Source organism: Triticum urartu, chromosome 1A (genome assembly GCF_056163025.1).
Source record: "Triticum urartu cultivar PI428250 chromosome 1A, HENAU_Tu73, whole genome shotgun sequence".
In the NCBI taxonomy this organism is placed as follows: Eukaryota; Viridiplantae; Streptophyta; class Magnoliopsida; order Poales; family Poaceae; genus Triticum; species Triticum urartu.
The window spans coordinates 555,865,087-555,937,175 of record NC_141873.1 but is presented as its reverse complement, the minus strand read 5'-3'; the positions used below and the strand labels follow the sequence as shown (position 1 = coordinate 555,937,175).

The following is a 72,089-nucleotide window of genomic DNA, read 5'->3' as shown; positions in this document are numbered from 1 at the left end:
GGTAAATTCCAGAGATCAGAGGAGAGGAGAGCGGTGCCTGTTGTCTCAATATGTTATCCCCACACAGTGGCACTTATTGTGCTCAAATGGTGTGTACCGGGAAGAGAGAGGAGGGGGAGGGGGGAATTCCATCATAGCGAATGAGGGAATAATTAGCACCTTGACCATGATGGGCGCGGAGGAACTAATCCACATGTAACACCCAATGCATCACATATCGTATGCAGTGCCCTGAGCTGTAGTCTATGGATTGAACGGCTGCAGCAGAACATGACATGCAGTTAACTTGCAACTCAACGTTATGAATTGTTACTTAGTTATGTGAGCCTAGTATATCATGCCTACCTGTGGTGTCACACATGAACCTCAAACGACCCACACCACACAGACCTGACATGGTACTCTCAAAAAAAGGTTCTGCTGAGATGGTGTCATTATGATAAATACTTCGAATTGATTTGTTGGTGCTCCTCTGCCTGAAAACAAAATATATGCAAAACGAAACAGTGATCAATTGATTTCATAGAGCAAAGGAGAGCAGCACTTGAGGTCGAGGCCTCTCGTAGTGCCAGCAGTGGAGCACCTTGCCTGTGTCACTGCAGTCCCTGGCCTCCTCGAGGGCCCCGGACCGCGTTGTCCATGGACTCGTCAAGCGCAACAGGCCCTTGGAGAACACCATGTCGTGCCATTTCTGCGAGCTGACCACCAACATGTCCCTCTTGCCGTCACTGACGCCTTCGTCGCACACCCGTAAGTGACGCAGCCCACCACCATTCGCCCGCCAATGCACATGCCCCTTCCTCTCTACAAGAAGGATCAACGCTCGAATCTTTAGCTAGCTAGCTAGATGCTGGTTTCGTTGAAAGAAGTAGATGAGACATGGATGGATGCTAGAGTAGCAGACGTAGGTTTGCTGCCATGGATCTGGGGATCCATGGGTCGCTGCTCACGTCCACCACACTCCACGGCCTCGTGCTCCCACCTCTGTGGCACGCGATGGCCATCGCCATGGCCACGGAGCGCGAGCTCAGCTGTGAGCAGCTTGCCACGCCGCACGCCACGACCTCGCCGAACACCGGCATCACCACTCGCCGGAGGCCTCCCGTAGCCGTAGCCATTGTGTCGTGCCGGTGTCATGCCTCCTGCCTCGGATCAATAATGTCTACTACGCAACCTTTTTTTTATAGACGTTGTTGGGTCTTCAAGTGCAGAGGTTTGTAGGATAGTAGCAAATTTCCCTTAAGTGGATGACCTAAGGTTTATCAATCCGTGGAAGGTGTACGATGAAGATAGTCTCTCAAGCAACCCTGCAACCAAATAGCAAAGAGTCTCTTGTGTCCCCACACATCCAATACAATGGTAATTTGTATAGGTGCACTAGTTCGGCGAAGAGATGGTGATACAAGTGCAATATGAATGATAGATATAGGTTTTTGTAATCTGAATTTATAAAAACAGCAAGATAACAAGCGATAAAAGTGATCGTAAACGGTACTGCAATGCTAGGAAACAAGGCCTAAAACTCATACTTTCACTAGGGCAAATTCTCTCAACAATAATAACATAATTAGGTCATATAACTATCCCTCAACATGCAACAAAGAGTCACTCCAAAGTTACTAATAGCGGAGAACAAACGAAGAGATCATTGTAGGGTACGAAACCACCTCAAAGTTATTATTTCTGATCGATCTATTCAAGAGTCCGTAGTAAAATAACATGAAGCTATTCTTTCCGTTCAATCTATCATAGAGTTCGTACTAGAATAACACGTTAAGACACAAATCAACCAAAACCCTAATGTCACCTAGATACTCCAATGTCACCTCAAATATCCGTGGGTATGATTATACGAGATATGCATCAAACAATCTCAGATTCATCTATTCAACCAACACATAGAACTTCAAAGAGTGCCCTAAAGTTTCTATCGGAGAGTCAAGACGAAAACGTGTGCCAACCCCTATGCATAAGTTCACAAACGGAACCCGCAAGTTGATCACCAAAACATACATCAAGTGGATCACGTGAATATCCCATTGTCACCACAGATAAGCACATGCAAGACATACATCAAATGTTCTCAAATCCTTAAAGACTCAATCTGATAAGATAACTTCAAAGGGAAAACTCAATCCATGACAAGAGAGTAGAGGGGGAGAAACATCATAAGATCCAACTATAATAGCAAAGCTCGCGATACATCAAGATCGTACCACCTCAAGAACACGAGAGAGAGAGAGAGATCAAACACATAGCTACTGGTACATACCCTCAGCCCCGAGGGTGAACTACTCCCTCCTCGTCATGGAGAGCGCCGGGATGATGAAGATGGCCACCGGTGAGGAATCCCCCCTCCGGCAGGGTGCCGGAACAGGGTCCCGATTGGTTTTTTATGCTTACAGAGGCTTGCGGCGGCGGAACTCCCGACCTAGGTTTCTTTCTGGAAGTTTGGGTATATATAAGAGATGTTGGCGTCGGGAACAAGTCAGGGGGATCTCCGGGCTGTCCACGAGGTTGGGAGGCGCGCCCCCCACCCTCGTGGGCAGCCCGGGACTCTTCTGGCCCAACTCTTTTACTCCATGGCCTTCTTCTGGTCCAAAAATAAGCTCCTTCAATTTTTAGGTCAATTGAACTCTGTTTGGTTTTCCTTTTCTGCGATACTCAAAAACAAGGAAAAAACAGAAACTGGCACTGGGCTCTAGGTTAATAGGTTAGTCTCAAAAATTATATAAAATAGCATATAAATGCATATAAAACATCTTAGAAGGATAATACAATAGTATGGAACAATAAAAAATTATAGATATATTGAAGACGTATCAATCAACAGAAGAGAAAACACACTCAAGAGAAAGAAAGGGAGAGGGCCTCACGGAGAAGTCCACCTTGCCTGAATTTGAGCGCCGCTCATAGGACGATCTTGCTGGCGTGCAGAAGGCCACCGCGATCCACCTCGCCTGGAAGAAGAACCTTCAGCAGCATAATCGACCGCCAAACGAAACAACCCTAAACAATCAAACCAATAAAAAAAACTTAACATATAGAAGAACTCCACAATAACCAGACGGGATCGAAACAAAAAGGAACAGAAAACAAAACAAACCAGATTGTGCATAAGCACCGCGGCACCGAGCAGAAGGATCCGCCATGAATCCAGAAGCCGCAGGCTGAACGGAACGGCCACCCCGACACAATAGATGACCATCAGGCATCGAAGCGTCCATCGTAACTGATGACCGACCTGATACACCGAGCGAAGCAGCAGAACGACCCAAAACGCCATGATGGCCAACCACAGCCCCACGCAGCCGAGGAGGTCGACCCGACGCCGACTATTACGGCCAGACGAAGAACCAACCATGGAACTAACATAAGAGAAAGCGAAAGCAAGGAAAGAAAGCCCGCAGAACAACTGAGACACCACATGGATGAAGACCTATTTATATAACCCATGAAAAGGTGAAAAGAGAAGACGGAAACAAACACAAAAGGTCTAACAACGGCGTCCAGATCTATGTTTTGAATTTCGGCCGAGAAAAACAGATTTCGGCTGAATTTCAGCCATCTCGGCCAGGGGCGAAAAATACCTTCCGGCAAAAAAATGGATTTTGGTTAAACTTTGGTCAAATTTAAGCCAAATTTTGGTCAAATTTCGGCCAAAATATTTGAAAATGGCCAATTAAAGCGGCACCGATTAGGAACAGCGGCGGTTGTAAACTAATCAATCAGAGCGGAGCCGATCAACAGGATAAAGCAGCACCGGTGACAGCACAACACGCAACCACACGTAACCGCGCGAAAGAAGTAGGCAAGCCAACAACCAGTCCAGGAAACCAACCAAGCCCGACTCATATGTATATACTAGCCATACCCGCGCGGCGGCATGCCGCGCCCCATCGACACAGTATGTGTGTGTACTATTTTTTTGGCTCGCTTCTTGTAGTATCTGCTCTAGAAGGTACACTCTTTTTTAAAATATTCAGTGCTTGTTTTCTTCTATGTGTCAAAAAAGGCTAAAGTTTAAAATGTCACATAGAGTTGGCTAGAAAGGTTGGAACGTTTTAAGAGTAAGGGTGTTTTCTGTTGTGTAATTTGGGAAAACTTACAACCAAGTCGCCTCTTTTTCTTAGTGTCATAAGAATGTAATGGAGGTAACAAATTTTATAGGGAATACCAAATATGACGATACTTATTTATAGAGAGTTGAACTTGCTAGTGAATTATTTTAATATAGAACATATGTGTGATGTAAAAAAAAGTGATGTTCTTTGGAAGGGAATAACAATTTTTGTCATGATACTAAGTCGACGGTCTATAACATCCCATTGCCTCCCCGCTACTGCGATAGTGCCTGTGCTTGAGCAAATTTGTTGGAGCTGGACATGGTTAAGTGAGATATGCACCCCGAGTCTTCCAGAGAGAATCTACCAGAGAGGATCAGACGCATGAGAAAAAAATATACATGCACGTAGTCAAATCAATTCCAGGGTTAATCCATACAAATCACCGGTCAATGCAAGGGAACTACACTAAAAAAAATGCAAGGGGACAGAACATGTGTTAGACCAAATAGCCAAATTGGAACGGAAAATACAACGCACACAAGCTACTGGTACCCAGTTATACCATGTGTCCATTTGATATTCACTAATGTGGGCAGTAAAAAAACTCTAAAAAATCCACAAAAAAGAAACATAACCAAGGATTAGAATGACTCAAAAGGCAAACATACCAGAAACAAAAACGGCTGGATTGCATTATGACAGCTATCAACAGAACTTGTCATCCACCAACTGAATTTGCTGGTACATGCGCATTCATGTTGTGTCCATCCAGTTTAATGCTGCTCAGCAAATAAACGAAAATGCTCTACTTACGGACGACAGTCACGGAAACTGATATACGGACAGATGTGGCAGCATCTAATCCACCCCTCCCCGCTGAATTTCAGGTGTGGGGCCCTCCTCCTCCCAATCTAATGAGGCCACTTCTGCGCGTAAGCTTTAATTCGTGAAAAAATGCCTGTAAGTGTAGCATCGCTGGCAAATAAAATGATGAGAGAAACGCCCATCTTCAGCTGCATTATGTCGAGCACAGCCTCCGCGCCACCGGCTGCCAGCAGATAAAAACGGAGAACAGAAGAAAAGAGATTCCCAACGGGGCAGCGGCTGCAGAGCAGATAGCATGGGTGACGAACTACGGCACGCGCCGTATGGCGGAGCGAGCGAGCCGGCTGTAATTGCCTATAGAAACTACAAAAAATAGTGCGTTCAGAAACTGCAAGGCAAATATGCTCAACGGCCGGGGAGATGACCAGCTCAAGAACACGTACACACCATGCACGGAGCCACGGACTGACGAACATGTATGAACACGCTGCCCACGTGCATCAAGAACAAAATTAGCGCAGTTCCTCCGCCAAGCTGCACGGTGAGGGGAGGTCGAGGTGGATCCAGCGGACGCCGGTGCGTGTGTGCGCCTTCTTCCTCTCCTAGAGCACGACCCACCGCACCGGCCGGTGGAGCTAGGGCAGCGCCCGCGGGCGTCGAGGCGACCAGCAGGAGCTCGAGAAGGCTGACGTTGCTGAACGGGCCTCCGACGCTGCCAAGCTCCATGGCGGAGCTGGTGAGCTCCACCGGCAAGACGGTCTTCCGTGCGACAACTCTGGCTGCTTGGCCGCCACCCGTGCCATCCCGCTGTCGCTCCCGGCGACTCGCTGCTGGTGTAAGTCGTGGTCTGTGAGGCTGTGACTACGGTCATGGGCGAGGTGTGAATTGAAGCCATCTATTTATAGGCTCGGTAAACGGCGGTAAATGGCAGTATCTCCAGAAACCACGAGACCGATCTAGCAGACACCCGAACCAACGTAGCGAAGTGGTACCACCCTATCAGAAGGAAACAACGACCGAACCAGCAGCGCCACGCACGCAACGACAGCGACAGGAACCAACAACGGCAGAGATCGACAGCGACCAATCGCAAAACCGAAGAAGCATCGGAAGCCAGAAAGCGATCCGGACCAACAGCGGCGGAGATCGACAGCGACCAATCAGAACACCGAAGAAGCCTTGAAGCAAAAAGGACTGTAGGAGACGAACTTCACCACAAAAACTAACCCACACGCAATGGAAAATACTAAACCAACCAAACCAACCTGCACACACGTTTAAAAATTTTCAAATGAAAACTTGGGCACACCACTCATCTCTACACAGCCAGGTACCAAAATAATACACTTGCCATATAGAAACTTACCCAAGAGTCATTTTCAGCCAAGTGGGTGAATATTGGAGCGAAAACGCTCCCTAAAATAGGGGCTTGGGTATATAAGCCCACACATGCACGCAACCATGGAGCAAAACATACGCACTCAAGTCAACGGGGGAGCATGAATGCATGACCCACACGAACCGAAAATCGCTACACGCACACAACAAATCGCCAAGCACTTTAACAAAATTTTCACCGAAGACTTACAGTCACACACTCACATGCGATTTCTACCACCCCCCCCCCCCCCCCCCCCCAGCCTCCCAAACTAATGCACGTGTCCATGCTCCATAGGCCCCCAAGTCCCAATCGGCCAAGTGGTGAAACATGAGGGCGTAAACTTCCCCGGAAATGGGGGCTTGATTATAAAAGTTTTTGTGACGTGAAGGTGTATTCCTATTTTTTTTATAACCCAAACCACATCGAGTCACCAAATCTTGAACTGCAGCGGTGTTTGCTACCCAATAAGAAGCACTTCCAAGGTCAGGACGGGATGGAACTTGTCGTAGACCTTGCCATAGTCTTCAGGACCTTCTGGTGCTTGTTGGAAATCTCCTGGCGTCGGGAAAGCCGATAAATCCACTCAATCGTGGCTAGCTACAGCTGCTCCCCTTGGCTACACTCCTCAATGGTCTTCATGGCGTTATCTTCTCGGCTTCATTATGAAGCAATTTGTAGTCTGTGTCCTTCAAGTACTAAGGAAGCTGACGTGATTTATTCATGCAAACTTAGCAGGAGCAATCTGTACATACAAAGCTAGCTAGGGTAGATGCAATCCATCTTCTAGCGGTGTTTGTACCTAAGTTATCAGGTCCATGGTGCATATATTATCATGCTATTTACACAAAAGTTACCGGCATATGTGTCCACAATTATTTCTCCCGATCAAAATTACCACGGTGTTTATACGGAGTATGTTTCAATACCTATTGTTTCATGGATCAAAGTGCGTGTACATACAAAGTAGTTACCAAAAGAAAACAATAACTAGCTACCAACTGTATGGATGATGTTGTTTTGTAACTAAAAAGTTGGCATTGGTTATAATTGTAGCATATGCCACTAGGTAACTACATATCTACTAGGGGGTTTTCACAAAGTGGTGTTGGTGATGTACACCAAACTATCTTTATCATATGAATGATACACTAAAGAAATGCAGCAAAAAATCACCATGAATAATAGGTTTATATACGTTAGTTTCCTGTTTTTACAAAGGTTATCTTTTTTACTACAGAAGACAAAAAGCAAATTAGGTGAGCTGATTAATGTGCTTGAGATTAGTTACTAGAGACTCAGGTTCGAGTCCAAGACACCAGACACACACATCAAATTTATTTCCGTAGTTTTTTGGCCGGGCATGCAAAGGAACAAGTGACACGATAAAAGAAAAACTAATGTAGTTTTAAACACAAAACAGAGTTAGCAGAGGTGGTTAACAGAAAGTGAACGCACACAACAGTTGCGAGGTTTGATTCCCATTATGAACGAGTTTGAGTCCCATCGCTGGACCTTTTTTACGAGAAAAATGAAAGAGAGCGACATGGAGGTGGGTAAGATTTCCCTATATATATGTATCTAAACTGTACGCTCATAGCTAATGGCATCAGCAAGTCACCCAAAAGTCGCTAATTGCATATTGTGCTAGCTTTGACTACACGTATCACTATCTTTTAGCAACTATTTCCATTTTTGACATTAAGTACTCTTTATTGCAAGGTTGGATTTTCCATCCACCCTGCACACACCTTACTTCTCGCTAATTTGGCTAAACCATGGGCATGCTCAAAAATAATATGCGAGAAATCACACACAAGTTGATATATATCATCAAAATCTATCGCCGATAGATCGAAAAAATGACCTCCATTCTTCATTATCTCCATTTCTCTTGATTCAAATGGTACGCGGAATTCTACAAATAGGGTTTAATATTGAATATATTATTCTTTTATGAATTTTTGCAATGCGTGGGACCCATGCTTCATAGGGTAGCACCTTGCTAAATCGAAGTTACATTTTCCCACATATCTGCTCATGTTTTATTTGCCTACCAATCCACCGCGGCTCACACAAATAACTTAAACTTATTGCATACAAAAATTCATCAAAAACAGGCGAGAGAGCCGTTGCAGTAAGATATCTATAGTCTCTAGACGTACTACGTTGTACTCAAAATCAAGATTTTGTTTCTAATGGAAGTTCACTCTTGCTAGAAAAAGCAAACTATCGAGATGGCTTTGATCAAAGGATGGTTTCCGTCTTGGGCTTCTCCTTTGGTCTTTTCATTCAAGATCCTAAAGTAGCACCACATTCTTCTTTCTTCTCGTATATATATAGAATTGATGGTAGATATGTGTGTGTGCGTGCGCGCGCGCGTGCGCGCGCGTGTGTGGAGTGGAATCCACATTCAAACTCATTCCAAATGGCCACCCACTGTTGCTGGCCGGTCGTGGGCCGGATAGGGTATGATTGTCACCCGCTACCTCGATCAAACTTGCGCGTACCCACTACTTTTCCTGGTCCGAAAAATGGAAAGCTGAACACTCATTCATTCAGTCGACTTCACTCTCCACATCTCCGCACGAGGTCCCATCCCTCCCTTGCGCAAGAAGATCCAGCAAAGGTCGCACAAGAAGATCCCCGTATGTTCGGCTATAGCTGCCCCTAGACCAATGCATAGTTGAATGACGCTCGGTAACCTCTTCCAGCATCTCATACTGCCTGTGCGGTCTGCGTAGTGTCTATATTACATGCTCATCCGAGTCGGCTCCCCCCTCCTAAAGCTAATGCAAGTTTACTTTAGGTACCAAGTCAAAATCTTAGGGTCTTTGCTTGGGCGCAAAATCAGCAGGATATTGCATGTGTAGGCCAACCTTTTAGTGTATCACTTGTTGCAGGCTTAAATTAATTGATTAGTATCTTATATTAGAGAAAGAAGAGCGGTTGCCTTCAAATCTACCATCACTTGTTGTAGTCTCAAATTAGCCGACTAGCATCCTGTCCCACTTATTTCGCAGGATCCTATGATCTCGTGTGTTGCTGCACCTCTGTTCTGAGATGCATTTTAACGCACTTGTACTGCCATGGTGCTTGGTTTGCTTGTCATTTAATGGTGTTTGGTTTGATGATCGTTTAATGTATTTTTCACCTGCAAGACATTGGTGTTGTGGGATACCACATCCATGCCACCCTCGCCACCGCCATCGTCACCGACATCATCTACTGCATCATCCGTTGTGTCCGCCTCTTCTACGATCCTCCTTCATTGAACCTGCTGGGCGGCATGCCGGTCGTCGGCATCGTCCTAGGCGAGGACCAGCTGGGCGGCTGTGATTGTAGGGGAGCCCTAGGTAATTAAAATGTTGTGTTCTGAGCTATTTCCATTCGGAATTATGCATGTGTGTAAGGATGTGTGCATGCATACAGATAATAAGTCAGGTTGTAGGCATGCAAATAGCACTAGATGGTTCTGCACTGCAAGAACCACTCAGCTACCCGTGATAGGAAAGAAAGTTTCACAAGAAATGATAAGCTCTGAAACACTCGTGTTTTATGTCTATTGTCATGGAACCGGGGAGGAGGGGGGGGGGCAATGTCCCCTCCCTAAGGCAAAGGCAAGTTTACTTTAGGTCCCAAGTCAAAATCTGATAAGGATATCTGCTGCAGGAATCTGTTTGGGGATCAGAGAGTGTCCCCGCCAATACAGAATCCAGGAAAATGGCTCCCTCCCCCAAGCGGTTCAGTGAAGTTGAATAGCGACGCTGCCTTTGACGATGTATCGGGTGCGAATGTGTGTGGGGCTGTTGCAAGGAATGATCATGGGGTACCTTCCTTCTTGATGGGACGCAAGATCGACCAATGCCAGGCGGTGGAAGAAGCGGAGGGACTGGCTCTGGCGTGCGGCCTGCGGGAACCGTCGAAACTGTTCAAAAGGTCGATCCTAGTGGAATCTGACTGTCCCCCTAGTAAAGGCCCTGTCCCCTGGGGCAAAAAACCAGAAGAGCCTCTTTCCAATCATTGCTGACATTAAGGAAATTTTGGGTTCCTTCAGATCATATCAGGTCAGATGGATTAGCAGAGATTGGAATATGCTTGCACACAACCTTGCAGAAAGGGTGGCTTCAGCTGGAGATTTCTTCCATGTGGCAGCTATCCCCACGGAGCTTAGTGAGTTAGTGATAATTGAATGTACTACTCAGTAAGTTTTGATACGTTGGTGATCTCAAAAAATAACCGCCATGATCTTATCACCGGGTGATCCAAGGAATAACGAGAACATCTATCAAACCAAAAGCACCTCGATAACAACATTATCAACTTACATCAAGTACATGACCCACGATGCTTGAAAGACTAAAAGGAACTACGAGACATACTGCAGACTAGAGACACAGAAATAACTCCACCAGTGCTTTTTTCCCTCAGAAGAAGACTTTGAATAAAAACTCAAGGAAAGTAGCAAGCCGGTTTTCATACAAAAATAGTCCATAAATAACTAAACATTGTAATCTAGGTTTATAAACACAACTCTATTTGATATACGTAATTAGAAATAGAAAAATTATTTTTTTACAAGCTCAATTCAGAACATATTATATATCAAAATATATTCTTATTAGGCACAACCATTTCTATATAAGAAATTTTTTATATGAAATAACTGTGACCATATAGCATCCATAAATAGCTAAAGTGTGTGCATTAGTTTTTATGTGGAAATTAGTGAACGGATTTTTTTTAGAAGAGGGCAATGCCGCCAGCTTCTGCATCGAGTGATACAGACATCTTCTTGATTGGATTTATATGATTCAACCTAATATCATGTGGAATGGAAAAAAATCAAAACAAACTTACCAAATTGATACCATTCGATATCATACAGTATGAAGTGACATAGGGAAATTAGAACGCCAGTATTTTCTTCAGATTTAAATATTAGAAACATGGAATGGCTTAGTAGTATAACAAAACTTTGACACGAGCAATATGGAGACCAGCGGAAACAATCATAGATTGGTTGTCAGTGATAGAGTACATCATAACATGAAGTGGTAGACTGAGAAGTACCAAACAATACATGCATGTACAAAGTTCATGCGCACGACATCGATTGGAACAATGTAAATGAGGATGTGTCCAAGAGAGCATTCCAGACGAAGAAAGTGGTATACTACAACGGTGAAGTCTAGTAGCAAAAATCCATATGTAATATCTCATTTTTAGATATACTAAACTAAAATAAACAACTTAATACAAACAACATGAACATGACTAGAAAAGGACAATATATGATGGAAACACGACAATCAAAGAATCACATTTGATGAGCATACAATAAGTCATAACAAAAAAAGTTGTATGTGAACATAAAAGGTTAGGAGTAGGACGCATTACCTGAAACGGATAAGCTTCACGTCCCGTGTCCCATCACTGAGCTGCTTGAGCTTCAAGTACACACCACTTGATGGCGTTCTGGTGTAGCAGTAAACGGGGCAACAAGACAGACGCCATGCACTAATTAGCTTGTTGCATATTAATCTATGCGATGGTAAGATATTGTCCACTGATTAATCAAGCAGCAAGCATGGCAATCATGAATATCCCATCAGGTTTTTGTATGTGAACATAAAAGGCTAACCTAAAACGGACCCTCATCAGCTCCCTGGTCCCATCACCAAGGTAGGAGTCGATGAGTCGACGAGTCGTTCCGAGGTTGAGACTCATAGATAGTCGACACTGAAGTGTAGTCGACCCTGGAGTTGAGAATCATAGCCAGCCCTAGATGTCTCCGTTGCTTGTCCCGCAAGTCATTCCTCGCCTAGAACGAGGAGGTAAATTAATTTTGCTTCTCTTCAATAACTCTACACATGTGAAATGTTTTCTCCTTATGCACTGCATATTTTGTAGTCAAACATCTCTTGGTAGCCTTCTTGGAGTGACGACCTCATTGGCTGTCCCACCAGCCAGCCCTCGCCCTATGATGATTAGGTAACTTTGTTTGCTTCTCTGTAATATCTCTACAAATGTTTGGTGTTTTATATATTATTAAAAATGCCTTTTTGTGTAGTAAATCATCTCTTGATAGCCCACTTGGAGTGAGATCTTCATATACTGTCCTACAATGCAACCCTGATCCACTCACAAGGAGGTGAAAAATGATGTTTTTCTTCAATTGTGTATGACATTGGCCCTATTTTTAATGCATGAAATTTATGTATTATATGTAGGCAACTTTGTATGAAAACATGGACTCCCACTTCTCCACCAAAAGTTGTTATGAAAGCCGTCAAAGAAGATCACGCCGAAGAGGAGACGAAGAGTATTAGCACAACGGAGTATTTTATAACACGGGCCTTTTGTTTGACCAAACGCGCATTATTTTTTCCTTTTACCGTCATCCACGGGTTTTTGTTTTCTACACGACAAGCCAAGGGAATCTAGCGAAGCGAAGGGAAACACCGTCGTTGACATCCACCTTCTTTTTCTAAATTATTATATGCTGAGTTTCTCCCCTAACAAAATTTTAAACTCTTGTCTCTTGGTATACATGCCTCACTCGTTTTTAATCCAAACTGGTTGTGTTCCATGGAGATGGGGCTACCTCGTGTAGGTGCTTGAGATTGTTGATCGACGTAATTAACGGTGGTGTAGTTGCAACAGGCACGGCCGCATGCTAGCTGCATGTTCTCAGCTCTGAGGTCGCCGTCTTCATTCGTTGCCTTCCACCATGAGTAAGTAGGCACAGCTAAAGAGTGGATCGATGCGTCCGACGGTGAACCGTACGAGGCTCCTCCTTCGTCAACTTCATCCGTGCTCCGTCGAGCTGAGCTGCGTGACGATGACGTGCCTCATGGCCACCGCCCTACGCCGCCTGAGCGACCTGAGGCGGAGGCCGCCATGCCACCGCGACCACCACAAGCGCGGCGACGCCGGCCGGGCTTCACGCTGGTTGTGTCTCATCGGCAGTTCAGTTGGAAGAATTGACTCCGTTGTGCTTCTACAACTCTTACACTGAGTGGGGTCCGCTTCGCTGGACGCGTGCATGCATGGATGCTCGAGGGGCTACGTACGTACTCCATGCACACATGCACTACCAACCAATCAAAGGTGAGACATTCCAGTGGTGCACATGGCTGTCCACACTTCCGATCGAGATGACCCATGAGATGGCGGAAGCTCAATCACATGTCTTGCTATCACTGTATTATCATATGGAGGCCAGTCCACCGGTGCTTCAACTGTGCCATGGTCTCGTCGCATGCAAACGGCGGCCATGCATGGTGTTAGCCCAATCTTAGCTTCACTCCTCACAACCCTCGCCTCACTAGAATTTCCATTCCAAATTTCCGACCAAGATGACCCAAATACGACTATCTGCAGCTGGTTTCTGCACTTTTTCTTGCCACGTTGTGGTGATGATTGAGTTTGCAACATACGGAGTGGACGAGAGTGGCACCAACATTGTTGTTGTCCTTGAAATTCCGTCAAACACTTCACATGCACCAACTTGTCGCTCTTCTCAACTGCAGCCGAGCAAAGTAATGGATGGAAAAGTTGTACATGGTTCAGGGTGTGTTCCAACTTGGTTTGGCACTCAACCCATTTGGTCCATCATATTGGTGACCGCACCCAGCTGCTGCTTAATTTCATCTGACATGGCAGCTCTTCCATTCATGTGATGAATGATGATCACCCATGTGCGCTTCCTTGCCACTCGAATTTTGAGCAATGATGTTGCCGCCGACATGACATCATCACCTCCTTGATCAGGATCAACAAGGGTCATGTTTGTTGACACTTGGGCATCTCCATAGAGCTCGGTGATGGGCAGTGGCGATGCTCTTCACACAATCGAAGTCCACGATGATAGACTGCGAGTTGGACAGTGTGATGACACTGATGGACGGCGGGGCATGTTGTATGTGCAGAAGACAACAACTATGATAGATGCACCGCACATGCAAGGTACACCACGCTTGGCTTGCCTCGTACCATGAATGGAACTCCACGAACACCTCTAAGATGTGTGGGATGTTGCAACAGGCACAACTCGTTCACCCCATACACATCAAACAGCCGGCCCAATACCTTCTCCATCACCTAGTACTTAAGGTTGGTATTGGTAAGGGTGACCTGCAAAACGCAACTCTGGGTTGGATCATAGTGGCTTTCCATTTCGTCGAACAAGTGGTGAGCGGTGGAAAGGGACACGAAATCTGGTGGAAAATTTCTGGGATTTGGAGAAATCAATGGGTGGATTGAACAGCTCTGAATACCAATTGTCACAACCCCTGGATCAAGTCGTTACAAATCAAAACCGAACAATACAAATGAATGGATACAAGTGCTCCCGGTGTATGAATTAATTCACCAAACCATGGATCACGAAGGGACTACAATCCAGAGAAGAGAATCAAGGATGTGAAGAGCGCATATCAAGGTAGAGGAGCAGAAGAATCAGAGAGATAAGAAGAAGGCGCCAAGCCTGATCAGTTCCATTCCCTCCCTACTGGATCGATATCCTGTGTGTTTTATCCTTCGTGCACCAAGACTTGATCGACTGGGTCGGGCCTGAGTGCAGCAGTCCATAACGCAAATGCAACCCAAGAGATTAATGGGCACCAAGACATTTACCATCTTTTTTGATAAATGATGGATTTTATTGATTCAAAATAAAGCATCAAAAGGATACAAACACAATGAGCACATACCCAGCCTCTGCATAGCTAGGATGCACACAGCCAACACCAACGCACGCACACAAAAATATGACGACAAATAGCAAAGTCATATAAGACCAAAGCTATGCGTAGGCGAGGAAAAAAATACCCCAAAGCGATCAGATCCGCGATCGGCAAACTATAACAATGACCATATCTGCACCGACTATCTCATGACACCACACGGATGACGAGGTTTTTCAACAGCAACGCCTTCAGGAAGAGAGCGATACTCAAGTGTCACTGTCACCCAATCCAGCCACCCAAGGTTAGAATTTAGGCTTTCACCCTGAAGAATCAGTCCGAGCATTCCGAACAATGCTTTCAACAAGGTAACGACGTAAAAACATCGCCATTGCCAGGTATACCCAACTCGGGTTAGACCTAGGCTTTCACTGTAAGAGATATACGCACACGGTCTAACCCCTATTCCTCGATCCTTTTCCGTGGTTCCGCTCACAATGATCAATTGAGGCTAGGGGTTAGGGACCTTTATATAGTGCTATTCCAGTTAATTTCAAACTGTATAAACTGCAGATAAATGTCCAGATAAAATCTGTTTAAACGAAGACTCCAGGTTAACTTAACCAACCACGATCATTAGTAACCATCAAGGAGTTTCATCTGCAAACTGTCCCATAAGCACGTACGTGTGAGTCGCACGCTGAATTTGAATTACAATTCGAATTCACAGGCTTTACCAATTCATGGAGCCAATCCCATGAACAACCTGGCATTCCATAATATGCTGTGCCCGGGCTAATATACATTTAGTACAATAAATATTCCAGCATTAATAAATACTGTTTCCAGCATATATGTACCGGCTTCCATGAACTATATTCCATTCATGTATTCCAAGCAATATTCAAGTGCATCGGTAAATTCCATATCGAGGTAAACATATTCCAGGAACTATGTAGTAAAAATGTTGCAAGCCACACATAAGTATTTCCTACATCTCCCACTTGGCTAAAACATTCTAATTCCATAAACGAACACCCATGTTGCAAACATGTTTACAAAATACTTCCTGACTAAGAGGTTTAGTCAGTGGATCGGCAACCATGTCCACACTAGGTAAATAATCTAAACGAACTATTCTTAATCTATTAACGACGTCACGAATGTAATGATATCTTCCCTCAATATGTTTGGTTTTGCTATGAAACTTGGGATCCTTTGAGACCTTGATTGCCGCCTGGTTATCACAGAAAATAATAACAGGATATGAAGCGCTTTCCACCACCACGAGAGACGCAAGAAACCCCTTTAACCATACACCTTCTTTCACAGCTTCCGACGCAGCAATATATTCAGCCTCCATAGATGAAAGTGCTACAGAATCTTGCTTCTTGCTACTCCAGGAAATAGCTCCTCCTGCTAGTGTAAAGAGATAACCAGAAGTCGATTTCCGGTCATCAATATCCCCTTGCCAATCAGCATCAGTAAACCCCTGCAGCTGAAGATTGTGTCCATTAAAACACAGAAAATAGTCCATAGTTCCTTTGACATAACGCAAAGTGTTCCTAATCTGTTTCCAATGCTCAGGTCCAGGGTTCACTTGATATCTACTCAACAAACCCACGGCATGGCATATATCAGGTCTTGTAAATAGCATAGCATACATTAAAGGACCCAATGCAGATGAATAAGGAATATTGCTCATTTGTTTCTTTTCCTCAGGAGTTTTAGCACACATTTCCTCACTAAGTTTAGTTCCCCTAAGAATAGGTACTCTAACAGGCTTGCAATTTTCCATAGAGAATCTCTGAAGTACATTATTGAGATATGCCTTTTGAGACAAACCCAACATTCTCTTCCTTCTATCTCTACGTATTTCCACTCCCAGAACATAGGAAGCTTCCCCCATATCCTTCATGTCAAATTTAGAGGATAACCAGGTTTTAACTTCCATCAGTGTAGATTTATCATTTGAAGCAATGAGAATATCATCAACATAAAGAGATAACAAAACAAATTTATTTCCCATTATCTTAAAATAGATACAATGGTCACCTTCCGTCATTGAAAAACCATATGACGTGATTGCATTATCGAAAAGAATATATCACTGACGTGAGGCTTGTTTAAGACCATATATAGACCTGTTTAATTTACAGACCTTCCCTTCATTCCCCCTTTCCACAAAACCTTCTGGTTGGTTCATGTATATTTCTTCTTCCAACATTCCATTTAAGAATGCTGTTTTAACATCCATTTGATGCAATTCCAGATCATAATAAGAGGTTAATGCACTAATGATCCGTATGGAGGTAAATTTAGCAACGGGAGAAAAGGTTTCTACAAAATCAACTCCTTCCATTTGTGTAAATCCTTTAGCAACAAGCCTTGCTTTATACTTATCCACCTGACCAGTCACATTCAGTTTCCTTTTAAAGATCCATTTAGAACCAATAGACTTTCGATTGTTTGGTAATTCAACTAATTCCCAAACATTATTTTTCCTCATAGAGTTTAATTCTTCCTGCATGGCTTCCATCCAAAGATTTGATTCAGGACTTGCCAATGCAGCTTTGAATGATTTTGGTTCTTCCTCTAAGTTCTGAATTTTAGAGTGCACTTCCCCCAGAAAAACAAAATACTCATCTAAATATGCAGGCGGTTGTGTATTCCTCCCACTTCTCCTAGGCATGCTATTCGAAATAGAGTTAGTAGATTGACTAGCATCATTATTTTCCTGAACTAGAGGTTCAGTTTCAGGTAAAGAGATATCTTCAAGTTCTACTAATAATTCCACCCTAGCTCGTTTAGCACGGCGAGGTGTATCCTGATCAAGAAAAACTGCATCTCCACTTTTAATCAATTTCTTTCTTTGAGGATCCCCAAAACGGTAACCATTAGAACCTGATGCATAACCAATAAAAAATCCTGGGGTACTTTTAGATTGTAGTTTGGTGCGCAACTCGCTAGGTATCCTTATTTGAGCATTACACCCCCAAACTGCCAAATGGCGAAGTGAGGGCTTCCTTCCCTTCCAAAGCTCATAGGGTGTTACCCTTACAGCTTTAGAAGGTGAGTGATTCAATAAATATACAGCAGTGTGAAGTGCCTCTCCCCAAAAAGACAATGGCAAGTCAGAATAAGCCATCATAGACCTAACCATATCCATTAAAGTCCTATTCCTTCTTTCCCCCACTCCATTCTGTTGTGGAGTATATGGCAAGGTATAGTGATGAATAATGCCATGTTCTTTGCAGAAATCATCTAGTATTCCTGACGTGTATTCACCACCACGGTCAGTTCTAAGTATTTTAATTTTCTTGTTTAGCTGATTTTCCACTTCCGCTTTGAACACTTTAAAAGCATCAAATCCTTCCGATTTGTGTTTAAGCAAATACACATAACTGTACCTTGAATAGTCATCTATGAAAGTGATAAAGTAGATTTTCTGCCCTCCCAAAGTGGGTGTGGAAAATTCCCCACAAATGTCAGAGTGAACAATGGCAAGCTGTTCTGTTGATCTATTTGCTTTGGGAAAAGGCGACCTTGTCATTTTACCCATAATACATGCTTCACAAATACCATAATCCTCCCACTTAAAGTTCAAAATTCCAGAACTAATAAGTCTCTTAATCCTATTCTTAGATATATGTCCAAGTCGCAAATGCCACAAGTAAGATTCGGAACAATTATTCTGTCCATTTATATTCCTCACAACGGAGTTATCTTCGCCTACTAAGCAATTATTTTCCATGATGTCATTTAGAAAATATAGTCCATCATGTCTATCGCCTGAATGTACTAATCTTCCATTTAAGACAATTTTAGCCTTCCCATCACCAAAGATAATTTTATATCCAATTGACTCTAGTTTGGACACTGAAACTAGATTCCTTCTCATATTGGGTGAATAAAGTGCACTTTCCAACACTAAGTTTCCTCCATCAGGGAGTTTAAGCACATAGTTTCCAATTCCTAGTATGTCTGCTTTAGCTTGAGTTCCTAAATAGACATGTCTTGTTCCTTTTGGAATTGTTTTGAGTGTGGCAAAAGAGCTAAGTTCTCTAGCTATGTGTGAAGTTGCACCAGAATCTACTACCCAACTATTCTGAAAAGTAGTAGTAAATAAGGATTCAGTGCAAACATAAACATCGGTAATACCTTCAGGGGATTGATTCCCCTTGCGGCTGTCATCCTTGTGAAAATTATCCCTTTCGCTGTTCGGCTTCCTCCTCTTGGTGCATTCTGACCTGAAGTGGCCTGTATTACCACAATTATGGCACTTGTAGTTCCTCTTGTCAATCTTCTGAAAAGAGTTGTTGTTGTTGTTATTTCCATGCTGCCCCCTGTCCCTCCTCTCATCTCTGTAGTTCCTTTGATCCCTGTCACGTTTATAATTGATCTTGTCCCTTAGGTCCGGTCCTCCTCCTCTCTTATTCCAATTCCTCCGGTTCCCATTGTTTTTGTACTCACCAAGGTGAAGCTCTGGCTGATAAGAAGCTTTATCTTTCCCTGAGTTAAGCCTGCGATCCTCCTCCATTAGCAAGTGTTGCCTCAGGTTCCTCATATTGAGTGTGCGTTCTGAATGACAAAAAGAAATCTTGAACTGTTCCCATGATGGTGGCAAAGAATTCAGAACAACCATGATTTGTACTTCCTCCTGGAACGGATAACCAGCAGTTTTTAATTCTTCCGCCAAGACACAGAGCTTGTTGAAGTGTTCATTGACTGTTTTATCACCCATCTTCGATGTCAGAAACTTGTTCACAAGACTAAGCACCTTCACAAGGGAAACTTCTCCAAAATCTTGTTCCAGCCTGAGCATTATTCCACAAGCTGTTCTATCCGACTCATATTCCGCAGCCAACGAATCAGTCATCGAGCCAAGGATATAAACTCTGGCGGTCTTGTTGTCCCTGGTCCATTGCTTCAGTTCATCATTGTATTCCTGCTTTTCTTCATCTGTAGCATCCTCTGCTGGCTCGTTAGGCGCCGGAGTTTCAGAAACATAATCAATATTCTCAGCCGTAAGCAAGAACATGATTTTCCTTTTCCAAACCGTGTAGTTTGTTCCATCAAGTTTGTAGGCACGGAGTAATTCAGCGAACACCCCATTGGAAGCCATTGAAATTGGTTTCTTCTTCAGTTACCTGAAGTTCCTGTTGTTGTTGATGTCGGAGCAGTCCTTGCCGTGGACGCGAAGCAGGCCGGCGAGAGTTGGTCAGGGCGAGCTTGACGAGGCGGCAGTAAGCTGGCGACGAACACGGCGGGCTCCCTCCGGCTCGGCAAGGTTGACGGGGCGAACATCGATGGGGAACGGCGCGAACGTCGAGGAGGAGCCGGCCACGAGCGGTGGCAGGGTCGGCCCGAGGTGGATGGGGAGGCGGACCAGAGGTGGAGATGTGGGCGTGGGGTGGATGCGGCGGCGTTAGGCGCTGATGCGAGCGGAGCGGCGACGCTGATTGGTGGAGGTCGAGCAATGCGGCGGCGGCGCTCGGTCGAGAGGAATCGAGCCAGATCGATCTAATCTTGGGTGGAGCTGTTGTGTACGTACATGCCTATCTCTTTTCCTTTTTTTTAAGGAAAGAAAGACAGAGTACATAGCGGAATACTAATCCAGATCGTAATTGATTCGACGACTACCAAAATCGTCAAACCCTTAATCGGCTCTGGTGCCAATGTAAGAGATATATGCACACGGTCTAACCCCTATTCCTCGATCCTTTTCCGTGGTTCCGCTCACAATGATCAATTGAGGCTAGGGGTTAGGGACCTTTATATAGTGCTATTCCAGTTAATTTCAAACTGTATAAACTGTAGATAAATGTCCAGATAAAATCTGTTTAAACGAAGACTCCAGGTTAACTTAACCAACCACGATCATTAGGAACCATCAAGGAGTTTCATCTGCAAACTGTCCCATAAGCACGTACGTGTGAGTCGCACGCTGAATTTGAATTACAATTCGAATTCACAGGCTTTACCAATTCATGGAGCCAATCCCATGAACAACCTGGCATTCCATAATATGCTATGCCCGGGCTAATATACATTTAGTACAATAAATATTCCAGCATTAATAAATACTGTTTCCAGCATATATGTACCGGCTTCCATGAACTATATTCCATTCATGTATTCCAAGCAATATTCAAGTGCATCGGTAAATTCCATATCGAGGTAAACATATTCCAGGAACTATGTAGTAAAAATGTTGCAAGCCACACATAAGTATTTTCTACATTCACCCCGGAGCTCAAGACCGGGTGCTTAAGTAGCACCATCATCGAAGTCATTCATGGTTGTCGCCACCATTTTTCCACGATTCCAGCAGCTACATGTGATGTGATCGTCGTCGCCACACAACCATCCCTCTGCATCAAGACTTCGTCTATAGATTGCATCTCGCTGCCGAAATCAACCATCGGATCTGCAGAGATAAAACTCACAGAAAGATCTTTCGATAGCGACCACAATCAGCGAGGCAAGCAGTCAGGACCATGGGTTGCATCTAGTCTGCGGCCGTCATCTACACGGATGTGCACAGCTCAGCGGCCGTCTGTATGCAGCTTCCATGCACCATCCCTGCATGCTTGTCTTAATCGTACTCCTAGCCATGGAGACCAACCAGATTGGAAGACCGGAATCACCGGCTAGCAACCAGATCGGGAGGCACCTAGCCATGGACATGATCCAGATCAGAAGGCCAGCGACCACCAGCAAACTGCTACATCGGGAGGCCGGCAATCACCAGTGAACTGTTAGATCGGGAGGCCGGCAGCGAACAACAGCGGCGTCGGTCAGATCAGGAGGCGACCACCAGGGAACAATAGAAAAAGAAACCAGCCAAAGACGCCCCGCCGCCGCCGTCCATCGAGCGCTCGGCTTCCTCCGGCGACGGCGAGGTGAACGGGACTCTGAAGGAGGGCTTCCGTAGCTGCCTGCGGCGACCCCTCTGGAGTCGATCGAAGCGACACGGGAGGCTGAGATGCGTTTGAGGCTGAGACCCGAAAGACATTTACCATCTATGAATGGTAACTAGTAATCTGAATGTTTGTGCCCCGCGGACCGGCCGAAGATTGGGCCGGTCTCGTGCGAGCGGCGTGATCGATCGAGATCGTGCGTCTCCCACTGCCACGAGCGCATCGTACGCTACCTGTCTTTTCCCACACGAACCTTTTTTCTCCTCTCCCTTTCTTTCTACCCCCGACCCATGATGTTGTTGCAACTGCTCCCGTCCTCCATCTCCGCCCACCGCATCATACCTGCATGGAGAGGCCTTGCTGCTAGGGCGAGCCACGGCGGAGGGTGAAGACAACGACAACCAGGATGCTCTTCCCTCCCCTTTTTACCCTCCCAAATCCCTCGCGAACCATCACCTCCCCTTCACGAGCTGCGACCGGCAGCCGATAGAGCTGCAAGCAGCTTTAAAAAATGCTACGTCCCTCTTCTTTTTTGCTGGAACCAACACCCGATGAGCCGGCGATAATGCTGGAATCATCAATTTTTTTTGTTGGAACTGAAGAAGGCAAAGCTGGAACCACAGTTGATTTTTGCTACAACCAAAATCAAAGGGGAACGAGCAGCTGTTTTTTGCTGCAACCGGTAACTCAAATGCTGGAACCAGCCAGCCCCAGTGCTGCAACCGGCGAGAGCGACAGCTACCACCGGCGACGGTCGTGTTGCCAACCTTTTTGTGCTGCAACCGATCAGCCCAGGATGGCGAGCGGCGGCGACGGAAGCTGCAAGCAGGACGGAGATGGGGATGACAAACGAATGAAGCTGGAACCGTGGCTTGTTGGAGCTGTAACCATGGGCAGCGGAGATGCATAATGGGGCATCTGGGGACAGTTTTGCTTCGACCTGGGCTGAAGAAAGTTGGATCCATCCTATTTCCCAGCACAGCGAGCGGCGGTGAACGGCAGCAAGTGGAGGCGCGGTGGTGCTTCGTGGCCGCGGGGGATGTGGAGCTACGTACGCGCGGGCGTATTTGTATTTTCTGGTCGTGCGTGGCCATGAACTGCGGGAGGAACAAAGGGCGCGAGAAAGATGACCGATTCCTCATGTAATCCTGTGCGTCGGGGGCAACTGATCGAACGGATGCAGTGCGACCGATCGAACCTAGCGCCGGTCCGCCGGCGCCTAGCATGGGCCATCATAGATTGGGGTGTGTGTGTGTTTAGTCCTTCATGGCCTTGTCAGCCTCAAGGCGTAGCTACCTTTGTTTTAATGCATCTATCTTTTAGGTTTCTATCTTTCCTCAACATTTTTTATAGCAATTCCGTCCCTTTATTAGCCTATAAGGCTAGTCATAGTGGGAGTAACTTAGCTAGTAACATAGCGCACTTTAAGAAATTTTTGCTTATGTGGCAAGTATTTAATGTGAGGTGGTAACATAATATGTTACCGTAACATAGCGCTTCCCAAGACAAGATGAGTCTACAAGCTAATAAATGAAGCCATCTATGACACTACTATCATGTTACTCCCGACTACTATTGGACCATATTTCCCCACTTCATGTGAGGGTAGACAGGGGGACCCCTTCTCCCCTTTCCTGTTCAACATGGTGGTCAATGCTCTGGCCGCTATCCTAGATAAGGCCAAGGCCGCCGGCCACATCCTAAGCATCGTCCCGCATTTGGTGGAGGGAGGAGGTGTCTCCCTCCTCCAATACGCCGATGACACCATCATCATGGTGCAAGGCTCGGCGGCTGAGATCGCGAACCTGAAATTCCTCATGCTCTGTTTCCAACACCTGTCGGGCCTCAAAATAAACTTCGATAAAAGCGAGGTGATGGTCCTGGGATATTCTCCTTCTGATAGCCAGAGTATTGCTAACCGACTTAACTGTTGGCTGGGGTCTTTCCCAACTACTTATCTGGGGATCCCATTAGTGACTCCCGCCTGTCGGTGGCCGACCTGAGACCCTCGGTGCACAAGCTTCAACACCGCATCGAGCCGTGGCAGGGCCGGTGGCTTTCTAAGGCGACCCGCACGATCCTCATCAACTCGTCCCTATCCAGTCTCCTCCTATTCATTATGAGCTTCTACAACCTCCCTCGAAACACTTCACCATGAGATTAGCTCGGTCCAGGCTCGGTTCTACTGGGCTAGCGAGGGCGATAAGCAGAAGTACCACATGGTCTGTTGGACCGACATCTGCATGAGCTCCTTGATGTCGTGGCTCTCCATGAGCCTGACCTGGCGCATCCCCACGACCGTCTAATCTGGCGCCTCGAGCCCTCTGGCCGCTTCTCCACGAAGTCCCTGTACCAAGCCATTGCCCCCTCTCCTGGACCGGTTGTCCTTGAGTCTATATGGACCATCCGCGTGCCCCTCAAAATTAGAATCTTCATGTGGCAATGGATCCGAGGCCGGCTCCCCTCTGGCGTGGAGGTGGTGAAACGCCAGGGTCCGGGTGATGGTATCTGCCCCCTATGTGGGACGGAAGAAACCTCGAATCACATCTTCTTTCGTGTGTGTCCGCCCAGTTTCTATGGGGCTGCCTCCGAGAGGCTATCGGTGGCAACTGGTGTAACACTAACTTCCCTGATCTCCTCTGCGAGGTTCAGGCCTCCCCCATGACAGGCCGACACATTAGGTGGCTGCTCATTGGGGTGCTCGCGTGGACGCTCTGGACCGTGCGAAATAAGCTTGTCATTCAATGGGTTTCTCTTCGACGTGCTACTAATGTTGTGTTCAAAATGTGTGGATACTTGCAGCTCTGTCGGCCGCTTAGCCGTCACCAGGACCGAGATGCCATCACCGCCATCATCGCCGACCTTCGCTCAATGGCTCTTCGCTTGGCGCCGCCGCTTCCTCCCCCACCACCCGAGCCGGATTAGTCCCTTAGATGCTGCTGCTGCGGTTGACCCGCCATCGCTTTTTCTTTTCAGGGCTTGTTGAGCTGTGCCCTCAGCAGAACCTATTTGTACTCTATGTTGTGCGACTTTGTGTGTGTGTGTGTGGGGGGGGGGGGGGGGGGGGTGAACCTTGTTGTACCGTTTGGCTGTGGTGGTTTGCTTTATTTATAAAGCGGGGCGAAAGCCTTTTTCGGTAACTATGGCATGGTTGTTTAACAGTATGTGTGTAGACTTTCATTCAGAACGCCATCTGTGTTTGCTGCCTACGCCTACCAACAGTAAAAGAAAAGATGTTTTAGTATGTGGATGAATCATGTGTTCTTAACGGATATGAACTATTATCTGAAAACTGCAAGGAATGAAAAAAAAGGTTAGGCCTTTTCTCCTGGATATATATCAAATTCAATGAAGACTAAACAAAGATGTACAGTACTATTTCAGATACAACAGCTGTGACTGGTTCAGAAATATGGTGAGTTAATTTTTCAGTCTATCTACTTCTAGTTGTCGGTGTTTTCCTATCCAGTTGTCCTGCACTCATGTGCACCAAGATGATCACAAATTTGATGGCATTGGACGGCAGGTATATTTTGTACTCCGTCCGTTCCATAATATAAGATGTTTTTGCAAGCTAACATGGCTTGCAAAAACAACTTACATTGTGGAACGGAGAAAGTATTAGATAAGCATTATAGAATTATGTATTGGCTATGAACTATTAAAGCATAGAAATGTACTTTTACTGATAGCCAACTATCATTATACTCTCTTTTATACTTTTCATGTATTCTACAACATCCATGGATAGAGTTCAATATCTATAATGTAATTAAAAGAGAAGGATCTGGTGGATAATAACAGATCTCTTGTCCGAGTCTGCCCTCACAGCCAGGTCTTTTGAATCTTTCAAATACGTGATCACCAAACGCAATACCAAAGCTACTATGACTGGGGATAAACCAAGTAAAGATAAGTGGGAAAAAAAAGTGTTCAAGCAGGAAGTAAACACCTTGGTCGGGATCTTTAGGAATTAGGAGGTGGCTCCTGAAACGAAGGTTTCTGCATAGTTGATTTGTTGAGGTACTTAGCATCGCTGCAGAAAAGTACGGGGAGCACAACAGTATTAAGCAGGGGTAATATAGGAAGAATGACTATGTTGCTCTTTGGTTTATGGAACATACCTAGTCCAGGAAACTTGACAACAGATGGAGACGTCGGAGGAACAGGTATGACAGGGACAACCTATTTTCATCACCAGAAAACAGGAAGGGAAAACTAATCAAGACATGCATAATACTAATACTAATGAGTACCAAGCAATAAGCAGAGAAGAACATAGCAGAAGTACCTCTGAAGCAGCTGTCTCGGTGGAGATGGGGGCATCAGAAAGGCTAGCGACAGCAGTTGAAGAAGAGCTCTGGGTCAAGAGAGCTGCATCAGCTGGAGATAGACCAGAGGAGTTTAGACCACTGTCTCCAGACTTGCTGGAGGAAGTAACAGCAAGCCCTGTTTTACGGAGGAGGGTCAAGGAATGAGACTGCTTACCATAATGTGCATCAATCCTATGGACTTGGTAGGATGGCTTTGAGGATTCTGGTTCGATGCTCTTAGTCATAACAGACACAACAAACCAGTAGTTACTTTGAGATAACAGCAGCAGGCTCCCTCGGGGTAGACTGATTTCCCCATGGAGATTCAATAACCTGATCCGGAGGCATGTTGCCTCACTGTTCGCATCTAAGGATGGTCATGAGAGACTTACCAATAATTTCTCTTCCCATCCTATCAAAGACCAGTTCAACCTCAGCAGTACCATCACTGCCAACAAAGCAAATTGGAGAAAGACGTGTCTTGCCACGAGGGGAAGGAGAGAGCCGAGGAAGAAGAAGGCGTCCTTTTTATCATGTCTCCTTGAACCACTTGCAACCAAGGCCCATTGCAGGCCCGACCTAGCACATATGCAGTTCTCCACACACACCGGTCCCTGAGATTCCATCCCCCTTGAAAACAGGCATGCCCCCAAGCCGCTCGACCTGAAGAGCCTCCCAGATCCCATATCAAGCTGAGAGACAAACTATCCAGGCACCCAACTTGATCAGCATGATGTGACAATTGAATTCTCGGAACATAGTTGGGATGCAGACACAAACGAAGGAAGGGCCAAAAGCACCACTAAAACGCAAATGGTCCAGAACACATTCGGAGCCCAAATGGTCGAGACACATTCGGAGCACAATTATACGTTCCACACTTCTGTCAGACACATATAGAGAGCAACTGGCTGGTCAGATAGAAAGGTCAAGCGAGTAACCATTTAATCAGCTCATGTAGCATAGTACGTCCCTGGAGAAAGTGGTGGCCAGCAGTGACATAATTTTCTTGCTAGCACAGTATCAGCTGGACACTTGCAAACAACTCACTCCCATATATTACTAACCAAGTAACCATAGAGACCACAACCTGAAGGATGATGCAAGTCAGTCTTCTTATCAGCATCAGAAGCCATCCCATTTGCTTTTCTTTATCTCTACTGTTGTGTTCTGAACAAATTTCAGTAACAGGCAGGAAGTCGCTGGGGTCCATTGTACTTGTATCTCCAAGAACTTGAAACATGTCTCAGCAAGCATGATAGCTACCAAGTGGTTCATGAACAGTAAGTCCATCTTGTTCTTGCAGTAGCAGTAAAAGCCCCAGAATCGCCACCGACACATCAAGGTTTTACTCATGATCAAACCAAAAGTTGGGCCACAAGGTCTGGCAGATGATGTGCTGAAATGTACCAGATCCCATGGCAAGGTGAAAGAAAAGCAGTCCATGAGATCCTTTTTTCTGTGAACATAGTATACATAGCTGGCTGCACCTCCAGAATTCTCTCATTTGTTTCTGTACTGGCACCTAACCCATAATAGCACATCACGCCTGGATATGCAAATAAATCCCTGCAGCTAACCAAGATAGATACTCAGCGGTCCTTTTTCCTTGCTTGAAAGCCACTCAATAACTCCTTCTATTAGCTTGCTGAGCACTGCTACTTCCATAAACTTGACAATTAATGGTGATTACCAAACGATGAACTCCTGGGCCACATGACAACTTAAGCTTTCTCTCCACTGTATTGGTCATACTCATACCCCTGCCCTTGTACAACCTGCAGTTGGTTTTTAGGCTGTGATCTAGTCGCTCTCTCTGAATCTTTTCTCTCTGAATGACACAACACACGCACACGAGGTGGAAGGGAACAGAGAGCAGGAACGCAGCCACAGAGAAAGAGCTTTTGCGACGCGTAAAAACTTGCGTCATTTTCTGTCTTTCCTTTTATTCAGTCGCTAACAGAAAAACTGAAAGCTCGCCACGATCCAACAATTGCGCGTGCCATCCCACGAGCCTGAATCATGCCGAGTCATAAGCTACCAGCTAAGCCTATCAACTAGGAACAAAAAAAAAACTAACCACCGCAACGTGAACTCAGCACGTTTCTGGTGAGAGACGATCAGCATGCAAACATCCATCGTGCATATGACCGTCCTTATGTGAATCAAGGAAATAAAGCAAAAAATCAAGTGCAGATACACTGAGGTTAATATCAACAATCACCTCCTTAACCTTGTAGTATCTGCTCAAGTGTGCGCATCCCAATTCTGTCTCTGAGCTCCAGAAACTTCAGCTTTCCAAGTGGCTTCGTCAACACATCAGCTAGCTGATCAACTGTGCGCACATATTCAACTGCTATGGTTCCATTCTCGACGCATTCACGAACATAATGGTACTTAATATCAATATGTTTGCTCCTTTCGTGGTGCACCGGGTTTTTGCTTAATGCAATAGCCAACTGGTTGTCCACCTTCAGTGTCACCTGATCCGCCTCATCTCCTGTCAGACTTGCAAGCAATCTGCTCAGCCACACTGCCTGACAGGCGCCCGAAGCACAGCAACATACTCTGCTTCACAAGAAGATATCGCAACTACTTTCTGCTTCTGTGATGTCCAACTCACAGGGCTCGAGTTGAGGTAGAATAATACTCCAGAGGTGCTCTTTCGATCGTCCACATCACCACCATGATCACTATCACTGTATCCACACAGCTGCATGGTCATTCCCTCTTCTCTTCCATAGAAACAACCAAGGTTCAAAGTACCTTTTATGTACCGCAGGATGCGCTTAACAGCAGCCAAATGATCTGCAGCAGGCTTCTCCATATACCTGCTAACTATGCCCACTGCATAAGTTATATCAGGACGAGTATGTGTCAGGTACCTCAGGCTCCCAATAATACTGCGATACATTGTTGGATCAACTGGCTTGCAGGTGCTGGACTTGCTCAAGTGCAGGCGGGCTTCCATGGGGGTTTGAGCAGAGTAACAGTCAATCATCCCACTTTTCTCTAAGATCTTGCCCGCATAACTGGATTGATTCAGAAAAATTCCATTTGGCAGTTGCTTCACTTCTATGCCAAGATAATAACTCAGGAGCCCCAAGTCACTCATACTGAACATGTTCTTCATTTGCTCCTTAAATTTTTCTATTTCAGTTGAGCTTGGTCCTGTGATTATAAGATCATCCACATATACTCCGACAACAAGTTTTTCTCTTCTGTACATTGCATGCTCAAGTGGACATTTCTCAAATCCCAAATCAATCAAAGTTCTGTCCAGTTTCTCATTCCGTGCTCTAGGCGCTTGCTTTAAGCCATAGAGGGCTTTGTGCAGCTTCAGAACCTTTTGCTCTTGCCCTTTGATCTCAAATCCAGGGGGTTGAGCGACGTACACCTCCACTTTCAGTTCACCATTCAGAAACGCGGTCTTAACATCCATATGATGTATTTCCCATTTCTGTTGTGCTGCGACTGCGATGAGAAGCCGGATTGACTCGAGTCGTGCAACAGGGGCGAACACCTCATAATCTACACCGTGACGCTGAACATAGCCCTTTGCAACCAGTCTTGCTTTATGTTTGATGACCTTGCCATCGGGATCTTTCTTTAGTTTGTAAATCCATTTCAAACCAATTGCTTTCTGTCCCTTTGGCAAGTCAGTGAGTTCCCAGGTTTCATTGCTCTCGATTGACCTGAGTTCTGAGTCCATGGCTTCTCTCCATGCCTCTTCCTTTCTTGCCTCTAATACAGATTCAGGTTCTTCTATACCAAGAAGGCATGTGTCCGGCACAGCTGCAAATGGTGCTTCTTCGATGACTTCTTCCATGAGGCGATACCTGCGTGGTCCCTCGGTGCTCGTCGGTGTCGAGGCACCGGTCGGAGGTGACACAAACCGAGGTCCAGTAGGTGCTTCATTTCTAGCTGGGGTAACAAAGTCCTCTGGTCTGAGCCCTGCTGCTATTTCTTCATCTGTCAGCTTGTTCTCCTTCAGACTTGTTCTTGTCGGATGGTGAACAGTATGCTTTGGCTGGGCTACATGACAAGCATCATGAACGTGTACATTATACTGTACGGAGAAAGTCCCCGAGATCCCCTCAGCATCGTCGGTGGTCCATTCCCAGCGTCTGTCCTCCTCGAACACAACATCTCGAGACACACACAGCTTCTTCATGTGTGGGTCGAACAGTCTGTATGCTTTACTATTTGGTTCATACCCAATCAACACCATTTCAGTACTCCGGTCGCCCAACTTTGGGAGGTGCCGTCCAACTTTCTTCACATGCCCTATACACCCAAATGTACGAAGGTGCTCGACATTAGGCTTTCGTTTGTACAGGGCCTCATAAGGTGTCATCCCGTGCACGCTTTTTGTTGGTGCACGATTCAGTAGATAGACTACTGTAGCTATTGCCTCACCCCAAAATTGTCCAGGCATTCCCTTGGCTTTCAGAAGGCTTCGAGCCATTCCAACAACAGTCTGATTTATTCTCTCAACAACGTCGTTCTGTTGTGGAGAGTATGGCGCCGTCAAGTAGTGCTTGATCCCAAGGCCTTCACATAATTGAGCAAAATTCTTTGACATGAATTCCCCTCCACGATCTGTCCTGAGTGCCATCACCTTCAGATTAAGTTCAACCTCTACTGCTGCTCTTATCTTCTTAACTGCCTCAAGTGCTTCATCTTTGCTTCTGATCAACACAACCCACATGTACCTTGTGTGGTCATCAACTAGCAGCAGAAAATAATTCTTCCCGGCAAAGGTTGGAGGGGAGATAGGACCACAAAGGTCCCCGTGCAGCAATTGAAGTGCTCGATCTGCTCGGTATGAGGCTTCAGCAGGGAATGGAGCTCTTCTTTGTTTGCCAACCAAGCAGCTCTCACACAAACGATCAATCTGATCAATCATTGGTAAGCCACGCACCATGGCCTCCTTTGCTAGCAGTCTCAAAGCATGAAAGCTTATATGCCCATAGCGTGCATGCCACAACCAGGGAACCTCTGAAGTCTTGGACAATAGACAAACTGGGTCGGACTGCTCAATATTCAGTATGTAGAGCCTGTTTGGTGTTCTTCTAACTTTTGCAAGGACCTTTCTCTGTTTATCCAGCACAGTCATCAAACCTTCATCGACGAAGTACTTGCAACCAAATTCATCCGGCTGCCCTAGACTGATTATATTACTTTTCAGCTTCGGGATGAAATAAACTTCAGTTAGCAGCCGATGCTCGCCGTTGTGTGCAACAAAGAGAACTGAGTCGCGTCCCTCAATGCCCACAACTGATCCATCTCCGGATCGAACTGAACCGGTGATCTTTCGGTCCAGCTCGGCGAACTTGTCCAGACAGCCTGTCATGTGGTTGCTTGCTCCAGTGTCAAGATACCAAGACAAGATACCAAGACTTGTCTGATGACCCTGTCAGTTTTGGTGTTCTCAACAAGCTCACACACCTCGGTCATGAGCAAGGCTGGATCTTCATTAGTTTGCTTCTGCGCCAGGTTTGCACGCTCACGCTTCGGCTCCGGACAGTCCGAGGCAAAGTGTCCATTCACATCACAGTTAAAACATTTTACTTTTGAGATGTCAAACTTACGATGCTTTTTCTGCTTGCCCTTTCCATTGTTCTGACCGCGATCACCACGGCCTTTGTCCTGCCTGCCGCCTTGGCCACCGCTCTGGCCGCCTCCTTTCTTTGCACCAGAGCTGGAGGCCCCGTTGTTGTGGATGAACTTCTTCCCCTTCATAAGGGTTTCCAGCGCGCGGGTCACAAGCATCAACTGCTCGCTGTTGTCACCACGGCTCTGGCGGCGCCCCCGCTGGTTCTCCTCGAACACCGTGAGGCGTCCGACGGCCTCCTGCACCGTCATCGTGGTGACGTCGCCCCACTGCTCGATGGTGTTGACGATGTCGGCGAAGCGATCCGGCACGGCGCTGAACAGACGCTCCACCACGGCCTCTTCCCCAAGGATGACGCTGAGGGAGCGCATCTCGCTCACCAGCGTGGTGAGTTTCCTGGCAAATTCCGGGATAGTTTCCCCGTCCGCCATGTCGAGGCGATCGAACTGCCTCTTCAGTTGCCGCGCGCGCGCCTTCTTGACGCGCGCAGATCGGATCATCTCCCACGCCTCTTGCGCGGTGTCGCAGTCCGCAACCTGCAGCATAACATGATCCGGGACGGATTGGGAGAGCACCGCGAAGGCCCCCTCGTCCGCTGCTTGGTCGTACTCGCTGGAGCCGTCAATCGCCGACCAGACACGGAGCGCCTTCCTCAGCACTTTCATCTTGATGGCCCACAGAGAGTAGTTCGTGTCCGTCAGCATAGGGTACTGCACGGGCACATTGGTGGCTCTCGACGGAGCAGCCAGCACCACGGCACCATCACCGTCGCCTGTGGTCGACCTCCTGGCCGCCGGCGGCGTGTACTTTCTGCCACCGCTGCCGCTGCTCTTCCCGTCGCTTTTCTTAGGAGACGTATCCCCCATAGCCGCCGCCAAACCTCCTCCGATCACCGCCGCCAAACGCCCAAGGTCCTAAACCTAAAGCTCTGTATACCAATTGTTGGTTTTTAGGCTGTGATCTAGTCGCTCTCTCTGAATCTTTTCTCTCTGAATGACACAACACACGCACGCGAGGTGGAAGGGAACAGAGAGCAGGAACGCAGCCACAGAGAAAGAGCTTTTGCGACGCGTAAAAACTTGCGTCGTTTTCTGTCTTTCCTTTTATTCAGTCGCTAACAGAAAACTGAAAGCTCGCCACGATCCAACAATCGCGTGTGCCATCCCACGAGCCTGAATCGTGCCGAGTCATAAGCTACCAGCAAAGCCTATCAACTAGGAACAAAAAAAAAAAAACTAACCACCGCAACGTGAACTCAGCACGTTTCTGGTGAGAGACGATCGGCATGCAAACATCCATCGTGCATATGACCGTCCTTATGTGAATCAAGGAAATAAAGCAAAAAATCAAGTGCAGATACACTGAGGTTAATATCAACAACCAAGTAGCACCAACTTCCCATGCCACTAATCTCCCCAAGGCATCAAGCAATAGCATGTTGTATTACTGACAATTGATGAGAATACCACAAGTACCAATCTTGGAGAACCAATGCGGGTGTTGGCTACATGTATAATATCATGATTCTCTAACCATCAGGCAACACACATACCTCAGAACTCAGAAGTAACAGGTAGAATTGCTACCAAAACTGGGAATCTTGAGTTCTTGACTGAAGCTTCCTTCCAGGATCAGAAGCCAAGCCATTATCCACTTGAAGTTTGTTTCCCATCTCAGTGACGGGTAGCGAAGCATGTACTGGATGGGTGGACGACGTGCTTGACGGCAGAGTCGTGATGTCCAACTTGGCGTGCATGGTGTCGACTTCATCCTCGAAGGCACCTTCAGACTGCGTGCAAGACTCCTTCAGATGCATTGGCCCACTTTTACCCCTGAACGGCGGCCACAGCAGTGGTAGTAGCTCTTCTGCAAGTCCATCAGAGATGGTATTGACCATAGTGAGTACCTAGGGCGGAAAAGTCTCGTCAACACAGCGGCGTACAGCTTGATGATATTGATGACGCCAATATCGAACGGAGCGGTCGTAGTGACGGTCTCAGTGGCGCCACTAACGAACCCAGGCAACATTATTTTGGCACCTATATACCACCAAAACCATGTGTGGTGAACACTTGTCGTGCCAGTTTGTTGAGGAAACCAAGCCTGCCTGTGGAGGAGCAGAGTTAACGGTAGACCAAGACGCGATCAGGATCAGAGGAGGCAGGGACACATCAGCCTTTGAGAACACACAGTCAAGCGTGGCCTTGATCTCCGCCATAATCTCCATGACCGCCTTCTCCTCCTTGTCGGCGGTGAGTGCCAAAGTAGTCGAAGCGGTTGAGCCGACCACGGAAGTACCCTCGAGCATACTCTCCGGGGCAGGCACCCAGTCGTGGCTTGCTGCCTTGGTGAGGTTAGCCTTGGGGGGTGACCTCCAGCTTGTTGCTGGGGGTGAGCACGCCCTTGTCGCGGCACTCGTGCTGCTTGGCGTGAGTGACACCTCGTTGTGGACCTCGAGCACTGCTGGAGTGGCGGTGCAGGACAGCAACGCATAGTCAACATCAAGGAAACAAAACCCATTGTAGATGACCCGGCCAGTCAGGGCATCACGTGCTTGGGTCGCCTCATGCCATGATCAGAGCTGGACAACTGCCTCCACCCGAGCAGCTCCCTGAAAAACGCACAACTCCACCACATGATAGATGATACCCATACACCTCAAACTTTGAGGCTCAAACACTTGGTGAAGCACCGTGTGAATCACCGGGTAGAGCACATGGGTTGCAGTAACGCAAATAGTTCATGGTTGCCTCTCGGTTGTTCAACATTTCATCAAACACCTGGTGTGCAGAAGCCTGTTCAGTAGCAGATTCCAACCAATCTGACCTCAGAAAGATCAGTATTACAGCAGCAGAACGGGTTCTACTGCCAACCTCTCGTCGGAATTACAGATCAAAGCTGGAAGAGTGCAAGGAACGGTGGCTCTGAATATCAATTGTCACGAACCTGTCTCTCACTGTGTAGAATAGCACAAGTACTTGGATACAAGATAGAGAGTAGATAGGTAATTGGGGAATAGATGGAGCTTAGACTGGGAATAGCAGAAAGTCGGGGTAGGCAGCGAACCAAGGAAGAAGAAGCCATCAGCCTAATAATATATTCTGTTCGATCCCTCTATGTAGAAAAGCTGATCCATTTTATCATGTCTCTTGGACCCACTTGCAGCCAAGGCCTATTGCACTACTGCAAGCCCAACCTAGCACATATGCAGTCCTCCACGCGGACCGGTCCTCTAACTAATGGAGAAGTACGTAGCATTGGAGCGTAATGATGTCCTTGGAGAGTTCTCATGCAGTACAGTTCAGAATCGGAGTCATTGCTCTTTGAAGGAAGAAAAGCTCCACGCAGATAACAATCAGCAAGTTGCGGTCACCTTATCCAAATATTGCGCATATTTGATGTCCTTCATCCCAGATTTGCTTCCTGGGAACTCTACGGACACAATGTTTCTCTTCAGTTGCGTGCAATGGGAAGTAAGACAGATGCTTCGAAGGGGATGCCGAGTATGGATAGATTGCTCAAAGTTGTCGATGATTCTGAAGGTAGCAGCAATGAACATACTGCTCTCCACGGTTCCAGAAGCATATCAAGCGGCAACAACCCCGAGGATACAAACCCCACAGTTCCACTTCCACAAATAATAGCATCGAAGATACCATATTCGTTAAAGGCTTGAAGCTGAGGAAGGAGCTGGAGGAGAAGATAGAAAATGAGGTTCTCCGCTGGAAGGTGGTGGCCGAATTCTGAGGCGAGACCATCATCTATATCGCGCCATCAGACAGTGTCAAGGTGCACATGGAACGGCTTGCGCAAGGAGGAGAATAATTCCTTACTCATGTCTAGGCTCTCCTCAATCACGCATGCATTCTGAGACGTGAACAGAAGCAAACCCCTGAAGAAACTGTGTAATGATAGTGTGCTTTTTGTATACCCATCCTATTGTAAGCTAGCAAGTGTTATCCCTAATGTGCCTGAAAAGCTGTTGCCAATCAATTAAAAGTACTTCACTGGTGGGACATGTACCTAATCTGGACCAGAGCATTAACCTAAGTTTTTCTTTTGTTCACCATTGTCACGCCAGTTTACTGAACAAAGATCTACAGCCGCAGTCCATGACACAGAATAATCCGCATTCTTTAGTGGGAGCAGTGCCAACCTTTTGTGAGCTAGCAGGGTGAGTGGGTGACAGATGATGGCACTTCTTTGGTTTACATTAATACTTTTTCACCTATCTGGGTGACAAACCGGGGCGCCTTTTGGTGTCTGCAGATACAAATACAGGGTCCTGCAACAGGAGGTTAAGAGGGTTAGAGAAGTACAACATTATATTGTTGATGAACATCACAAAGAGAATTCCTGCGGGCCGGCTGTTTACCTGAACAGGTCCACTGGAACAATTCTAGATCTACACATGCCTGTTGTCAGAGACACCTTTGGAGAAGAGTGTAAGTACACCATTCAACACAGGCATATGAATAGTAGCGATGGTATGCATATAACCACCCAGGCTCCGCACAATGCCAAAGTATCTGTCATGGTGCAGACCTGCATCAGCTGCGTTGACCAGAGGAGTCCAAATATACAACATAAGTAGTGTACTTGAGAGTGAAGCAAGTATTTCATAGGAGCTGGCATAGTGACATTACCTTGTGGAGAACTGGAAATGTTTCTACTTCAGTTCAATAGCTACTCCGTTGTCAACCAATGACCATATTGAAAAGCTCATTGACCGCTCTTGACTTAGACTGATATGCATTTTTCAGGGTTGCAGTCTTCCCCCAAGACAGTGATATGCTCGACAGGAGTGAGGCCGGCTTGCAAGCAGGCACAAAAAGATATGCAAAGTTAGCTATCATGGCAACTACACATTGCAAGAAGGCATTAGCGTTAGACAAGGCTCATTAATACAAAATCTTGATTAACATTGCAAAGACAGGAAGAAAGGGAAATCGTAGCAAAAATTTTGTGCTTACTGCAACAGAAAAGGGGGGAAGAATCAACAACAGATAACCAATATCGTTATGCTTATCTACAAGCCATTACTGTACCTAAAAAATTGAGCAGCAAAGTAAAAAATAAAGTTCTTGATTAAAGCCAAACAGCAAGCATCTAGCATGACAGGACACTATACTTACCCTTTTCTAGGAATGTTGGATCATGCCAACAAAATGCGTATAAACAACATATACCAGTACAACGGTGAATATAGTCGATGAGAATGTACGGGCTAGGCATAAGATGTTCTTTGCCTATAGTCCATAAAATATTAGCAACATTTGGAGACAATCCATCGGAACACAAACTAAATATTTGCATCAACCAATAATCTTGAAAAACCAAAAAAATTATACATCTACAGCTTCATGGTTTTCTTCATTGTTTCCGTACATCAAAACATACACGTACATCCTATCTTGCGCTACACGCACTCTGTTCTTCATGGACAAATGCCACTCTATTGTAGGCAGGAAAATAATAATTATATTCCAAGATGTGCTAGAAACTATCCATCATTGTGTATCTAATGACGCACAATGGTCTTATTTGCAATAAGAGCAGTTATGGGGGCTTCTCTGATGCACTTTTCGATTGTCGCAACTCAAAAGAAAGTGTGGCGGCTGCTGAGGAAAATGTAGGAGGAAATCCATTTTTGCATCAGAAATTTCTTGCAATGAAGCGAAACAAATTGAAGGCTAAATTAAGTAAATACAAATGCCTCTCTTAGAACTGGAAGCTCAAAGTTCCTAGCAATTACCATATGAATAATTATAAAAAGCCATTACTTGTCAAAACTACTGTCAACGTATGCACCTCACTGGAAATAACACGATACCTTCCAGAGGAGCAGAAACTTCACCACATCCCATAAGAAAAGCTTATGCCACAGGCCCACACACAGCTAGAATTTTCACAACAAAGCAAAAGAGCATGCAGAATTCTAACAAAAGGAATGCAACAAAATACATGGAACCAACATGGCAGAAAAGGACATCACGGACCATTGCTGTAACTCCATTTTTACTCTGATCCAATCATTTAGCTAAACTGATATCGTGTTGAAGCAAATAATGTTGAAGAGAACAAAACCAAACGTTGCAAAAAGGAGCAGGGACACAGATGGAACTTAAGTTATTTTATTCTTCAGTTGCACAAAGTAAGCATCAAGAACTCAGCTCTAATTAGTTCCACGTTGTATGATAAATTCAGGTGAAACCGGCTTGAGTTGTAAGCATAATCTAAGCACCAAAGCCATATGAGAATGAAGTCAAACATTGAAAACAAAAAGGATGCTACACCTACACATCCTCTTGCAACAGACTTGTAAACTAAGGCATTATATTTACAAATCTCATATTACTAAGAAAATGTTTATGGGATCTGTGAATAAATAACAAATAGGTTTGGAGTCGAGACCTGCTCTGTGTGTTTGCAGCTTCGCCTTGATGGTGGCCTTCTTGGTGTTGCTACATTACATGATGCACGGCATCTTCCGCTGGAGTGATGATGTTAGAAAGAAACAACATGAAAGATAAGAGTATACAGAAAAGAGTATGAACACTTTACATGTAAATAATCAAAATAGTCCCAGGACAAAAAGTATGCACATCAGTTCTGGCAAAAGTTTCTACAGAATTTTAAAGACCATTTTAACCATACGCGGAAATCATGTCAGTGAATTTTCTTGTGACCCTAGGGGTAAACCATGCATACATGTAATCAAAAGAAACTTGCAGAGGAAGAACAGAATGCCAATATCTGATTTACAGGTTTACTGACGTGTAATATATTAGATCTGCTGTACCGTATTGCTTTTCTTGCGATGGACAAGCAGTGGCTGGATGAGATGAACCTGCAAATTTGTTCCACTCATTATTTGGTTTCTTAGAAGGTTTAACCTGGCCAGATATTGGAAAAGTGGAAACATTCTTGGCAAACATTAATGTGTTCGGATATTGGCAAAATAAGATTGGACAGACCTCTGTAATTGAAGGCTGCTTGCATGCCAATCTTGGTTCTCTGCTCTGTTACCCTGTCGACTACATCTTGAATCTTCAGTTCCCAAGAAAACTCAAGAGTAAAACGTTCAAAGTAGTTCCTGGTCTGGTCAAGAGCGAGATAGTTTGTTGTTTGCAGATATCTTGCATCTGTGGTCCTCTAAACTAATGGAGAAACAACATTGGAGTGTAATGGTGTCCTTGGAGAGTTCTCATGGACAATAGAGAATCAGAGTCAGACCATAGTTATGCTTATTTGGCACTTCTTTTTTACGGGCAACAGCGGGAGCTCCGCCAATTCAATATAGTAGAGGGAAAAATTGTACAGAGTAGAGGTTACAAGAAAAAGGAAAAACAATCAGAGGGCAGCAGCAGACTACTCGCGGTATGCCTGCTCAACCCTAAACCCTAATCAGGGCTACAACCCCCTCAACCGAGATAGTCCCATTTTTGAAGATGCACCTGTTTCTCTCTTTCCATAGATTCCAGGCAACATAGACGATGGCCGTGACCTGAGATGTTCTTGGTGTATCTTGACTCTTGAGGTTTTGTGCCACCAGTTGAAGATAGAGGTACTGATCGTTGCAGCTTCCGCAGCAGCAGCGTGCAAAGTAACCAAAACGCACCAAACTTGCTTGGCAAAACGGCAAATCAGCGTCAAGTGAACTGCACTTCCACCAACCTGATCGCACATAGGGCACACCACAGCATGTGGCCATCCCCTGTCCCTTAATCTATCTGCCATCCAAATCCTGTTTTGGAGAAGCAGCCAAATGAAAAGGCACACTTTTCCTTCAGATTTCACAGACCAACCCTTGTGCAGTCTAGGGTCCTTGATCTTTCCAAGGAATTGAGTGCTGTAGGCAGAACCAGCAGAGTAGCAGTTATTAGCAGTGAGGTTCCAGGTTATAATGTCCTGGCCATCACCCAGGTGACTAGTGAGAACAAGTGCTCCTATCCTGATGAAAGAGTTAAATTGCGCTCAGAATTTAATTTCCGAAGGCCTCTCATCCATCTGTCAGTCGTCATTCCATCTTGGACCGAGAGGTTTTTAAGGGCAGCTAGGTTGTAGAGCTCCGGTCAAGGTCTTTTAGTGTGCCAGTTTTGATGTTGATAGCGGTGCAAGAAGCAAAAAGGCGCCTGTCAGTCTCATTGCAAGGAACTGGGAAACCTTTCCATGGTCGATCAGAGTTGTCCCAGCTCTACCATAGCCACCTGAGTCGCAAGGCGTGGCTGTGCAGATCAAGATCCTTGATGCCAAGACCACCATAATCCTTCGGGGAAGATACTTTTGTCCAATTGACAAGGCATTTACTGCCATGTGCACTCTCTTCACCACACCAGAGGAAGGAAGGTGCGTCTGGTCTTATCAATCCTTTTGATCAACCACTTTGAGGGAATGTGAGAAAGTAAGTAGAAAGGGCCAAGAGTACCGCATTGACCAAGACCAGGTGTCCTTCCCTGGACATAAGCTCGCCTTTCCACGGTTTGAGTCTGGTCGAATACTTATCCAGCAGAGGCTGACAATTAAACCTGTGCAGGGATCTATAGTGCCAAGAGGGAGAGCCAGGTAGCTACAGGGGAAGGACCCCAGTTTACCACCAAATCCAGAGAGAATATCTCCGAGATCCAGGCTCTGGTAGCTGATAGGAAAGGCCACGCATTTAGCTAGGTTTATCTTGAGGCCAGAGACTGATCCAAAAAAAATTCAGGATAGCAGAGACATTGTTGACTTAATTCTTGCAAGGGATTAAAAAGAAGGCAGCATTATCCACATAGAAACTGGCTCTCATCTTCGATGCTGTATGCATGACGGGCAAAAGAAGTCTACATTCAGTAGCCTTGGCAAAGATTCACTGCAGTGGCTCGAGGGCTAGAATGAGGAGCATTGGGGCAAGCGGATCTCCCTGTCGCAGCCCACGTCTGTGATGGAAAGGTTTCCCAAGGGTTCCATTAAGGTTCACTCCAGAGGTGTAAGTAGCAGGCGAGGAGGAGTTCAGATCCCTCCATCTAGCACTGAAACTAAAGGCCTAAAGCAGGTTAAGGAGATAATCTCAATGAACGTTGTCAAAAGCCTTGGCAAAGACGAGTTTGAGGAATGGCAGGGGTTTCTTCTTGCAGTGGGCTTCCTTTACAATGTTTCTAACAAAACAGGAAGTTGTCTTGAATAGATCTCTTCTTGATAAATGCGCTTTGACAGCTTGACACTAGAGATTGCAAGGCAAGAGCAGGCCTGGTAGCAATTATCTTCCCTAGGATCTTAGCCACACTATGCATGCGGCTTATGGGCTGTAATCAGCAGCAGAGACAAATGCCCCCTTCTTTGGGATGAGGGCAATGTTTGCGGAGTTTAATAAGTGCCAATGATCACCTTGGAGCAATCTCAACTGGTTAATAGCATTCAACAGATCCATGCCGACAATAGTACACTAGATCTTACAAATAAAAAAACCAATGCAGCCATCAGGTCCAGGAGCTTTCTCAGTGGGCAAAGCAAAAATGGTAACTTAAGTTCATCCATGGAGAACTCATTAGGTGCAACAGATTAGCAGTGAGAGGTTGTAGAGAGTCCAGATTGAGGCCCAACACACTTGGAGTAGGTTCACCCAGGAGAGAGTTAAAATGGATCAGAAGAATTTGAGCTTTCTCAGGGTGGTCATTGACCTGAATTCTATGGTCATTGGAGAGCACTGGCATGTGATTTTTTTCTCCTTCACCCATTTGCCCTTAAGTGGAATAACCTGGTATTAGCATCACCAGATTTGATCCAGGTAACCCTTGATCTTTGTCTCCAACGAGCTCTGTCAATTGCTGCAAACCCAAGCAATCTGTTTTTTAGGGTGGTGTGAAATCTCTTTCAACATGAGTCAACTCCCTGTCCTCCTGAGCAAGATGCAATTGGAAAATCACCTCTGTTGCAAGCTTCTCCTTAAATCTCTGCTCTCGTCCATGACTGTTACTCCATTGCTTCAGTACTCTTGCGGTCCTACATAGCTTGATATGCAGATTCTTGACAGCGCCAGTTGAAAAAACAGGCTTGCACCAAGCCTTTTGGACCACATCTTTGAAACCATTAAGACTTGCCCAGTAGGCCTCAAATCTGAATCCCCTGTAATGCCCAATGTGCATCTTCTTGAGAATAATGGGTCGATGGCCAGAGATTGTTGTGGAAGCAGGAATCAGGTGATACTGCAGATGAACAATAGCAAAATCATCAGGGCAAGCCACCAAGATGCCCCCTCGGGTGCCAATAGCCGGTTTGAAAATGACATTGGCAGAGAACTTGCTGGCAGGGATCTCAGTGACCGGAGCAGGGGAGAGGTCAGCCAACTTAGTCTCCTGGAGGCAGACCAAGTTGCAGTTGTGGTCAGCAATAAAATTTTGAATCGCTCTCCTTCTAGCCAGGTTGTTTAACCCTCTGACGTTCCAATTAATAAGTTGTATATACATTGCAGGGATCATCGCGGTGGGGGCGTTGCAAAGCGGTTGGACAACAGTCTTCGCGAATGGCAAACAAACAGCCCAAGGGATAGCCGGCATTGCAAACAGTAGTGAACAGACACCAGAATCTGAATTCTGAAGACACAAACACAGCATACAGAGGTGCAGCAGCACTAAGCAAGGAACAGGGGTGACGCAGAACAGAGACAGGAACCAACAGAGGGCAGCTGATAACGAAGTGGAAGATCTAACATTGGTAACAGTGGGGGCGCTGGAGACTAGCAGAGGCAGCCGATCAAGCCACTGCCAGAGCCTCCCCAAGCAGAGCTTCTTCCAATCCTCCTAGGAGGCAGTTACAATGTTCGTGAGCAAATCAGTGGACATCCCACGTTTGGGGGGTGATGGCTCTAAGTCCTAACGCACCGGCACCAGCCCAAAGGGCAGCCTCATCCTTGATCTTCATGGGTAGGTCGTTCACCGATGGGGACCCTTGGTTCAAGACGCAGTCACATCAGCTTTCTTCCCCATCTTGCGAGCAGGGTTGGCGGCGTCCATCAAGGCCGTGACCGGCTGCTGGTACAAATCTCCATACTTCTTCAGGGCAGCAGAGGTGGCGGTCGATTCATCGATGGGTTCACAAGATTTCTTCAGCAAGACAAGCTTGACCATGTCCATCGTCAGTAGACCTGCAGTGGGCTTGGCAGCGACCACTGCATCTTGCCAGCTTCTCCGTGGCAGATGGCTTCGAGGCCGCCGGTGATAGCGGTGGTGGCGGCGAGAAAAGGATGCCAGGGGAGTCGGGCGAGGCAAGGCTAGCAATGAAGCCAGTCAGGGCAATGGGGCCTCGAATACTGCAACACTGAGTCTTTGGAAGCTCCACACAGATAACTACCAGCAAGTTGCGGTCACTTTTATCCAGATATTGTGCACATTTGATGTCCTTCCTCCCATATTTGCTTCCTGGGAACTCTACGGACACACTGTTTCACTTCAGTTGCCTGCAACTGGAACTAAGACAGATGCTTTGTAGGTGGAAGCCGAGTAGGGATAGATTGCTCTAGGTCGTCAATGTTTCCAAAAGCAGCAACAATGAAGATACTGTCCTCCATGGTTCCAGAAGCAACAACGATGACGATACCACAATTCGCATATTAAGCAGCAACAGCCCCGGGGATACAAATCCTCAGTTCCACTTCCACCAATAATAGCATTTTAGATACCATCTTCGTTAAAGGCTTGAAGCTGGGGAAAGAGCTGGAGAAGATAGAAGATGATGTTTATCCGCTGGAAGGTGATGGCCGAATTCTGGGCCGAGACCATCATCCATATCGTGGCATCAGACAGTGTCAAGGTGCACATCGAATGGCTTGCGCAAGGAGGAGAATTCCTTGCTCATGTTTGGGCTCTCCTCAATCACGCAGGCATCCTGAAACATGAACAGAAGCAAATCCATGAAGAAACCGTGTAATGATATTGTGCTTTTTGTACTCCCATCCTATTGTAAGTTACCAAGTATTTTTATGCTTGATCCCTAATGTGTTCCAATTTGTTACCAATCAATCAAAAGTACTTCATTGATGCGACATGTACCTAATCTGGACCAGAGAAACAACCTAAGCTTTCTATTTGTTCACTGTTGCCAGGCCAGTTTACTGAGCCAAGATCTATGACTGCAATCCATGACGCAGAAAAATCCGCAGTCAGCATGGCTAACAACATCTATCTTATTTAGTGAGAACAGTACCAACCTTTTCTTAGCTGGCAGGGTGAGAGGCGACGGCACTTCTTTTGTTTAAATAGATACTTTGTCAGCCGGCAGGGTGGCAAACCGTGGAACTTCTTTGGTACAGTATTATTTGTTGATGAACATCACAAAGAGAAAAATTCTGTGGGCGGCTGGTTACTTGAACAGGTCCACTGTGATCTCCAACCAACTGGAACAATGATCTACGCATGCCTGTTGTCGAGGGCATCTTGGAAAAGAGTGTAAATATACCATTCAAGACGAGCATATGAATAGCAGCGTTGATCTGAACATAACCACCCAGGATCTAGATGGAAGAAGCATGTTTTCCTTTGGTGCAGTGCCAAAGTATCTGTCATGGTGCAGACTTGAATCAGCTACATTAATGACGAAATAGTCTAGATATAGAACAGAAGTTGTGTAACTGAGAGTGAAGCACATATCACAGAATATTTTTCATAGGAGCTGCCATAGTGACATTACCTTGTGGAGAGCTGGAAATGTTTCCACAGCACCAACCTTTTGTTAGCTGGCAGGGTGAGAGACAACAGCACATCGTTGGTTTCCATAGATACTTTGTCACCTGGCAGGGTGAAAAAACCGGTGCACTTCGTCTGCAGATACAAACGCAAGGTCCTGCAACAGGAGGTTAAGAGGGTTAGAGAAGTACAACGTTATCTAGCTGATGCACATCACAAAGAGAAAGATCCTGTGGACCTTTAGCTGAGCAGGTATACTGTGATCTCCAGCCTACTGGGACAATGATATGCGCATACCTGTTGTCAGGGGCATCTTTGGGGAGGAGTGTAAGTACACCATTCAACACAGGCATATGAATAGCAGCGATGATCTGAATATAACCACACATGTTCCGGATGGAAGAAGCATGTTTTTCATACGGCACAATGCCAAAGTATCTGTCATGGTGCAGACTTACATCATCTGCATTGACCAAAAGAGTCCAGATATACAACAGAAGTAGTGTAATTGAGATTGACGTATTGATGTATTGATCGACCTTATTTTCATAGGAGCTGGCATCGTGACATTACCTTGTGAAAAAATGGAAATGTTTCCACTTTAGTTAAATAGCTCATTGTCAACCAATGACCATATTGAAAAGCTCACTGGTCGCTCTCGATTCTAGAATGATATGCATTCATCTGGTTTGCCGTCTTCCGCCAAGACAGTGATATGCTTGACAGGAGTGAAGTGGGAAAAAAAACAGCGTCTGGCAAAAAGTTAGCTATAAGATGAGTACACATTGCAAGGAAGGCATTAGCGTCTGGCTAAGCAAGAAGGGAAAATTGTAGCAAAATATCACTCTGTGCTTACTGCAATAGAAAAGGGGGAAATAATCTACAACAGAGCATCAATATTGCTATGTTTATCTACAATCAATTACTGTACCTAATAAATTAAGCATTTGACTAAAAGAACCAAGTTTTTGATTAAAGCCAAACCTCAAATATCTAGCATCGCAGGACACTATACGTACCCCTATTAAGGAATGCTGGATCACACCAACAAAATGCATACATCTGAACAAATAATTATACCAGTACAATGGTGAATGCACTCGATGAGAATATACGAACTGGGCAAAAGATGTTTTTCACATATGGCCCATAATATATTATCATCATTTGGAGACAATCAATCAGAATACAAACTAAATATTGCATCAACCAATAATCTGCAAAAGAAACTAAAAAAATACATCTACAGCTTCATAGTTCTCTTCATTGTTCCAATACATGGAAACATAAACCTGCATCCTGTCTTGTTCTTTATGGACACATGGCAAGATCTGAACATTGCCATATTGTAGGAAGGAAGGAATTAATTAAATTAAAAGATGTGCTAGAAACTATCCATCATTGTGTATCTAGTGACTCACGATGGTCTTATTTGCAATAAAAGCAGTTCTATGGGATTCTCTAATGGACTGTTCCATTTTTCGTGGCATGAGGCGATGGCTTGCTGCTGTAATGCTGAATTTGGTCCCAATGGTGAACAACTCATCTGTATCTCACCAAAAAGAATTAGTATTGCTAGCCCCCTGATGCAAAAGTTGGTTGAGTTCACGATGTTGATAAAATACTGGCAGTCAATCTGTTCATGAACAGCAAGCAACTTCCTGATCAGCACTGAGCTGCAATGAAGCCAACACGTCTTCCGTCACTGCCATAGTCAGCCGGCACTGCAGCCAGCAACAGCGCTCGACCCGGGGATCTTTGACAACCGTGCATCCTTCATCACTTTCCTAAGTTTATCCACGTCCTGCCACCTCCCAGCATCTGCATATATGTTGGACAGCACCACATACACGCCATGGTTGTTGGGGTCCAGTTTCAGCATCTCTTGCACAGCCCGTTCCGCGATATCAATGTCGCCGTGGCTCTTGCAGGCTGTAAGCAAAGCCCCCCAGATCATAGTATCAGCCTTGCATGTCATCCCACGTATCATCTCTTCTGCCTCCAATAGAAGTCCACTCCGGCCGAGGAGGTCAACCATGCACCCATAGTGTTGGATGCTCGGAGTCACCCCAAAGTCCTCCATAGATGCGAACACTCTGCGGGCCTCGTCGAGCAGCCCTGTGTGGCAGTATGCTGACAGAACCCCGACAAGTGTGATTGCATTCGGCGGCACACCCTCCTGGCGCATCTGCTCGAACATCGCCAGCGCATCCTTGCCATGCCCATGGTGCGCCAACGCTGAGATCAGGGCGCTCCACGTAGCTGTATGCCGCTCCGGCATCCCCTTAAACACCGCTACAGCCTCCTCGATCGCCCCATTCTTTCCATACATGTCGACTAATGCTGTGCCAAGGATCACCCCCACAGGTGCCGCCATCCCCCTCCTCTCCATGATATCATGCACACGCCGCCCCATCACGAGCCCACCAGACTCTGACCGTGCGCAGGCCGACAGCACCGATGCAAGCACCACTGCACCAGGCTCGAACCCCTCATTGAGCATCTCATCAAAGGCTCCCATGGCGTCCTGGTACCGCCCATTCTGCGCATAGCCAGAGACCATGGTGGTATACACCACCACGCTTCGCTCGGGCAATTCATCAAACACCTTCCGCGCGACACCAATGAGTCCAGCCACCGAGTACGCGCGGACAAGGCCGTTGGCAACGTAGGTGTCACGGTCGAGCCCGTGCTTGACGACGAGCGCGTGGATCTGCGTGGAGACAGGAAGAGCGAGGCGAGCGGAGGCCTTGAGGAGGAAGGGGAAGGTGTGCCTGCCGGGGGAGTAGGGGGAGCCGGCGGAGTGGCGGAGGTGGGAGAAGAAGGCGAGGGCGGAGGCGGGGTCGGGGGAGGAGGCGAGGGCGCGGAGGGAGGTGTTGAGCATGAATGAGTTGGGGGCGTAAGGGAGGGAGGAGAGGAGACAGAGCACGGCGGCCGGAGGGGAGAGCGAGGCGTAGGCGTCCAGGAGGCGGGAAGCCGCGAAGGCGTCGTTGGCGATGCGGCCGGAGACGAGCATGGCCGCGTGGACGACGGTGAGGCCGCGGAGGGTGGAGCAGCGGTCCGCCAGGAGGGACAGGCTGACGTGGCCGCGGCCACGGACTACGGCGCCGGCGGCGCCGCCGCCGCGGAGGAGAGGTGACGCGGCCATTTGCGCCTGTTTGAATGCGAAGTTGAGAGCAAGTAGCCCGCACCTCGTTTTATCCACGCATGAATTGTTTTGCAGTTTTCCTATTTCTAAATTTCAGAAGTTCCCCGCCCTGAAAAAAGAATCAGACGGCTGTTTTTATTTTCACTTTCAGGCCGTTTTTTATGGCCGTCGGATGTACACGAATCTTAGCGCTGCTCGCTCTGTTTGTCTCATGTGGCGCGTGTCGGGCTTCCGTCGGTTTTTTGGCTGATGGACCGGGCGTAGCGGGTGTTGCTCCGTACCCGAATCCGTTTTGACCAAGGTGGTTGATCGGCGACCCGTGTGAAGAAAGAAATCATTTCTGTAATGGAGAAGGAAGGGGGGGAGAGGTGGAGGCGGCGGAGGGGAGTCACCGTCGCTGGCGAATAGCGGCGAGGGGCTGGCGTGATGTTATGAAGAGCAGGAAGATGCCGTCGAGCAGCCCTAGGAAGAGGAAGGCTAGTTGTCGCGGAGCAGCAAGAGGAAGGAGAGAGAGTGGTACGGAGAGGAGGTCGGCGGAGTTTTTTCGTCCCGCCACCAGGTGTTTCGCCAATAAGGTCGGAGTCAGTCGTCGGCGCCTACCAGGCGGAAGGCACAACGAGCCATTTCCCCCAACCCCACAGCTCTCATCTGAGTACTATTTTCTCGGACAGTATTTTTGGTTTCATTCCCTGCATCCGTTTAGTCGCCGCTCGTTAGATCCTTTTGCTTGTGTGGGGATTGCTTCATCATGCTTGCACTAATTTCACAGTATCGTCTTGATTCATATTCAGCATACCCGTGGAGCTCAATGTTTTCGCCCAAGTAATTTGTATGTGGGGTATTCATCATCAGTACTTTGTATGTGGGGTTGTGCGTTTAGCTATGTTTTCCCATTCAGATTATGTGTTATGTGGGGGTACTCATTATCAGTAATTTGTATGCAGGTGAGGTTTCAATTTTGTAGAACTGAAAAAACCTCATCCTTTGGTGCACACATTGTAGAACTGAAAAAACCTTATCCTTTGGTGCACACTAACCGACGAAGGAGATCTAGTGTATTTTTGTGTTCCTCGTAGGTAGGCTAGATAGCTACTTCATCCATGACAAACTATAAGATGTTTTTATGCCTTATGGAAAATCAAAAACATCTTATATTTTGGTGCGGAGGTAGTAGTTAATTGGCCTCATCCTCTCTTTTTTGTTGTGTATTTCTTTTCTTTTGCAAGTCGGATTTCTAGTATGTCTTTTCTGAGTTTATGCTTTTTGTTCTTCATCTTGTTTTTTGACAGAGTGATTTGTTGAAGCTACGGTTCAAAGAGATTAGGTTGTTCTTTTTTCATGGCGATGATGAACAATCAGGCTGCAGGTGGGACCGATAGCGGGAGTCCCACCACATCTCACTTAATCCCAACAGGTTTTGGTAGGTTATAACCAACAACCCAGTAAAACTTACGTGGGTTAAGTGGGATCAAGTGGGTTCCCACTTCCCAAAGGTATACAACATGTAGATATGTAACGTATGTGTGCAGATATACGAAATAGATTCTACTCACAAAGTATGTCCAAATATAAACAGAGGGTGTACCCAACATGCATATATGAACCGTGGCTGTATACAACATGCATATGTGAATTGTAGTTGCAAGTTAGAAATCACCTGAAAATAATATAGCTTCGGTTCAGGCTACATGCAACCAGACTGCAACACCATTTTTGCTTCAGAAGTGAACATCACTTCATTAATAAACACCACATGACAGAAAATTTGTGAACACATCAGAAGGCTACATGCTCTAAATATGGTGGACATGAGCCATTTTTTCTCTTCCCGTTTCGAATATCTCCAAGATGTTGAATCCTCTGGAATGCATTTTAAGAGCCCTGCAAGTATACAATCAAGTAGAGTGCTATTTTCTTATCAAGAAAAGCTAATATTATATTATATTAAGAATAGGAAGATGGACAAGAAAAGGCAGCAGAAAAACAAGAAAGTATTCACTCTCTTGCTAAGCTCACTCCTGCAATAAAATCACATCAACCAAGATGGACAACAGCTATTTATTCAATGGATGAACAAGCTAGTTGTAAGCTGCTACCTAGGAAAATAAACACTTTTCTGCTCCCAAACTATGGTCTTCTTTGTAAGAACAGTCCGGTACTTGTAAGTAAAAATAATTAAGGAGAATTGGAACATCGTGTACGATAAAATTTAATAATACATTGTGAGTAAGACAAGCACATATATCAGTATATATCTATGAGCCCCTGAAAAGCATGCTGAGGTACTTGTAAATTATCTTATCAACGACTGCAGTAAGAAAGAGAACAAAAAAAGGCCTAGCAAAACAGCGGATGAGAGCACATTTCAGTATCCACCTGAAAGCATGTGAAATAGTAGTACTTCGTTGGCTGTTTCAAACACTCAAGTACTAACATGTAGTGAAATCTGTCCTTGTCTAATACTAGTATTATTCAGAGGAACACAAACATGTAACATGCTGCAGGCTGCCCTGTTTCCTTGTACCACCTAACTATCATTTTAACTACAAAGCTTTGGATCTTCAGTTACATAAATCACAAAGCTTTGGCTTCAGTTAGATTCAAGAACTTTGGACCTTCAGACAACAAATGTACCAGCGATCGGATGTACCTGTTGCCCAGGGCAGGGGCGTCAAGGTTGGGGGTGGCGGCGACCTGGGCGTCCGGATCGATGCTGCCTGTGACCTTGGGGTCAGGATAGGGGCTGGCGACGATCTGACCATCGCATCCTAGTACAGTAAAGAGTAACGGGTTTTCAAAATTGTAACAAGCATCTGCAAAAGAAGTACAACTAATATGTAGAACAAGCATCTGTATAACTAGTGCAACAAGCATCAGGTCGGCAGGGCAGAGGACGTTCCTACAAAAAAATTTATATTTACAAAAAATGTCTTTAATTTGATCAAGCCAACTGCATCGACTCGACCATGCTGAAGAGCCTGTGTTTTGTGGTTACAGCATGCCGAAGAAGCAAAAGTGAAGTTAAGAAGAAAAGAGGTGGATGTGTTATTTCTGCAATCTGTTTTGCTCCGATGTAGTAGCAGTAGTATTAGTGTTACCGGACTTTCTATGAGACGATTCCAGCTGTGTTTTACTTCAATTTGGATTATGTCAAACTTGATTTGAGCAGAAAATGGTAATCTGTGACACAAAAGACTGTTGTCAAGCTTCTAGATTGTTTTGTTAACCTACTTATTACACGGCCAAATTAAGCCAAAGTATATCTTCTCATGAGCATTCTAAAACAATTTTCTGAAACTAAAGAAAAACTAAAGTGAGGTGGTATTATTTTCTGAAACAAAGTTCTGTAAATTGTTTGTTGATTTGTCTATGGTTTACAAGCATATTTGAGCACTTGTAAAATGTTGAACTAGAATAGCATTCTTTGTAAGAAACAATAGAACATTCTTTTTTAATAAAGAAAACAGAGGACTCAATTCACCTTCCTTGTATATACTAGCATTTACACTGATGCACTGTGCAAACGCAAACTCACTAGGATATGAGTCGGACCACCAAATCTTGGATGGAGGAGAAGAGTGGAGAGAGATGCAGGGGCAGAGGGCGTTGGAGGGGGAGTCGACACTTGCAGAGGCGGAGCTCAGGTGGGCGGGGCTGGCACGAATCGGTCCGGCGAGCTAGGCGCTGCTCAGGGGGCGGCGCATGGTCCGGCGAGCTGCATGCTACTCAGGAGCGGCGTACGGTGAGGGAGAAGAGGGGCGACGAACGGCGAGGGAGAAGAGGGGTGGCCGGAGGAGCAGCGCGCCGCCGGCGGCCAGGCCGAGGGGCGGCGGCTCGAACCCTATCCCCGCGAGAGCTCACAGCGCGGTCGTTGGTTTGTCTTTTTTTTTTTGGAAAACTGTGAAAGTGGTGAGGTGGTTCCAGCGGGCTGAATGGGAGCCCACTTATTTTTGTGTTGTCCAACGGGTTCCCACTAAAAAAAACTAAAATGATTAAGTGGGGTGGACGCAATTAGTTCTTGTAATTATTGTGAATCTTCTATATCTAAATAGTTAGCCCCCACAAACATATTTTTCTCAACATGCAAGCATGCCACCTCATCATTTAATATGCATAGAAAAGGCCTACCTCAACATGCAACTATGCATATTAAAAATCCACTTAATATGCAAACATTCATGCATGTAAAATTACATTCTATTATGGTATTAAATTTAATTCTTATATAATTTTAAAAACTATTATTTCAAACATTCATGTTCCATATAACCAAAATCTCACTAAAATAATGCAAAATATTTCCGCAACAACGTGTGGGGCATCATCTAGTATGAATAAAGTTACAGGTATTTCTCAAAAGGAAGCACCCACAGCATGAGATAACAACGTAAAGTTGTTCTATTTTTCTTCGACCATCATAAACTGGGGCTGCTCAACATGGGATTTCTTTTGTCGTACATGAGGGCGTGGACGTCCAAAAAATACTCAAGGCCTTCTAATTTTTTTTATTTACTAGGATAACGTCCATGCATTATAATGGGTTATAACATTAGCTTGCAATTTACCTGCCTATATTAATGTGATTATGTAAATAAATATTTTTTTAATCATGTCCATGATTTACCTTATATTAAATCCTGCCTTGAACTTGAGGATATTTGCGGAGTTCATTCTGGCGGGTACTTGGCAAAGCCATGACCTCTGGAATTCCATATAAAAAAGTAAAAAAAAAAGAAACGTATTGCCGAGTCTCTTCTAGCCGAAACTCAGCAAAGATGTGATCTCTGGAATTCCCATTTTTAAAAATCGGAAAGAGAAAATGTTTGTGAGTTTGTGTTAGCCGAATCTCGGCAAATAAAATCCATCATCACGGCTCCGTCGCCTACTCAACAGGGAGGCCTAACCGTCAGGCTTTGTCGAGTTTTTTTTTTGTCGAGAACTCGACAAACTTGAGATTCTGCCGAGTTTATTTTGTTTGTCGAGTCGTTTTTCATTGAAACTAAGCAAAGTATGAAGTTTGTCGAGTTGCTTATCCCGTCGAGTCCAATTTTGAATTAAACTCGGCATATAGAAACATTGCCGAGTGTTTGATAGAAAAACAACTTAGCAAAGTGTCAATGTATGTATGTATGTTTTCTTTTTAAGTAAATTAAGATGATTTATTATCAGTAATCTGTATGTTTTCCCCTTCAGATTATGTGTTATGTGGGGTACTCATTATCAGTAATTTGTATGCAGGTCCGGTTTCAATTTGTAGAACAGAAAAAACCTCATCCTTTGGCGCACACTAACCGATGAAGGGGATCTAGTGTATTTTGTGTTTCTTGTAGGTAGGTTAGGTAGCTACTCCATCCATAACAAAATATAAGATGCTTTTATGTCTTATGCAAAATCAAAAACATTTTATAGTTTGCTACTGAGGTAGTAATTAATTGGCCTCATCCTCTCTCTTTTGTTGTGCGCATTTTTTTTCTTTTGCAAGTCGGATTTCTAGTATGTCTTTTCTGAGTTTGTGGTTTTTGTTCTTCATCGCTTTTTTTTGACAGGCCGATTTCATTTGACGCTACGGTCCAAAGAGATTTGGTTGGTCTTTTTTCGTGGCGATGGAGGATGGATAACAACTTGGAGATATTCTATTTTTCTTCGACTAAACAGGGGGTTGCACTACAAGGATACCCTCTGTAAAGCAACACAAATTCTACAACGTTTTGACTATAGGTTGTAAAATTTTCCATAGATACGCATATAAGCGATGCAGCATATGCGATGTAGAGTTGCAGCTCACATCCCCGCAAAAAAAAAGAGTTGCAGCTCATTATCGTGGTACAATTGAGAAAAAAACTGAGGAAAGGAGAGACGGAGAAGGAGACGCGCGAGAAACAGAGCCCCTGCCCTTATCTCACCCAAACCGCCGCCGCCAACACTTTGTCATCCCCTCCGATCCACCTCACCGCCGGCCCTCCCCCTCCCCTCCTCCTACCTCGCAGCCCTGAAGGCTGCACTACAAGAAACCTGTTAATCCATGACAGATTTCTCATGACGTTTTCGGAAACCGTCATCAATGTTCTAATTCAGCCGCGCAAACCCACCAGAGCCCGCCCAAAGCCCACTTGAGCCTGCCCAAACCATTCCTGTATAAAACCTAACCCTAACAGGCTAACACTCCCTTCCCCAATCTCTTTCTCCTCCCCGCCGCCGCCCCCTCATCTTATCCCTCATCCTCGATCCCCTCCACTATCCCTCCTCCGCACCCTCACCGTCCCTACGATGCCTCCTTCCTCCACCTCCCCACATGCACCTTCTCTCTTCCCCGGAATCTCCTAAGCTTCCTCCACTCCAATGGCACACATCCCCCATCCCTCGTACTAGGTGCAGTGGCAACGACATCCTGGGCGCGCGCAGATCTAGCACGGAACAGAACCCCGACGTCGGCCTTGTCGAACCGGAGCGGCCGTGCGGTGGTCGACGATCTACTGCGACGGCTGGAAGCAGCAGCAAACCCTAGTCGCCACTGGTTACCAGCGCGGCTCCCACCTGTCCTGCTGGCTTCCTCGACCACTACACCATGACAAAACTTTAGGGGCAATCAACTGCCGAGAAAGGTTAAGAATCCGGGTCACTAACATGCCGGGAAAGATTTATCTGCCAGGAAAATAACTGTAGGGCGTGTTATCTGCCGGCAATAGTTAACCTTTAAGGGCAGTCTATCTGCCGGCATCTTTTGCGTCAGCACATCTGCCCTGAAAAGTAAACAAGGGCGGATTCATTGCCGGTATGCACGTTGGCGGGCCTGAAAATTTCGGCCCAGAAAGCGTGCGAGGAGCCGCGGGAGACACGAAACGATAAGAAGTCGCTGGAAGCGTCACGTAACCCTAACTTATTTCCCCTTCCCGCATCCAGTCCCCACCTTTTCTTCCCTCAGCCGCCGCACTCACCATCCCATCGTCGTCGAGCTACAAGCAGCACCGCCGCCTCCCAGTGCCGTCGCCTCGAATCCCTCACCCACACGCCGCCGCCTAGTGCCGTCGCCCCATCCTTTCATCCACACCGCCCCGTCCAGCATCGCCCCACAAATCCCGTAATCGCCCACGCCATCGCCTCCGCATCCCCACCCACGCCGTTGTCTTCGCATCCCCCATCCACGCCGCCGCTGGAGGTCAACGACGAGTTCGGAGGCGACCTCCGTGAACAGCATAGCGATCTCGCCTCCGTCCACAGCACACAGTCGACCTTGGCGTCAGCAGATTCGTTCACCATGGCGGCTGCGCTGGTGAGGTGAGCCTGACCTTCGGTGCCCTCTCCCCGCCGTTCAACACTCGTTCCTTATGGTGTGCCCCCGCCATCATGAGCAAGCCTGCAGGTCTGACGCCAACCACCTCTCCATTCGTCTGCTTTAAATTTCCTTGGCATGTGTCCTTACGCAGCTCCCTCTTATACCTATTTGTTCCTCTGTTCCGCTTCCTATGAATGCACGAATATTAGCTGAATGAGGGCTCTGTTCTGCTTCCTATGGAAGTACGAATAGTAACTGAATGAGGGCTCTGTTTTGCTTCCTATGAAAGTACGAATAGTAACTGAATGAGGGATAAAGTTTATTTTGAATGGTTTGAGGGAGAAGGGAGCAGCAGGGAGAGTTTTGCTTCATGATAAATATGTAGTACAACTAACTATTTGAAGAGGCTATTCTCTCTAACTGAATGGTCCGGATGAGTTTTACTGCATGATAACTAGTATGTACTAAATATGTTCTGTTTTAGTCTCTCTTCCCCTCTTGGTAAAATCAAATTCATATGTCCTCCTTAGAATTTCTGTATTGCAAAGAGCCCTTTTAATTCTGGTGTCATTGCCTTGGGACAAATAATAAATCTAGTTGTTTTCAGATATTTTGTTTGCAATTCTGCATATACAGGGAGCCAATAGAAGTGACTGAATAGGGACTTTTGTCAGGCGGCATGTAACATGTATTCATTGTAATATTTTCTTAGTTGTGGAGATTGGTTAGTATTTTGTGGTTTATAGCTGTAGCTGGCTTTTTCTCCTAAAATTTACATGTGGGCGAACAAATTGACTAGAATACATGTGCCATAAATTCACCTTTTCTCCTAACAGGTTTATACTTAGCGCTCCTATCTTTGTAGGAAAAACCTTACTGGCTCCAAAGCTGTCCAGATGCATGTTGAATGATGGCTCAGATATGGTGCAAAACGGAATGCAAAGAAAATTCTTCTGCTTGCAGGGAGCGGAAGAGGATGTGATCGGGGGTCACCATCAAGAGAGTGCTTCCTTGGCTCGCCACCAAAGTAAAATGGTTTAGTGACTGGTCAGGTTAGGTTTTATCGTCTTCTTTCCAGATATCTTCAGTTTCTAGTGCTTCTCATAATTCATTTTTGTACATTGATGGAATCGCACCAATTGCTTTCTTCAGTTGAGTACACACCAAACACTTTCCTCTCAGATCTACCTTTAATTGATAGTTCTCTGTATTTCATAAAGTTAAATGCAGCAAATCCTCATGGTGTTCTCAAAACTATGTTTTATCAATTTCATATAGTTTAGTACTCCCTCCGTCCCTACATATAAGACGTTTTTGCAGTTTGATTTGAACTGAAAAATGTCTTATATTTAGGGACAGAGGTATTTTTTTCTATGCCTCATACAACTGCAGAGAAGATATTAATTTTTCAGAAATAGAAAGATTTCAATGCAGCCTACATTCTTCAGGTTGTTTTTCAAGATTAGTATCTCTTGTCTATAGGGTCGTACAATGATCCTTCAAAACTTCCATTGAGCTGATGCTTTTCTGGTCTTTGAATTTTTGAATAAGCTTCAATGTGTCCTTCAAGTATGACGGATAACGCATCCTATCATTTATGATTTTTCCCTATAACTATCTTCTACATGTATTTAATTATCTTCTTTGCTCATCTAAATTTTATATTTAGGTATAGAGATATCTAATCTTGGTTTATTATGGGCGACTTGAAACTGTATTCTGTGCATTCTCACTGCTCAGTGTCGTACACCCCAGGCCCCAGCCATCCCTGAATTCCGTGCATCGTCCCTTGGGAGGTTCAGTCTGTAACATTTTCAGAATTATGAGCATTTTCCGATGGGCTGAACTATTTGGGTGTTGCCTCTAGAGAGCGTTTGTACAAGTATAGCTTGTAAATTCTGTTTACTGTACCGTCATTTTTATTAAAAAATATCAGTTCTAGCTTGCTGTACATAAATATGCTTAAATGCTCCAGCTCACGTTCAATTGTTGTTGTACTATTTGTCCATACTATAATTAGATAGAAGAAACGGCCTACCATGCTTCCATTTGATTCTTGTGTGCAAGCCCATATTATGAAATGACATAAGCATGTTAGATTCAAGGAAGTTGCTGGTACGTTATACTATTTGTCCTTCCCGAAGTACTAAAAAATAGAAAAATAACACATTTTCCTCTATTTCATGATTCTATCTAACAAATCATTTTTATGTTTATTGTACTGTGATTATTTATGAGGTTATCATATATTTCATCGAATGGCCACCGTGCTAGGCATTTTGTATCTTTGTTTAGTATTGGACCATCATTGCTTGATTAACTGGCAGACAATCATGAAATTTACCTATCAATTTTGTAACCGCAGATCACCTTACTTTGATCCGGCAGCAGAGGAAGGAAGTTGCAAAGAAGCATGAAGAGAATAAAGATCTCTGCATTTTTCCTGACTGAGGTAATCTCATGATCTTATCATATTTGCTTTTCTTATGTGACGCCAGCCCCTTGTGTTGATAAGTATTTTGCTGCAGGTATGAAGGAAATTTATTTTTTGGTGGAAAAAGCTTTCTTTGATATCAGGTCACTATAAAGGATGAGTTGCTCCAAAGTGTCATCAACGAGTACAACCACGCCGTGTTCACTATGATGATGCGCAATACAAGCTCTTGCCCTGTAAGTATCCTGGAGAAAGATCTGCATCCAGTTCTCCTGTTCAACTTCAAGCTCTTGCCCTGCAAGTATTTTGGAGAAGATCTGCTACAGTTCTCCGATCTGGTGCCACTCCGTTGTCAATGGCGCTTCTCCAACAACACGTAGATCATCTACACCAACAACAAACCACCTGGGACGCGCAAAGGAAACTAGCTTTTGTCTTTTCCACTTCATCACTATGCAGAAAGCAAATCTATCTACTGGCCAGTGTACCTGTAGTACCTATAGGTCTTAAGTTATGTAAGACAATCATCCTAAATAAAACAATACTCCATAGTTAGTAAGTCTCTCTTTCTCTTCCCTTATGTGCTATAAAAAATTGAAAAGACAACGCACAAATTTTTGCACAAATTCTTGAAAGGCAACTCACCCGCTAGTGTATACCTATGTATGTTGTGATGCGGTACTGGACTTGTGAACCTATAAATGTATACCTATGTATGTATGAAGACATGATGTATTGTTGAGATATATATTATGCAACTTTAGCTCTACATGTGTGATGTTCCATGTATACACACCTGAATGGGATTTTTTTTGTGTTGGCGGTGTACTTAATTAAGGGCACATTAACTGCCGGAAATACTTCTATCTGCCCTGTAATATCAGTCTGCCGGCAAAAATCTATGTGCCGGGAATAGTACTAACTGCCGGCAAAGCTTCAGGCATGTAGGTCAGGGGATCTGCCGGCGTTTCTTGTAACTGCCGGGAATGGTCTTTCCCGACAGGACTTTCAAGGGCAGTTTGTAAATGCCGGCAAAATGCATTCCCGGCAGTTTATTTGCCTCCATTGACTAGTTTTCCCGGCAGATAAGGTGACCCCTAAGTTTTTGTCATGGTGTAGTGGACGTCGTGGCCTCGTACTCCTCCGCGACCCCCGTCCAGGTTCTTTTGCCGGCTCCGACTAATGCTGTGGTCGTGGATCCCTGTAGAGGAAAGGTTGCTCGCGTCCCTCTCTCTGATGTACGGACGCGCGCATCCCTTTGGCTGTCGGTGGCAAGCAGCCAACATAGAGCAGCATAGCAGGAACGGCGGCCGTGCATCTACCTCGAACTCCACCAAACACCAGCCACCATAGGTAACCAGCTCTGCTCCTGCTCTTATTTTTTGGACGGTTGTTCTTGTTGGCAATGTATGTCTGCTCTGACGTATGTGATTTCAGTGGCGGTGGCAGGATCTGAACATTGCTTTGTCAAGTTTTTTAAATGAAAAAATTATGGACAAAATAAATAGGAACAGAAAAGACCACACATATTTTTGGTTGCAGCTTTTTGCCAAATTTATCCATTTATCATTGGTGTCATTACCAAATACAAGACCTAACAAGTCAAAAACAAGCGTTTTACTATGAAAAACAAGATCTTGATTACTTAATAAGAGAAAAAATTGGAAGAGGAAGAAGATGTAGCGTACAAATAGAAGAAAAAGGACCTTGTGCTAGACTCCTTGTGCACTCGCCGATCACCAGAAGTACAGTACTGTAGAGAGTCGGACACTGGCTGAGGACGTGGCCATGCTCACGGAGGTGTTTCCGGACAGCAGGCGGTTGGCGGCCGGCAGCATCAACGCTGCTTGGTGTGCAACATGCGCATCCATGCATGATGTGCTCCAACCTGCCGGTATTGTGCCCCCGTTGGCCTTTAGGGATTACATGGGAAGGTGAAAAGGAGAGAAGTAGTAGTAGTAAGAGTAATCACAGGATTTGAGGATTGGCTGATTAGGGAAGCTATATAATTAGGATGGCTGCGTAATTTCCTTTGCTATATTGGGCCAGCCAAATCATAGGCAAAGCAGATAACAAATGGGTCTGTTGTAGTCAGTTTATAGAACTTGTTTTTTACCGGTGGGGGAGGCAGACGTGGTAGTCTCTGGCATGTCAAATTGCTGTGTAGTCGCTTGACTACCCAGCTATAGTGTGGCTTCGCCACTGTGTGATTTCCTGCCTAAATTAAAGTACACATAGGGTTGTGAGACTTGATCATGCTGTCACCACTGGGTAATGTGAATTGAATGGATAAATGCTATACTGGACCTTATGGTTTGAGCACTACAACAAATCTGAATGTTTTCACATGTCTCTTTCACAAGTATGCACGTCAACTGTTTAATTACTATAATATATTGCAACGAATAATATCTGTTACATATTTAATGCCAACCGTCTACTTATGTAACTGATAATTGGTTATAGCAGTGTATGTTTATTTAGTTTAATATGAGTGTACTTAATTAAGTCTCAATTTTCTTTCCTTTTCTTGCCTTATTTTCGTAGAGTTTTGTTCTGTGTAACTTGATCTCAGCTTTCAAATCAGTATTGAACAGATGAAACTCCTACAATCATCCACTACAATTGTGGGTTGAGGTTAACACCCTAGCATCTCCTGAGGTTTACAATGCATTAACATTCTTGCATGTCCTAAGGTTTAGCCTGTGTTACCATGGCATTCAGTTTCTCTTATATATGCAAGAAGTATATATTCAGTTACTTATCTTCATGTATTTTGCAATATTATCAAATTTTTTTGCGTGCCCTTTAGAAGTGCATTTCTCTGCAAACCTTTTCTATTATCCATGTGAATGGAGCTAAGCATGTGAAAGCTTTAAAGGGATGTTTGGATCGCTGCCCGCAGCCGCCTGTCCAAAATATTGGTAGTTGACCAGGCTGGTGAGTTCGTTTGGATGAGCGCTGATGTTTTGGCTCGCCCTGCCCACCATAGCTCTTCTAATCTATATTTGCACCAACTATTTGGCGAGGCGCCGGCGGCCAAATCGCTCACCAATTATTTGGCGTGTCCTCCTTTGGCGAGGCTGACTCTGGCACAAACCAAACAGATCCTAAATCTTGCACTCATCCGTGTACATTTCTGCCCTTGTTTTGTAATTCAACAATTACCATAGAACTAATAAACTTAGAGCACCAAAGTATATATTTCTCTTTCGGAAGTATACATGTTTAATAATATTTCATTTTTCTTTATTTTAATAGGACATTTATTTCAACGATCTTAGTAAAGATTTGTTCTAGCCACATATAGTAACTGAATGATGCTCTAATTTTCCAGGATAGATATTCCACCAACCATCTCACTATTAATATTTATATTTGATTTATTTCTTTGTGATACTAAGATGTGCCTATGTGTTCTTTCTGCATGCCAAATCCTTTTCTGCCTGACGATAAAATGTCCATGTTGACTGACAAATGCAATGTTGCTGTATATTGTTCCTTGTACTTTTCATTTATTGCGGGTGAGCTAATTAGTGTCATTTTAAATAAGGGTTTGTATGAATCTTTCCCATAATTTATTCCTCATGTGGATAGTTCTCACATTTTTTAGCTATTCTTTTGCAGGTAACTGAGATAGAACAGAAGACAGTTGGGTTTGGTTTAGATGGGTTACTCCACTTGGATAGGAACAATGATACTACTGCGAACACGATTACATATTATGTTTATCTAAATGTCTAGTGTGACTGATTTGTAATTTTAATGTTATTGTGATCATTATTTTGTAGTTGTGAATTTGTAATTGTGCACTACAATATTGTTTCTAGTTTAATAGAGATTCTTTACTTATTTTGTGTGGATAAGTATTTCGCATCCTGGGCCGAAGATGGGATGGAGCAGGCCAAGGCCAATAATAATCCAGTAAAATTAATGTGGACATAAGGCATACTATAAAGAATATTAAAATATTAAAAAATGGGTGAAGGCCCAATAAACAAATGGACTATATGGGCCTAAATTAATGATTGTACAAATATAAATGGGCTGTATTGTTGGGCTGCCACGTCAGATCCACCATGATGCCACATCAGCTGCCACGTCATGTACATCCATGACGGATAGGTCTGTCATAAAGGTTTGGGCCTGTTTAGGGATGGACGGGCCTAGGGTAGATCGATGACGGTCAAACATCCGGATCCACATCATCCCTACCCACCCATCACTCTCGCGACCCATCTCTCTCTTCACGTGGCTCCTCGCTGCTTGTGAGAACCCGGAAATAACTTCCAGACCCTCCTGTGTATATTTGTCAACCCCAAGATCATTGTTGACAACACAGTGAAATGATATCATTGCACAATACATAAAAGGTATTACAATTTAAATATATCTTGCCACAAGGCATACCTAGATAAATGTCTCATGACACTTATTGCATTCAGAAAAAAAAACAATGGAAAGTACAATGCGTAGCGACTCCATCTCGGCCACAGGCAGTCGATGTAGTCCACGTGACCTCACTCCTACGGGTCGCCATAGTAGTCGTAGTCATCACCTTCGCCTTCATGGAACTCCGTTGTCAACAAAATTATTGCCATGAGTACATTATGTACTCAACATGCCTCCCTCGGGGAAGGACCTAATAGCAACATGTGGCTTCAAAGGAAGGTTGTATGGCTCATTTGCATAAAAGCTAATTTTGTTTGAAAAATATAGCATTTGGATAAAAGCAGTTTTTGATGAAAACAAGTTTTATCTCTAGAATAACTTTCATCAAAGTGAGGATCCTCGATCAACTCACACTCTTCATAGGTTCCAAGAAAAGGGGCAAAGAGGGAATAAGCAAGACAGGTCCTATATGTCGAGAAAGATTCATGTGCTGTCCTTGACCATGGACACGGCTATTCGAATAGTTTTACACTCTGCAGAGGTCGTACACTTTACCCACACGACACAATCCCGACTTGTTGCCACCAGTGGCCGCTGGTATAGTACTCCATTTGGTGTACCGGCAGGGGATTGTGACGAGGTCTTTGGACTAGATCCCCCAAAGATGTGACATGCCCACCGGGTCTGGCGCACGGAATTGAGAGTATGTCCTCAAACCGGTCCCCCCATCTGTGCCGAGTATACTCCTCGCAAGGCAGCTATCCCATCTGCGGTACGGCGACATCGACACCTAAGGCTGACTAGCTTACTTGACCAAGCCAGTGCCCATATAGCATGTGGTTGTACTATTATCACAATCTTCAAATCCAAGACTTATTAGGCCTTAAGCGGCACGGATGACTGATTGTCCCCTTCAACTCGTGAAGGGCAGCCAATTGCTCCTTCAATCCTTGATTCAGCTGTCGCCCGCACCAGTATTCAGATGGTAAGTTTCACCCAGAGTAGAAGAGGATAGAGAGGGTCAACAAGGGCCAACCGGCCTAGCTCAGCATTAAGTTTCAATTGTCAATGACTCGGAGGTCATTCAACAAGGCACCTACAGGGTGATAAGCATGGCTAAGCATTTCTACTCTACCGGAATTATATACTTCTACTCAGGTGTCAAGTAAATAGGCGACAAGCGGATCAGGGTAATGTGTCAATCGACACGCTTGCTACGAGAATTAAAATAGCATGCACATAGCAACAATAAAACTCAATGCAATTTTGTAAACCATAGGATAAGTATGATCAAAGAAGGAGGCATGCCTTCGTTGTTGAGTCCTTCTTCAGTAACCTGTTCTGTCCATGTCCAACATCGATATCGTCACTCCCTACTCGTCGGAACGACAGCAAAAGACAAACAATAAATACCAAAGCAAAAGTAAATCCAAATAACATCCAAAACAATTTAAAATTGGATGGACAACAAGATATTGTTCAAGATGGAGACTTTGAAATGAGGTTGATTAGGATGTAAGAGAAAGGATTCATTGAAGTGACATGGTTGAGGTTGACACAGCTAAGAATTACTTGGCGATCAAGACTAACGTTCCAATACGAATATGCAATTAAACACTAGTAGTGCCCACTGCACATCTCGACAAACTATATATGAAACTACTATCTAACAAACACAATGGCATCAACACACATGAAAAGGAACCATCCTATGCATTTAACCACACAATTACAACATGACATGATGAAGGTAAAAGTCAAATAAATATTTAGACAGAACCTAAATATTTATAATGGTCAATTGCAACCAAACATATACAACAACTATATAATCAAACGAAAGCAAGTATTCTATAAGACAACTAAACCAACATTACAAACCATTCTAGTCAAGAAACGAAACATCATACAACAATATGAAATGAAATGATCTCATCTAGACCTAAAATATTATTAAAAGGAAACAGAATCAACTGCACTATATCAAACTAATTAATTTGTCAAACAATTAACAAGAACTACACAACACATTGAACAAATGGATGCACATCTATCCTAGGCATGATATGATTAAGAGTAACAATCAACCGAGAATAAATATTTGGATGAATCCAAATACTCATAATGGTTAACAACAATCAAAGACTAAACATAAATCATAAAAACTATTAGCATGCATATCTATAAAAGAAGACAAACCAATACTAATTAAGGTAGAAACTAATTAAACAACTTAATAATAACATACATCTCACACAATACATGTGAGTATAGATTCACTAGATGTCTAAGCAAATAACACAAGCATGACACATACGAGTGATCATGATAAGATACTCAACTGGAATCTGGCCTTACTACTAAAGAACAACAAATACTCAAGTAACCACTAACAATAAGATTACCACTTCATGCTTACATAGTAGATCAAACTATGCACACTAAGCATATGAGGAAGATACAACTCAACTAACATGAAAGGCAAACTATCTTAAGCATGTGCTAAACTATCGCAACAAGACCCAACACTCTCGAGGCTATCATAAGACCAAAGTGATCATCCATAAGAATGCACAAGAGACTAAGTACTCAATTATAGCACATCGACAAAATAAGACATGAAAGATCACTTGCATGAGTGACAACTAGACATATAACAATGCTTCAACTAGATAAAGTAGATATGAAGAAGTCTAGGCGTACCCAATGTAATAGTGCGGTAGACTAGATATAATGCTAAGCATGGATGATCATGACACAAGATGCCAAACTATGCTACCAGTAGAATACAACTTATAACTACGACATAACTTAGTTGATATCAACTAACATGACTATCAAGAATGGCATTAGCACACAACACTATCATGCTAGTTGTGACTTATAAGCAAAAGGGAAAAGCATACTAAGCAGGAACACATCTAGGTCATGGCATCAATCACATCAAGCAATGTGCTATACTAGCATGAATGACATGACATGTATTTCTACCTAGTACAACCTAGACTTGCTAATACATAACTGGACAACCTAAGCATCATACGACACACGGGTCGTTACACACATGCTATGAAATCCATTTATACAATTCCAAGAAACATGGCATAGTATTGATCAAGCAAGAAGTTGCTCAATAAAAATATACACAAGGTCAACAGACTACTATAATGTAAATCAGGGCTAACCATATGTGTAGTCATACAATGCAAACTAGAAATGATATAGTACATGGTATGCATACAACCAAACATGCATTCTACTGTAAGTAATTGTTAATACGGCATGGTAATAAACTAATATAAATAAACACACATGATAATTATCAATATGCAATAAACTAGTTTTATTCCATCAGAATGATTCTATATAGCAATACAAATATGAATGACATAAAGCATCCAACCATGAAATCATGGATAACAAACATCTAGAAAGAAGAGGAACAAGATGGAAATTATATTCTACACAACAAACTATAATGCACTCATTTCCAAACAACAAGGCATTTTATTTGACATCTAGCATAAAGAAAACTATGCAAAACACCTACAAATGATGCCTAATAACTATCAGAGGCATGCCATGCTTTCAAACCAATAAAACGAACATGCGACATGGACGGAAATGAAAATGCAAACCATATCTAAGATATCTTCATGCTAAACAATAAGAAAATAAGAAAACATGAAGTCTTTAATAATTAAAGAAATCAAACAAAGCTTAGAATAATCTTACAAGGTCCTAAGCATGGAGACAATTCACCAAAAATATGTGCGCATTCTCAACATAGAACCATAAACGGTACTAGGCATTATTTAAATGATAACAATACGATTACCTATCAATGCTCCAAATCTAATTAAAATAGTAACACCCGACAAGCATTTACGAACAATAATAATCTGATACACTAATCAACTCGCACACATGGTAAGAATTTGCAAAGACTTGTAAAGAGACATATCATAGGACTACGCACGCACCAAAGAAAAATACCATCAAGATCATATTATATTTGACAATTTAAATAATCCTACAAATACGTCTAAGAAATCACATGACACTCTCTGTAAAATATATGAGATGATTAGCATGCACTCCTAACATTATGAAATATTTAGGAGTAACTTCTAGACATGTCATGAACATGCAATAAAAAAAACATATTAACATAAAAGTTAACCGAACAAGAAACTCACTTGAATTTTACCCAAAACAACTATGATTAAAACCACCCCACAACACACCTATTACAACGACAATCTAAATATACCGCCGAGTTCTTATGACCAAAACTATCATTTCATATGTTGACCTCAAGACCATCTGACGAACAGAAAACAAAAAAGATATGTCGTTGCCACCAATCGATCTCGGTTTCGGACACACGCGGCCAACGATAGAGATAGGTGGAATCATGATGTCTACGGGATACACTAGGTGATGACAAGCACGCGTGCAAAAGGAATTTGATAGAGGCTCACCGAGTTTGACGGAACGGTGCGACGACCTTGATGAACAGTGTATGCGGACATGCAGAATTCTTCGTGTGTGGTCGACAGATCGTGTTCTTTCTTCTCTGAATGGATTCATGGCATAGAGAAGAAGTTCCTGGCGCAAGGAAACGGATGGGGATGGCCTCCTTCATCGGGGTCGAACACCGGTGTCCATGGAGCACCATTTCTTTGCAAAGTGTTCTCGAGAGAACAAGGAAGGGAGAGGCTGGAGTTTATGCGGGGTGGAAGAGGAGGTGGAGGCGCACAAAAAGGAGGGGCTGCAGTTTTTGGAAACTGATGGGATTTATGGGAAAGAGGGAGGGCTGTTTCTCTTCTTTAGGTGTGGCTGTACGTTTCTTCTCTGTGTGTCTGTGTGTGTAGAGGGAGCGGAGGGAGCGTACAGAAGGAAAAAGGAAGAGGAAGGAGAAGAGGCGCTGGTTGGGAGGAAAAGGAAGTGGAGAGAAATAGGCACGAAGGAGGAATTAAAGGAAGGGCATCGGTTAACATGCTTGGTGGCTGTTGAGGTTTCCTCTTCTGTTAGTTGTGAACGTGAATGTACAGAAAGGAAAGGAGGTGCTCGCTAGGAGAGCTGGGTGTTGGCCTAGTTCAGCTAGGCCCAAGTGGGACAGAAAGAAAAAAAATAAAAGTTGGCCTTTGGCCCATTCCTGTTGAGAGAACACGGAATAGAAAAAATAAAGATGGTCTAGAATGGGCTTAGGAAATTTGGCCTAGTGTTTAACATATGGAAAAGAATTGACTTCTCTTTTTGGAAAATATAGAGAACTAATAGAAGCTGAAACAAATATCAAACAATCTAAGAAATCCACGAAAATGCAGACTCACGTGTTTAAATGTGTTGAAGACAAAAGATAAAACCCAACTAGAAGAAAAGAACAAAACTCAAATTTAATTGAAGTTCGCATTAGGTCAAATTAAATCCTCCAAATTATAAAAGTCCAATTTAAGCTTTGTTAACAATAAAACAAATGAAATTTTCTCGCCCTGATTTTTGGAAAAAAAATCTTAAACATTCTGAGAATCGGGATGTTACACTGCTCAACCTGTGGCGGCTGATTCAAGCGATGTCCGGCGAATCTCACCACCGCGAAGCACAGCCCCAGGTCCCCTCGCATTGCGGTGCCCTCCCATCCGGCTAGATCCGGCCCTTGCAGCCACCAAAGCCTACCCGCGACCCTCCCCCATAGCTAGGGTTCGGACGTCGGCTCCGGCGCCGGTGGCCATGTCGTCCTCCTCTTGTTCGATGAGTGCACCCCCTCCCCTGGTTTCATCATTTATCTCCCTCTTTCTCTAACCTCTGCTCTTTCTTCTCCTCTAGACGTGCAACCAACTGGCTGTATATCCCTTCTCTATAGGGAAAAACCAATCCCAAGTGAAAACCAATCCTAACCATAGGTGCTGCCCACGACATGGGTGACATGATGGAAGTAACCAAGTCCTCCATTGTCCAGTCATGGCGCGACTCAGTTCCTGTCTTGAGGTTTGGCCCCGTTAGATCAGGTAAGATGCTCATGTCCCCATTGAAGAAAAATAAACGTATGTGTAAAATCCTCTTATCAATTTAACCATTAGATTTTTTATTTTCTTCACCGAAAAATAGTGCTGCTTTGTGGAATTTCTTCATCTTATAATGTTCTCCCATGTAATTTGAACAAATGAAGCATAAATATACTATTTCTGTTGTACATCTTAACTTAGTATGCGATGGCTTGCTGTGCACATGCTACAGCCACGATATGTATATGGTTCCTTATGTATTGCCATGTTGGCTTTGAAACTGAGCAGAATTATTTCTTTTTCTATTTAATGGTTAGTTATTGATTTATATTTTGAAGATTCTGCTCCTATTTCCCTTCCGAAATAAAAGTTGATCTTCAAGTTTTCTTAGTCACACATATGATTATTATGTACGACTATAGCATCAGCAAGGTGTTTTTAATTATTACCAAGTGATGAATATTTGAACCACTATTTGGCGGTAAGTTAGATGTTTTCCCTTGCTTTCCAAAAATAATATAGGTATTTCTGTTACAGCTCGGAGCTGATGTAGTGTTATCTCAGTACAGTGTCCAATATAAATTCTGTTCTGTATTCATATGCACTTCTAGTCAAAATAATCACAGTTGTATTATCTTTTTTGTCAACATGGTATCTCGATGTATCCTTCAAAAATCATGAATAATATTTAAATATTAGAAGTTTGCCTTTTCAACTAAAAAGGATATTGTTATTGTGGTTAACATGAGTTCAGGACACAGTGCTTCTATAGATGTATTTCTTCGGATACTATTCTCCACTAAAAGTCAGGAACGACTTCTATTCTGCCTATTACATGTTTAAAATCTGGAAAGAACTAATGGTTTAGTTCTGCAAATTCTATACGGAAAGGGAAAGAACAAATAGATACAAGGATAACCTTGATGAACTATTATTTTTTAATACTATCATCTTGTACACATGAAATACACTACAAGGAAATAATCACCTACAAGTTGTCCCTATATAAGGTACTCTTTTGGCCATTCCACTACAAATTAGTTACTCTTTCAGCAATTTGAATACAAATTAGTGTATTTTGCCCATTATTATGTACCTAGAACAGTATACACCGTATCGATTATCAACCATCCATTTCTGGGTCTAGAGTTTGAACCATCTCTTTTTGTTCATTGTTCCAAAAAATATTTACTCATCGTTGAACAATAACGTAATGACTGCCATAGTAAGAATTTGAACAATAGTGTGCATGTTCTTGATGATGATCCCTTGATAAGTTAGCATTATCTTTTTTGAATTGGCAGGTAAGGTCCTACCGACGACAATATTTGACTCTGTTGTATTTTTGTTTCTCTCACGGGACATCATACCAGAGTTGAAACCGAACTGAAGGTACAAGGCATGGCCTGGTAGACAACCTACTTCTTTTTTCTTGGTTGGGTTTCAGAAACTGCGGGCCTATATTGTGTGCTGCATGTATTAATTCCACTATTTAGTTTCACATGAAAGAATCTTAGTATAAGTAAAATCAACTAGGTATTCCAACACGATGCAGGGGGACGCCATGGAGCAAGTCGAGTTCGTGGAGCAAGTCATGGACGATGCCATCGAAGGTAAACTCTCTCCCTCTCCTTACCGTGCTACTGCTCGTTTTGTCAATGGCCATTGAGCTGTGCTAGGTTCTGTGTGCTGCTGTCGACGCACATTCATAAGATTTGGGGCTGTAGGTTTCAGTGGATTTATTTAGAAATAAATAGATCTGTTGGTTCACAGAAAACAGTTTTACTGTAGATGTAAAGAATTAGCAATGGATCTCTAGGCTGGTGATGACCATATGTAAATTCATTTCAGTGGATTTAGGGCTGTAGGTTTGTTTCAAAGCGTGGTGAGCACTTATAGGTTTCCCTATTTCCTGGTGGATGACCGAAACCAACTAGAACTAGATGTTTTGGTTCAATTTCAGATGACAAACCGTTTTGGTCCAGTTTGCTAACCAACTAGAGAAGAAAAGAGAAGTGGTACTGTCAATCACATTGCCCTATGCACATCAGCACTTAGGCTAATGTCCATATAATTTTACTTAGCCATGTTTTCTGTAGGTTGTGTCGTATATTGTGGTGTCTGGATTAGTCATCAAGGACAACTAACACTCATGCTGGTATCTTCTCATAATCACATACGAATTTGTGTTCAAATTGTAGTGCTATCTTGTTTATTTGTTTCTTCTTATTTGCTATTAGACTGCTGTCCAGACCAAAAAAAATGTGCTGATGAGCAGTAAGTGTGCGCAAAGTGGTTCTTACTTCTTAATGCACTGTGTGTTAACGGTTCATTTTGTTATTTTCTTTGTAGATTCAAAAGATACATGGATGATTATATGGGTGCATGGCAAGTACACTTCAATGTGATGATGATGAGGATGATGATGTTCCAGTTCATGATGATGATGATGGATGCTTTCAATTTTAGTTTAGTTGTAGGGATGTTCCTATTCGATGATGTTCCTCGGTTATGTTTTGTTAAGTATTAGGGATGTTGATGGATGCTTTTAGTTTAAGTTTCTTTGTCGAGAAAATATTTAGATTTGCATCACATTTGGATGCTCTTCCTCCTATAACTACACCACGACAAAACTTTAGGGGCAATCAACTGCCGGGAAAGGTTAAGAATCCGGGTCACTAACATGCCGGGAAAGATTTATCTGCCAGGAAAATAACTGTAGGGTGTGTTATCTGCCGGCAATAGTTAACCTTTAAGGGCAGTCTATCTGCCGGCATCTTTTGCGTCAGCACATCTGCCCTGAAAAGTAAACAAGGGCGGATTCATTGCCGGTATGCACGTTGGCGGGCCTGAAAATTTCGGCCCAGAAAGCGTGCGAGGAGCCGCGGGAGACACGAAACGATAAGAAGTCGCTGGAAGCGTCACGTAACCCTAACTTATTTCCCCTTCCCGCATCCAGTCCCCACCTTTTCTTCCCTCAGCCGCCGCACTCACCATCCCATCGTCGTCGAGCTACAAGCAGCACCGCCGCCTCCCAGTGCCGTCGCCTCGAATCCCTCACCCACACGCCGCCGCCTAGTGCCGTCGCCCCATCCTTTCATCCACACCGCCCCGTCCAGCATCGCCCCACAAATCCCGTAATCGCCCACGCCATCGCCTCCGCATCCCCACCCACGCCGTTGTCTTCGCATCCCCCATCCACGCCGCCGCTGGAGGTCAACGACGAGTTCGGAGGCGACCTCCGTGAACAGCATAGCGATCTCGCCTCCGTCCACAGCACACAGTCGACCTTGGCGTCAGCAGATTCGTTCACCATGGCGGCTGCGCTGGTGAGGTGAGCCTGACCTTCGGTGCCCTCTCCCCGCCGTTCAACACTCGTTCCTTATGGTGTGCCCCCGCCATCATGAGCAAGCCTGCAGGTCTGACGCCAACCACCTCTCCATTCGTCTGCTTTAAATTTCCTTGGCATGTGTCCTTACGCAGCTCCCTCTTATACCTATTTGTTCCTCTGTTCCGCTTCCTATGAATGCACGAATATTAGCTGAATGAGGGCTCTGTTCTGCTTCCTATGGAAGTACGAATAGTAACTGAATGAGGGCTCTGTTTTGCTTCCTATGAAAGTACGAATAGTAACTGAATGAGGGATAAAGTTTATTTTGAATGGTTTGAGGGAGAAGGGAGCAGCAGGGAGAGTTTTGCTTCATGATAAATATGTAGTACAACTAACTATTTGAAGAGGCTATTCTCTCTAACTGAATGGTCCGGATGAGTTTTACTGCATGATAACTAGTATGTACTAAATATGTTCTGTTTTAGTCTCTCTTCCCCTCTTGGTAAAATCAAATTCATATGTCCTCCTTAGAATTTCTGTATTGCAAAGAGCCCTTTTAATTCTGGTGTCATTGCCTTGGGACAAATAATAAATCTAGTTGTTTTCAGATATTTTGTTTGCAATTCTGCATATACAGGGAGCCAATAGAAGTGACTGAATAGGGACTTTTGTCAGGCGGCATGTAACATGTATTCATTGTAATATTTTCTTAGTTGTGGAGATTGGTTAGTATTTTGTGGTTTATAGCTGTAGCTGGCTTTTTCTCCTAAAATTTACATGTGGGCGAACAAATTGACTAGAATACATGTGCCATAAATTCACCTTTTCTCCTAACAGGTTTATACTTAGCGCTCCTATCTTTGTAGGAAAAACCTTACTGGCTCCAAAGCTGTCCAGATGCATGTTGAATGATGGCTCAGATATGGTGCAAAACGGAATGCAAAGAAAATTCTTCTGCTTGCAGGGAGCGGAAGAGGATGTGATCGGGGGTCACCATCAAGAGAGTGCTTCCTTGGCTCGCCACCAAA

The 72,089-nt window shown here is 44.6% G+C and overlaps 2 protein-coding genes and 2 long non-coding RNA genes across 4 annotated transcripts; 1 reads left to right on the top strand and 3 right to left on the bottom strand.

Annotated features, from left to right (window-relative positions):
• Window positions 1–38,801: 38,801 nt before the first annotated feature.
• Window positions 38,802–45,568, bottom strand: LOC125528864 (uncharacterized). Its single transcript, XM_048693296.2, has 5 exons — window positions 45,046–45,568; window positions 44,770–44,935; window positions 44,477–44,629; window positions 43,998–44,345; window positions 38,802–43,675 (listed from the first exon to the last, which is right to left on the bottom strand). Exons 2-4 carry the CDS (start codon window positions 44,859–44,861, stop codon window positions 44,249–44,251), a joined length of 342 nt encoding a protein of 113 aa, XP_048549253.2. The 5' UTR covers window positions 44,862–44,935; window positions 45,046–45,568; the 3' UTR covers window positions 38,802–43,675; window positions 43,998–44,248.
• A 134-nt stretch (window positions 45,569–45,702) lies between these two features.
• On the bottom strand, window positions 45,703–47,663 carry LOC147992646 (pentatricopeptide repeat-containing protein At5g56310-like). Its single transcript, XM_087531281.1, has one exon. It carries the CDS (start codon window positions 47,618–47,620, stop codon window positions 46,187–46,189), a length of 1,434 nt encoding a protein of 477 aa, XP_087387407.1. The 5' UTR covers window positions 47,621–47,663; the 3' UTR covers window positions 45,703–46,186.
• A 1,586-nt stretch (window positions 47,664–49,249) lies between these two features.
• Window positions 49,250–51,531, bottom strand: LOC125538921 (uncharacterized). Its single transcript, XR_007296544.2, has 3 exons — window positions 51,102–51,531; window positions 50,271–50,388; window positions 49,250–49,501 (listed from the first exon to the last, which is right to left on the bottom strand). It is a non-coding gene; the product is annotated as an uncharacterized LOC125538921 (long non-coding RNA).
• Window positions 51,532–57,213: 5,682 nt separating this feature from the next.
• Window positions 57,214–58,096, top strand: LOC147992645 (uncharacterized). The gene is made up of 2 exons (XR_015615382.1): window positions 57,214–57,345; window positions 57,422–58,096. It is a non-coding gene; the product is annotated as an uncharacterized LOC147992645 (long non-coding RNA).
• The last annotated feature ends 13,993 nt before the right edge of the window (window positions 58,097–72,089 follow it).

Excerpts from the sequence above, each read along its gene's own strand:
- LOC147992646 (XM_087531281.1), bottom strand. The coding sequence starts at position 47,620 with ATGGCCGCGTCACCTCTCCTCCGCGGCGGCGGCGCCGCCGGCGCCGTA.
- LOC125528864 (XM_048693296.2), bottom strand. The coding sequence starts at position 44,861 with ATGTGTGGTTATATTCAGATCATCGCTGCTATTCATATGCCTGTGTTG. Across the intron at positions 44,630-44,769 it reads AAAGATGCCCCTGACAACAG|GACCTTGCGTTTGTATCTGC; the intron begins GTATGCGCATAT and ends CTCCTGTTGCAG. Across the intron at positions 44,346-44,476 it reads CATTTCCAGCTCTCCACAAG|ATACTTTGGCACTGCACCAA; the intron begins GTAATGTCACTA and ends GCACCATGACAG.